General features: G+C 37.9%; 1 long non-coding RNA gene across 2 annotated transcripts; it reads right to left on the bottom strand.

Moving 5' to 3' along the window:
* Nucleotides 1-37,779: 37,779 nt before the first annotated feature.
* On the bottom strand, nt 37,780-41,310 carry LOC127528355 (uncharacterized). Of its 2 annotated transcripts, none has more exons than XR_007935243.1 (3): nt 41,077-41,310; nt 40,367-40,934; nt 37,780-37,859 (listed from the first exon to the last, which is right to left on the bottom strand). It is a non-coding gene; the product is annotated as an uncharacterized LOC127528355 (long non-coding RNA). The 2 variants fall into 2 exon arrangements; XR_007935244.1 differs by lacking the exon at nt 37,780-37,859 and having other exon boundaries at nt 40,291-40,613; nt 40,854-40,934.
* Between the last annotated feature and the right edge of the window lie 30,779 nt (nt 41,311-72,089).

Genomic DNA, 72,089 nt, shown 5'->3' with positions numbered 1-72,089 from the left:
GGAGGGTCTGGTTTTATCCCTTGGTCTAATTATACACCTTATTTTTTGGTTATCAATTAATTTAAGGTTTGTATCAAGACTAAATTTACTGGATGCCCCACGACAGGGATTTTGGGTAACAGCTTCAGGAAAGTAACAGGTTGGATAAACAACAGCCTGTGATTTAAGATCACATGACTGCTGCCTGGATGGTGCTCTAATCAGTCAACCAGGCAGTTTTGCTGCCATATTTTGGGATAATACATAAGATCCCCTCCAGTTAGGATGAAGACCATCTCTTCTGAAAAATCCAGGCCTTTCCCAAAAATCATCCCAATTGTTCACAAACGCTATGCTTTTATTTGCACACCAGATTTCTAGCCAGCAGTGAAGGGAATGCAATCTGCTATAAATCACAACCCCTCTATGTAATCTTGGTAAGGGGCCAGATACAACTAAATTCTGACATTTTCTTTTAGCTTTGATGCATAGAGAGATGAAGTTCCTCTTTAATACCTCAGATTGATGTAAATAAATATCATTAGTGCCGACATGCAGCAATAAGGTAGATACTTCATCGTCGGCGACACGGTCCAATGCGGCCTCTATGCCAGAAATCTTGGCCCCTGCAAGGCACTTAACATTAACTGCTGGTTTAACAAAGTTTGGAATTCTAACATTCCACACTATGGAATTGCCAATTATGAGCATTTTCTTATTCTCAGTTTCCACAGGCGCACTGCGGAGTGCTGAGAATCTGTTCTGGGTCCGAATTGGTGACCTGGGTGCCGGGGGATTACATTTTGGATTTTTAGACCCCCGTCTTACTGTTACCCACTCGCCCTGTGGCTGAATTGGTGCTGCTGACTTCGGCTGCACACTGACTACTGTGGGGCCTGGAGAGACTGAAGCCGAATCAGAAGTAGTCGAATTGTCTAAACAAACCGAGTCAATGCAATTTTTGGTTTGCCTAATCGCTATCAGATTCCTAACGCGGTCCTCCAATTCGCATATTTTCCCGACCAACTCTAAATTAACTAACACTTTTGGCAGGTGAAGCTGTCTACACTGTCGGCCGGAAAACCTGAACTGTACATGCCGCAGGACACACAACATATAAACGTGCCTTCAACGGGCAGAGAGCAGATAGAACTTACGTTTAGTGTTGATGTCATCATCTCCATTTTTTATAGTAACTTAGGTGATTTCCGCGTTCAGCTGAATTTCCAGCTTTAAGTTTCCACCACCCGCTGAGCGATCAACTTTAATTTCTTACTGCCGGTTATTTCTACTGGTCAGCTGCCGGCTTTACTTCAGTTGAACTTGCTCAGGTGTTTGCGAGGGCTACGTGCCTGTGGGAGACACTGCTGCTCTGTGCTTCCGCTCGCTGCTCCGCTCTGTGTAAAATGCAAAATAGAATAGTAAAATGCACCTAAACTATTACTGGTGTAGACAGTTGGTTTTAGAAATCACATAAACAAGTATTTTCCTAAGATAATATATTTTGTTTATTTATTTAGTTGTTATTTTGTTCACTGTTCCAACTATACACAATATTATGAGATTATTGTATCAGAAAGCCTGTTTTGCAATACATATTGGAACTAAGTGTGTTACCTCCAGTCTAGTAAGGTTGGTAGGGAGGTTGTGGTTATGAGTGTTTATTTTTCCAGTTATTGAAAATAAATTTAAAGGAATAGTTTACTTTTAGAAACAAATGTTTTTTGCCAACAGTAGCAATTCATAATCAAATGCCCAACCCAGGGGCGGCACTGGGCATTGGGCTTAATTGGGTGCCACCCATTTTTCTCATTGGCTCCCTGTATTTTATTTTTTAAAATTTTTTCCTCAAATGAAAATTAGCCTATAATGCATTCTTACATTATACATCTCTCTTGATTAAAATATCTGTCGATTATAAAGTTACACAGCAAAAGCACCAATGTTAACTTTGCCACTAGAAAGGTTAATTTTTTGTGTATTGTATTTGCCCCACTTTTTGACACCTATTGCATGCACAACCAACATGCAAGGGGGTCTCTCTCTGAATTGCATTTCCTAAGATTACTTTCTTTTTATTTTCCCCCAACAAGGTATTTTTTGGGGAGTTTCTTTTTATCTTCTTAGGGAGTCAAAAAACATGGCCCGTTGAAGCCCATTGAAGCATTCCTTGTGTGATCTTGGGTTATACAAGAAATAAACTGTTGGTGTTGTTCTTATTTTAAGTCTTTAAAAGTATTTGGAAAGTGCATATGTGCATGGCAGTTATACAGCGAACGTCTGAGTAACAAGGTTTAGAAAATAAGATTGGATTAAAATGGTTGCAAATCACAGATACTCAAAGCATGTGACATTAACAAGAGACTATTAACTAATAACAAACTGAAGTTATTTTAGCATTCTCATGTGACTCCACTGAATCGATTTATATGATCCACTGAAAAGAGTCATTCAGACAGAATGAATTGTTTGTGAATCACCCATCTCTATAATTTACTCTTGAGCTCTCTCTTGTTGGAGGAGAACATGAACGATGTCTCGAGAAACATTTTAGAAAAGAAAGAAACAGAAGTGATAAAGTCTAATGACAGCTCAGAAAATTTTGGAGAGGCCCCAGTGGTGAGTAAAAAATCAGCTGCTAGCTTTGCTAACTGTAGTGATGGGTGTGCTGCCACCACTATTAAAGAGAATGTGGGAAAACCTATGACTACCTAGCCACCAAACGCAAAAGGATCAGCCAGCTCATGGAATTTTCTAATACTGTATCCATGAGATAACAGTGCATGGGTGGAATATGGGACATTGAAGATATGATTTTGTCATTTTAGCAATAATCTAGTTGAGGATAGATTCACTTGTGCATTTGAAGTCTGTTTGCTGTTGCATAATACTATACTGGTCAAAATTATAATGGACATTATTTGGCTGTATATGCCTCGCAATGGGCCAGTATGCTTTACATATCAACATAAGATAGGAAGTCTACTTATCTTGACCATTTGTATCCATCCGTTATCCAACCCACTATATCCCAACTACAGGGTCACGGGGGTCTGCAGAAGCCAATCCCAGCCAACACAGGGTGCAAGGCAGTGAACAAACCCCAGGCAGGGCGCCAGCCCACCACAGGGCACACGCACCAAGCACACACTAGGGACAATCTAGAATCACCAATCCACCTAACCTGCATGCCTTTGGACTGTGGGAGGAAACCAGAGCACCCAGAGAAAACCCAAACAGACACGGGGAGAACATGCAAACTCCATGCAGGGAGGACCCGGGAAGCAAACCCAGGTCTCCTAACTGCGAGGCAGCAGCGCTACCACTGCGCCACCGTGCCACCCTGACCATTTGTAAGTGGGTTTAAATTAGTGTTAACAAAAACCATTCAAACTAGATTTGAAAAGAACACTGTTTAAGTTAGTATGAATGGCTTTCTGAAATATTTTTTTAAATGGATGCACGTTTATTAGTAATAAAAATAACATTAGTCCCACTCGTGACAAAGTTAGGCCCATCCTTTTATGTACCCTAAGTTCTTGTCTATAAGCCGGACTCATGTATTAGCCGGAGACCAAAAATCATACGAATTTTTAAAATAAAATCGTATCATAGATAAGCCGGACTCATGGATAAGCCGAACGTACTATAACCTATAACTAATAGAAGGGAGGGAGGTCAGTGGTCTCACTCGCGCCCATTTAATTTCTTTAAGGGGGGAGAGAGTGTGAGATATTGCCGTCTCTCTCACTCCCCGCATGGCGCGGTTGGAGCGGCCGGAGCGCGTTCTTTCTGCTCTGGGCGTCGCCGAGTCAACACGAGCGCGTAGCGGTCATTTAAATTGTGATTTTATATGTAAGCATATTTAAATATATATCGCGGATTTCTGCGGACAATGGGTCTTTTAATTTCTGGTACATGCTTCCTCAGTTGGTTTGCCCAGTTGATTTCATACAAGGGACGCTATTGGCAGATGGCTGAGAAGCTATCCAGCTTACTTTCTCTCTCTCTCTCTCTCTTGCGCTGACGTAGGGGGGTGTGAGCAGGGGGGCTGTGTGCAGCTGCTTCCCGAAAGAAATGCTGCACGGAGCTTCGCATACTTAAAAGCTCAAAGGGCACGTATTGATTTTTTTTATCTGTCTCTCTCTATCTCTCTCTATCTCTCTCTCTCTCTCTCTCTTCCTCTCTCTTCCTGCTCCTGACAGAGGGGGTGTGAGCTGCCGCCTTCAACAGCTTTCTACCGGCGGTGCTTCGCATACTTAAAAGCCAAAAAACCCTATTGATTTTTTTTTTGACTGCTTGCTTTGCACTCCTTTGAAAAGGAAGATATGTTTGCATTCTTTTAATTGTGAGACAGAACTGTCATCTCTGTCTTGTCATGAAGCACAGTTTAAACTTTTGAAAAAGAGACAAATGTTTGTTTGCAGTGTTTGAATAACGTTCCTGTCTCTCTACAACCTCCTGTGTTTCTGCGCAAATCTGTGACCCAAGCATGACAATATAAAAATAACCATATAAACATATGGTTTCTACTTCGCGGATATTCTTATTTCGCGGGTGGCTCTGGAACGCAACCCCCGCGATGGATGTATAAGCCGGACTTATGTATAAGCCGATATTCTATTTTTTCATTTTCACAACTTTTTTCCTTAGATAAGCCGCGGCTTATTGACAAGAACTTAGGGTAATTCTAGCACAACCCCCTAATATCAGTCAATTGCTGTCCAGGAAAAATGACACATTTTACATTTTTCACCAAATGGTTTGTTCTGTTTATTTTTTATTATGTAAACACATATTAAAAAAGTATACACATATATAAACAATGTTATAAAAATTTGTACTGGGAGACAAACATAATAATCTAACAGTACACATCATAATACTAATAATAGTAACATAAAACTAGTGGTAGGTCAGGAAATTACTTACTTACTTGCTTACTAATTAATTAATTAAAGTAACCTTTGCTTGAAATAAAATTCTAATTCCTCATGTAGAAAATAATCGTAATTCAACCATAAGAACTTACATTACAGTACAATAAATTTTTCTCTGTTTTGCAGACTCCCGGTACTGCTTTGATTTCAAGCAACTTTTATTTATTTATTTATTTGTTTATTTATACCATGATCTGCCACAACACAGCTTGCACATGCTCTATTTCCAATAAATAAATAAAAATGTGCCATGTACCTAAGCACTAAGAAATTAGATCAAATTAGCATGGTAGTGGCATATTTTTAAGCAATAAAAGTATAAGATGTTGCTTAAACCCTCAGGGTGTATGAAAACTGTACCACTGCCATGGCTACAATATTTGTACCCTTATAATCTCATACAGATTTTTTAAGATTACAAATATGATACCCATACTGGGATACAGTTGTCTACGTGTACATTTTCTTTGCCTGACAGTGCACAGTGGATGATAACAGAAGAACAGGCTGGTCAAGGGCCCAAGTCTACCCATGGGATACCAGGCAAGTTTTAGAATGGGTGACTTCTCTGTTTAGTGCGCATTAAAGAGGGAAGGCAGGAGATGTGTGGAACCTTCACACATCTTCAAATATCCTTGGAGGAACAGTTACAGCAAATAGAGCAGACTAGAGTAGCATTCAGAATGTCAATTGCTGGATGATTTCTATATATGCCTCTTATTTTTGTTTCCACAAAACCTTTTGGAAAGATTGCTTTTTGATTTAGAGTAATGATGGTAAACAAGTTATTTTGTATGTATTATGTAAGCACTTTCTAGAGCTGGATATGTAGGCGTTTTAGCTCATTAGACAGTGTGTAGACAGATGTTAATTTTCTGTACAAAATTGGTTAAACTATAGCCTCATGTCTCCTTACCAAATTATTGCTTTTAGTCTAAAATACTAATTTAGTATTTATAGGATGAATTAATTTTAATTTACTGTTATATTTGAGCTACAATGACTTTCTGTTTTTTACAATGCTTAAGGTTATAGACTCACAGTATCCAATCTGACTGTGGCCAGTAATGGCTTTTTCATGAGGTTAAGGAACTAGCATGAGCTTTATAATAAAACCCAGAGAGTGTAAATAGATAAAAATTATAAATATCATTTCATATACTGTACAACCACTGAGACTTATAACTATTTTCTTACCGTATGCTTTAAAATAAAACCTCAGACACTAATAAGTTAAATTGGGGTGTGTTACATATAATCCAAAACCTAATTATTAAAACATACTCACCAAATATGAATATTCAGATTGAAAACCTCAGGTAATAATAATTTACAAAAGGCCATCGTAGATCTTTATGTACCTGTCTTTGAACTTAAATACCCTACCCCCAGGCAGAATGTAATCTATAAAACATTGTTATATATTCCTTCCCATGGCCATAATCCATTCAGTCCTTGCAGTGGATATGTATAAAGAATTCCACAGGCTCAACATACAGGCTACTTCTTGTGGTTTACTGACAATAATCTGGTGCCTCTTCTCTGCTGCCTCCGCAATAGTCTCTCACTGAACATAACAATTATGCTGATAATGAATGGTTGCTGAACAAGTATGTTTAGTGGATTATATGGCCATTTTGAAATGGTGTTGAGTGCCAGAATCTATAATGCCACCGAAAAATTATGACTGGAGGGAATCATGATAAAAATCCACATAGATCTAGGTAGTAATTAAATGTGCCTAGAACAGGGTAGAAACAGTCAACACTAAACTTTACTGATAAATCAACCAATACTCCATCCAGCACGCTACAACACACATTGACATGGATGCACACTATAAACTGGTTAATGTGGTCCCAAGGCAACATTAAGAGAATCTGTTGCTTTTAAATATCCAGATTCTATCTAACAAATAGTGTAATGATGGGAAGAAAAGATACTGTGATTAATTAAAGAAAATGGTTTCTCAAAAATTTAGTAATATTTAATCCTACCAGATCCTACATATCTTTACATTTTAGTAGGCAGCTCCAAATAAGAGCAATAAAACTTCATTTTGTCTACCTGGCTTGGATTCTGGTTAGAATTTTTATTTTTTGGTTTGATGCTGGGTTTCCAAAGGAAGGCAAAGTTGTTTCAAACTGTGTCCCCCAAGTATCTCCTTCACCTACTCCTCTCAATTTCATTCAAAGCTTGAATCCCCTTGATTGGTCTGTCTCTGCCTATGACACACTGTTACTGTACTTAAATTGCAGTCTGTCTTTTTAATAAGACAATAAACAGTACAAACTTACTTATGATTAACATTTTGCAGCAAAATACAAAACAAGCAACACCCACGTGTAACACTGCTACAGCTGAATGCAGTGTTGCCTTTGATGTATTTGACTTACACAACAAATAATACTGTAGCAAATGCTGAAGAAATATAATTACATAAAGCAAAAGAATTGTTTACTACTTTTAGACTAGCTGTGATTAATATATGCACATTTGCCCAAAATAGGTAGGTAGGTTTGTTAAATGAATTTTCAATTGATTACTATATGACAAACAGATATATCAAAATCAGAACATTAAGAATGTTATTTGAAATTGTCCAAAAAAGTTTATATATTAATACCTTCTTAAAGATTACCCATTTTGTCTAATAAAATCATTTTTGGAGTCATACTGTTGGCAGATTAAAGCATTGTTAAGAAAATGTGGATAGACTTTCTGCAAACATGTGAATAGGTATCCTAGCAACTGGAGAATGTGAGTCAAGCAAATGGAGATGCACATTACTATACTACTGTATACAGTATATGCCATACAGATATTGCTTAAACTCTGAAAAAAACAATTTCTAATAAAAAATCATCTCTTTGCATGAAGAAATGCAAGAATCCCTTAATAGTTTAAAAACATTATCTGTCCATCCTTTTTCAATTTAAAAAACATGATCTTTCTATTCTTTTTGTAAATTTGGCAAAAGTCCACATACATGGAGAAGGAGTAAAGTTCATAAAGGTATTAATCAGGCCTGGAGTCGATTCTATGCCTGTATGTACTTATTTATAGCTACCTAAAATTTTACAGAGCACATTTTGGTGTCAACACATCAAGTTTCATGTAGTGATATGCCTAAAATAAATACATCCATCCATCCATCCATTTTCCAACCCGCTGAATCCGAACACAGGGTCACGGGGGTCTGCTGGAGCCAATCCCAGCCAACACAGGGCACAAGGCAGGGAACCAATCCTGGGCAGGGTGCCAACCCACCGCAGAATAAATACATTATAAGAAAATAATAAAAGCCTACTTATTCACTTACTGTTTAATTGTGTCACAGATTACACTTGTCTGACAGTCATGTTCTAACCCGCTTAGTCCTGAACAGGGTTGCAAGGGGTGCTGGAGTGTATCTCAGCCTGCATAGGGTGCAAGGCTGGAACAAACCCTGGACATCACAGGGCAAACACACATACACACCCCAACCACACACTAGGACCAATTTAGTATTGCCAGTCCATCTGACCTGCATGTCTTTGGGCTGAGGGAGGAAACCAAGGCACCCGGAGGAAAACTCATGCAAATATGGGGAGAACATGCAAACTCCACACAAGGAGGACCCACGACACTAAACCACTTCCCCTTACTGTGAGGCAGCAGCACTACCCCTGTGCCACCATGCTGCCAAATTATAATTGTACCATCTATATTTTATAGATCATTATAATTTGCCCACAAACTTAACTTTTTTATCACATTTTCAACAGATACATAACATAAAAGTAAGATAATCATTATTGCATTTTCAGAAGTCACTTGTTTCCTGAGCAGGTACCTTAAAACATGAGGCAGGAGTAAATATGTCCACTAATTATGTATACTATACTTTTTAAACAGTGTATTGTTTATTATATATGTGTAATTGTTCCACTATGCTTCTTGTACTTTGAGGGAGGAACGCCCAAGTAGTGTGGCCCACATTGATATCATCACTGAAGAACTGATTTCAGCCGTTAGCCTCAAGCTGAGAGCATATCTTCAGTGGATAGTTCAGATATTTCAGAAACATTGTAATGAAGATGATGGTGCATTATGGAAAAGAGGAAGGAACATAAAATATATGTTGCAGAAAATGTAGGATGTTAGTAGAAGGATTGGGTCATCGGCGGGGGTTTAGATTTTCAGTAGAAAAAACACAGGTAATTTCTTTTTCTAAAAGATACATTATACCTTGGTGGTGCAGTGGTAGCACTGCTGCCTCACAGTAAGGAGACCTGGGTTCGCTTCCTGGGTCCTCCCTGTGTGGAGTCTGTGTGGGTTTCCTCTGGGTGCTCTGGTTTCCTCCCACAGTCCAAAGACATGCAGGTTAGGTGTATTGGCGATCCTAAATTATGCTGTGTGCGTGTGCCCTGCCCGGGGATTTGTTCCTGCCTTGCCTGGCTGGGATTAGCTCCAGCAGACCCCCATGACCCTGTGTTAGGATATAGCAGGTTGGATAATGACTGACATTATGCCTTCAATAGATTTGAGGCTGTATGGTAAAGGAATGTGGATGGACAAAGATTAACAGGGAAGGCACATGTGAATAAAACAATAGAAAAATGTAAGAAAGCCATTAATGTTCTCAGGTGTTTAGTTGGGTGTGATTGAGGTGCAAATAGGAAGTCCCTTAAACATCTGTGCAATGCAACTATTAGAACTATAATTGATTATGGATGCATTGCATATGGGTTAGTGTCACAGGCAGTGTTAAAACCCCTTGATAAAATTCAAGCCCAGGCAGTGAGAATGTGTAGTGATGCTATTAATTCCTGTCCCATATCAGCAATATTAGTAGAAACGGAGGAGATACCTTTGTATTTACAAAGAATGCAATTGGCAGTGGTCTACTAGATTAAAGTGAGGGGACAGAATGGCAGATATCCAGTATCAGCAACACTAGAAGATTGTTGGGAACACCGCATTAATAAAATAGTTCTGAATGGCTTGGAGATGAATGGGCACAAAATCTTGGGGTATTTAAATATGAGCTTGGTCCAAGTGTACCTATTTCAACTGTTTCACTGTGGATTTTCCCATTACCTATGGTGGATTTGAGTATCCAGGAGAAAATGAAAGAAAAAGAAGAATGTAATTCACTTGTGCAAATCATTGGCCAATATGTACAAAGACAATATTATGGAATCTTACAAATTTATACAGATGGTTCAAAAGATCCAGTGACTGGTCATACAAGGGCTTTGGTGTATGTTCCAAAGGTTTAAACTAACATTAGGAAAAGACTGTCCGATAATTTGTTAGTATTCACCTCAGAGATGGTGGAAATAATTATTGCATTGGGATGGGTAGAAGAGGTCCGTCCAGAGCATGTACTGATTTGTTCTGATTCATTGTCTGCTTTATCAAGTATTAAATCAGTAAATTCCAAATGTAGGCCAAATATATTAATAGAGATAGAGCAACATTTGTGGAAACTGAAGATTCTGGGCATAGCTGTTTATTTCCTATGAATTCCTGTTCATGTAGGTATTCTGGTAATTGAGGTAGATGATAACTTGGCTAAGCATTTACTCAGTATTAAGAATATACACCGTATGTAACAGTGCCACAGCATAAAGAGGAAGCAAAAGCCTTAATAAAAACATTTTTTTGACAATTTGACAACAGAACTGGGATAAAGATAAGAAACAAATATGAAATTCAGAAGATGGTGGGAAAGAGCAAAGTAGAATGTAGTAATAGGAGGTAGGAAGTCATAAGCACACAATTATGTCTTGGGCACACAGGTTTAATTTATTCAATGTTTAGAATAAACAAGCATGACATAGGAATATGTATTTATCCTCAAACAGTAAAGCATATAGTGGTCAAATTTAGTTATAGTGAATACTGAAGTAACAAAATTTTCAGAACAATAATACCTTTTGCTGGCCCAGACCAACATTCATATAGCGTCAGGTTTAAAGGATTTTGTTTTAACAAAATGCAAATTTCAATATAGCAAACATTTATTTGACCAAAAATGTCCACCAACGATAGTAATGCAATGCAAAAAATACTTAATGCCATGCCTATACTTTGATTGAGTCTCGTGAACCCTGCAACAGCCAGTCTTTCTTGTTAGGCCGAAAGAAAGTGACAGTCTCAATGAGAGTGTAGGTGCAACATCATACACATAGCCGAATTCTAAGTTAGTGCTCCACCAAGCATCTGGATAGGTAGTTGTATTGTGTGCAGATACTGTACTGTTCAAGTTTCATAGTGCTTCTCAAAGTTTTCTTTGCGATGAACAAATAAAGTGAGAAATAGGGCTTATTGGTGTGAGGCCTTTTCCAGGCAGGCACAGGAAGATTTGTCTAGCCAGTGAAGACTTTTGGAGGCCTACACTCCTAAAACAATAGTCTGATAAATTGGGATCATGAGTAATACAAATCTGATACATTTTACCCAATAAAATAAGAAGAGTTATTAAAGAAACTAGACTGTGGTTATTTAGCCTTTTAGTCAATTGGAGCTGTGGTGGTCACTAGAAGCCAACTATTTGCTTTTTATTTCATATTATGTACTTAGCCTCCTGAATTAGTAGAACAACTACAATCATTATCTCTTTCAAAATATTACTTTTTAAATTTTCATTAAGAAAAATACATTAGGGATATAGAGGAGTACCGCATTCATTGCTGGCAAGCAGAAATGAAAATGTCAAGTGAAAAGACAGCACTACATTGATAGGGCCAGAGTATACAAGGAAGGGATCGACTCTGCCATCAAGACTGGTGTATCAGAAGTAAAACCTACAATGGCACAACAATAGTTCAAAAAACAATAACCAAAAAAAGTTCACAAGAAAGGCAGTGCTGTCAGAAGTAGTGGTTTTAACCATATTCTCTGTGACAGGAGCCTTGGCTAACCTGGAAGACTACAAAATCTCTAAGCTGAAAGATGGTAGCACAGGGTCCATAGTAAGAAAGGTTTTGTGTATCTTGACCTATTTACAGTGAACTCAGGGAATATTTTCAAAAAGCCAGTGCATTCCTATAAGGCATATAGGTAGCAGAACATAGTTGAATACGTCTCATTCATGCTCAATGTGAAAAAGTGGATATGTGACCTATTAATTGCTTAGGGTAGCAGGGTGACCAAGTCCTTTAAAGAGAGAGCCATAGCATGGTATTGTTGCAATGAAAAAGATACCCAGAAGAGAGAATTTAAAACTCAAGAAGTAAAATAATCTTAAAGTCACTGGCAGTATTATAAGATCCCAAGTTTGAAAGAAGATATGAAAAGAGATTTCCCTTCTGGCAAGTGTTACCATTTCATTTTCCTCTTTGTGTTATTTTGGAATAAATGCATCCACTTCAATATCTGAGTCTTTTTAACATTTTTCAGTTGTGGACAGATAATGGTGGGAGGGGGAGGTCATCCTGTTACACTTCATAATTTACTAGCTGGAGCACACAGCGTTGTCAGGAGTAAAAGCACAAACTAAAATTTCAGAACTAAACATAGTCTATGGTGTTCCTCAATATAAATGGGATATCAGTGCAAAATGTGGTAAAGATAGGTTCAACAGTGCAGATTTGAATACCAGGAAATCACAAACAGGAGAACCCAACCTGGCTTGGGGGCACCAATTAAATTTTGAAATGAAACATTGCCTACAGTCTTCCCATGTACATATGGGGAATCTGTGGACAATCTGGCAAGGTTCAACTGGGGGGATTTGCATTTCATACAAACACACAATTACACATTCAGCTTTACCTGTTAGTTTCTGCATTGTTTCATCTGTTTTTAATTGCTCAGTTCATATTTCAGGTCCCAAGAAATTGCTAAAGGCTGACATCTACCCAAGGTTTCTTCAAACCATCTGCTACATATGCAAACCCGTAACATCCAGACTACTACACACTGTAGAAGTACTTCGACATAGGAAGCTAGTCAAGACCATTATATGTGCCATTACATAATATAGGACATTATTCCATTCCTGAGGGTATGGTGTATTCTTAAATTTTTTTAAATTTCAGTAGTTTGCATGTCTTTTTTTCAAGTTCAGAAACCTGAGTTTGATTTTCTAAAAGGTCACTGACAGTGTGTAGTGTGTATGTTTTTATGTGTCTTTAGATTTTCTAAGGGTGTTTTAGTGTCCTCTTATCTGAAAAGCAAGCAGTTTAGGCTTACTAGCAATTCTGCACTGATATGAAAGAATTATGAGCTCCTGCATGAATGCACCCTTCAGAGAACCAGCATTTTACTCTCAGCTGATTCCTACCTTGATACATTACTACTACACTCGGACTCCCTGTAAGCCTAGAATGGAAAAAATACATTTACAAAATATATAGATATACCTTAGTACTAAGGTGTTGTACCATGTTAGCCATTATGAATGTAGTGAAACGTCAAGCAAAATGACGCTTGAAGAAGGGGCCTGAGTTGCCTTGAAAGTTTGCATATTGGAATCTTTTTAGTTAACCAATAAAAGGTGTCATTTTGCTTGACTTTTCACTAGATATACCTTAAAAATACTTTTCAAATGGTACACTGAGAGACAAGTCATAAAGTTATAAAATAAATTGATTCAAGATGCGGAGAGCAGTTTTCACAATTTACCTTAATACAGACAACATTCACTTGGACAGCACAGCACTCTCCATTCTTACTTTCGTCTCTCCATCTCCCAGGCTTCCTGCCCCGGCCTCTCATTCTCCTATATGTGACCTTTTGCCTTATCCCCTCTCTTAACTGTGGACTGAATTAAGCTGTTTGTTTGAGTGGCTTTACCTCCATAGTAGTTCACTGAGGTGCTAAGCTTTCCCACTACTCCCCAATTATAGGAGTTGTACTGGCCTCTGGTGATGTTGTGTAGGACAGAGGGTTAGACATCTTTAGAATAAATCAAGCTGTCTGTCTACTAGTGTCCTGATGGAGCCAAAAGAAAGAAAATTTCTAGTCCATACAAATTCTAAAAAATGCACTCTTATGTCATTATCTACATTATGTGCTTGGCTCATTCATTGAGTCTCTCCCTCAGCACTCTACAGTCTTCCATGTGGCAGGCAAGTATGTTGGTAGAGATGGCTCCTGCCTTTTATATGGTGCCGGCAGGGTAGTCTCTAAATTTTTGCAACCTGAAATGTGGATTTAGTAGGTTCAATAAAGGAATAAGGAAATAAATAGGTCTGTCTTTGGTTCTGACTGTTCCAAGGTCAGGAGGAAAAAGTAGATTCAAATGACAGTAAAGTTGTATAGTGAAGTAACCCTGGTAGGAAAGCCCAACACCTAAAAACCTTTTTAATGAAACCTACAGCTAATTTTAATTGCATAAATGTATTCAGTAACAATTGCATCTACCACTTAATAAATTATCAGCATGACTCGATTAACAATAATAGATAACAACAGAAACAGAAGTTAAAAATGCAGGCAGTATGGTATAGTGGTTAAGGCTTTGGACTTCAGTTCCTGCAGTTATGGGTTTAAATCCCCCCTACTGACTCTATGTGCCCATGTGCAAGTCACTCAACTTGCCTGTGCTCCAATTAGAAAGTCAAAAGAAATGTAACCATTTTTATCAATGTTGTAAGTTGCCTCACACAAATGCATCCCCCAAAAATTAAATGAAAAAAAAAAAGTTATTACACTAATCTTGAAGGGAATGAAAAAGAAACAAAAGAATATAAATTAAAATATAATTTTTGAAAATTAAATAAGGAAATTTAAATAGGGAAATTACAATTTCAATCTAAACAAACTGTAGAAACAAGATACAAAAACTGCTGTAAAAACAAAATCCCAAAAGAAAGGAAATTGGCTGAACATCCTTACTGTACAAAAATACTTTGACACCAATAAGACAATGGATTTTTGCTCTGTTCATTGCTCTTTATGTAGCTGTATCAGCAGCACATTGGAGTAATCAGTCAGAATGGGAGTTCCTGCCCTTCTTCACTCAGAGCTAGGTAAACAGGGAAATAAAGCAGAACATTAACAAGAAAGGAGAAAAAGAGCCAGTGGCAGAGCCCCAGCAAGAGCATGACAGTAGGTAAGTGTTATGGCAGCTCACTAAAACGAGGGAGCATATGGGAAGTTTTTTCATAGAATCAAAATTTTAAACTGCCAGGTACACATTTCACCTGCCCAAAAATCTTGTGTTGCTTCAGCTTTAAAACATATTTAATATTTTGGTTTGAGAAGAGTGAATCTGATGTTTATTGTAAGCTACTGGCATCAATGAAGGAACTGGCATCGGTTTGGAACAGGTTAAAGGACGTGTATGGCAGTGGGGTGGCAAAAACTGCTTAACTTGTTACAGAAAAAAGTCATGCCTCAAGTTGTTGAGATACAGCCTCACAACTTCAAAAAGAAGGCCTGAACCTTTCCAATTGAATGGGCCTAAATTCAAAAACGGTCCAAGGCCTGCACTTAAAGAAAGAGGAACTATAAAAAAGCCCAGATCCAAAGCAAATGATTATTTATTTTATAAAATAAAGAAAAGGAACAAAAGCCAAAATGAATCTCAAAAAAGGTCCAAAATACAGAAAACACAATTAGAAAAAGCATTAAGAAAACACAGATGAATACTTAATGTTGTCTATAAAGAGTAGGAAACTCAAATAAAGAGATAAACCAAATTCAAAATCTAACAATCAAAAACCAAAAGAGAGAACAATCATTCTGAAAACTAGCTATGTAAATATGAAGGTCTTAACACCCACAAAACTTATAAAATTTCAGAAGAGTAAAAAGTAAAGCTGGCCAACCTGAGTCATGATTTGTGATGCCACAGCATTATTGTGGGGCATGTTGGGCTTTTATATGGAATAGCACAAGTAGTCTCATCAGCTGCAGAGTCAGAATGGCCTGACTCCCTTGGACTCAACATAAAAAACAAGACAGGAAACCTAAATTGTCATAAAAGGAAGACTAAAAGATTACAAAATTACAAAACAATAGAAAAAAAAATACTGAATGAAAAATTATCCATCCATCCATTACCCAACCCGCTATATCCGAACTACAGGGTCACGGGGGTCTGCTGGAGCCAATCCCAGCTAAGACAGGGCGCAAGGCAGGAAACAAACCCAGGACAGGGCACCAGCCCACACAAATGAAAAATTATAGAATACAGAAAGGAAATGGACAAAATGTAGTTAGATAGAAATATTACAAAATAATCACAACAAACAAATATTAAATGAACTAAAATCGGGGATGAAATGCTGGCAGAACCATAATACTTGCTGCTTTGGAGGGCTGGTCTCACAGGTCACTGAATAGATTCTTGGGATTAGCCAGAACTCCCCCTGGAATTAGGTTTAGAAGCACTTTATTAAGCATAGCATCTGAAGGTGAGCCTGTATACAGCAAGTGCACACTGGTTTGTCTCGTGATGGAACAGGTTATTTCTATTGTCCTATTGAACAGATTTTGCTTATAAAATGGTGGAAGACAAAGGAGGATTTTAGTGGCAAAACAAAAGGTTGGTTAAAGTCATTGCAATACATTAGTTAATTCATTTGTAAATATTTCTAAAGGTAAAGATATATTTAAAAAAAAAACAAAAGTGAAAACTAGAATTCTCCTCGAAATATATTTCATTGATTGTTTGAGCAGCAAAACAATCATTCTCTGATGGAGCAGTGTGACAATGCGGGTTCTGATCCATACTCCCATCTCTCTTCTGGAAGCCTCTTGAACCCGACACCATCCGTGATGTCACCGGATGAGCTGGACAATGAGGACACCAAACAAAACAAGAGGAAAGGTGTAAAGTGTAGAAGTACTTTTATTAAAAATGTAGAAGTTAAAATCCAATAAATAAATCCTTTAAAACGGAGGTTAAAATACTTGCTGGAAGCAGTCCTTTAAAAACCGGTGCCTTCTTTAGCTGGCAGCTCCCCAGCTTCTCCCACCCGGGCCCTGCACCAGGGGAGTCACCCTACCTGCAGCTGACCTTTCCTACTTGTCTGGTAGCCTTTCGAACCCTGGTACCGTAGGTCTCCACCAGACAGAGACTCAGGTTTCCCCATTGACCAGGGCGCTCACACTGGGGCTTCTGCCTCCAAGCTTTTGACTCCCGCTGCCTTCCGCGGCCTTACACGGCAAGCCGTCCTCGATTGTGGTCACTCCTGCTCATCTGCAAAACTCAGCAGGAGTGATCCAATCAGTCTGCCCCGGGTGCTGACCAAACACCCCGCTAGGGCTCACTTCCCAGCTGCCTTCCGCTACCAGCGAGCTTGCTCTTCCAGCTCACTTGCTCACACCCACACCCACACCCGCACCCACTTCCAACTTCCTCTTCTTCCTCCTCTAACCTCCGTTCCTTTTTTCTTCCCCATCCGCACTCACACTCCTACTATTTATAATGGTGATGTTGGACAGGTGTGGCAATTAGCAGATTCCGGCATCAATCACGGACATGGGCGATCCCACATCTGTGCACTTCAGTGTGGAAACACCCAAGCCTGCATCGCACCCAGGAACTGCTCTGCCAACACTACCACGCCCGCTCTTTAAGCTGCAAGTGCGGCGATTATTTATTTAAAATTGGTCTGTTATTCTGAGCTGTAGACCCGCTATATCATAAGCAGGTATCTTTTGTTTGCCATAGGTCATGTGCACAGCTACTCCACTCCAGTCAGACACTCAAAATAGTACTGCCTGTAAAATTTGGAAGCACAAAATTGTGGCGCCTATGCAAACAATCACACAAAATAGGAACATACATGAAAAACAAAGATGCTTAACCAGAATCAAACTGAAAGCTTCAAAAACAAACAATTGATAGTCAGGAACATTCAATTTTGTTATTCCCATTCTAGGCTTTGCCTTTAATTCACATTCTTAGACAATGCCAGAAACTATATGGCTCCGACCTTAATACTATTGCAAAAGTGATGTCATGTGTGGTGCACTCCCAGTCACACATCTGCAGCAACAGCTTGAAAGCGATTGGTAAACAAATGCAAAAATGGCAGTGCCCAGAAAAAAAGTGAAAAACATATTTTATGCATAATAATAAAAAAACCTTCATGCACTACACAAATGTAGTAGAAGCAGAGAAAAAAATTGAAATGAGCAAGTTTATAACACAAGAGGAGTATATATTACAGTACAGCATTTGAAATGAAAAAGAAAGATACACAGGAAAGAGAATGTTCTGGTGGTAGTGTTACACTGATCAACCAGCCCTCAATCTATATTGGCAGATTTTCAATTCAAATGACTCATTAGAACCCTTAGAACAGTCTCGATGAGAGCAGGCCCTTCAGCCCAACAAAGCTTGCTAGTCCTATTCACTTAATTCTTCCAAAATAACTTCAAGACTCAATTGGTGATTGGTAAATTGGCTGATTTTTTCAGAAGCTGCTGTTCTAAGCTTTACACTAATTTAAGGCCTATTCAGACTAGATTAGTTTTACACTGGGAGTTGGGAAATTGTTATTATTATCATAGGACTTTTGTAATTCTAGTCTAAATCACTCACATTAGTAACTTAATACAGACTGTCCATTCATAGCTCAGTAAAGATCACAGAGCCTTTTATCTTCTTTAAAAAGTCAGTAAAAATAACCCCAGGTTAAACTAAACCCTTGAGAATCGAAATGTCACCAGAGGTGGAATGTCTCACACAAGGAATGGAATAAAGCCATTCACACCTCATATGCCCCTTCAATCTGAGTAAAGCATGATGTAATTCAGTTAAATATTGTACATTACACTCACTGACTAAATTATTTAAAATTCATTGTGGGCAGGATCTTAATGGTGATCAATGGTGTCAACCAGTAACCTTGTTAAGTTGTATATTTACATTTAAATACTGTATATTTTAAAAATGCTCTACAAATAGACCATTTTGCACAAAAGTACTTGCTCATCTGGTAGGTAGTGTTGAATTTACAACTACTCCCAATCATTTAATAGCATTAGTTGGAATAAGGCCAGGTGGAATAAGATTTTGAAACAAAACATTTAATGTGAGGTCCTGCACCACTTTGTTCTTCTGTGAACTTACTGTATCTTACTCAAGTGGAAAATCCTAAAAATAGCAGCACTGATGCAGTTCTAAAATAAGCTCCCAAGGCCTTTATTTAAAACAATTTCTTTTGTTGACTCAACATTCATGAGGAACTACATAACAATAACAATAATAATAATTAATAATACCTATTGTAACTCTTTTTTTAGCAATTTCTGTGAATTTTTGGCTTCCTCCTCATTCATTCAAATAAAAAATACAAAACATAATTTTAAAAATGGTGATTAAAGGTAACACAATTAAATACATATTTTACTTCCACGTAGCTTACAATACACTTTCCACTGGTATTAGTTTTAATGTAAAAGCCATTTTTATTATCCTTTCTTTAAATGATTGTTAAACAATGTGAGAGTAGGTTGTGCCACAGAAATGTCAAATACGTTCTCAGAGGTAGAGGGCATTGAATATTAAAAATTTAATAAAGGAGAAAAATTATTAGGAATAAAGTACAAAATTTGAGAGTAAAAAATATATTTCCCTATAGTATATGACTATTCTAACTGAAAATCAGAGAACAGCTACTTTGGAATGGCAGTCCATATAGATTTCACTCAGCTTCTTATGCACATATACATATTTTTTTGAAAATTTACTACCAAGTACTGCCGTCCATTCTGTTTGTCAACCTGGTTGACCATAACTCTTGGGGTCTAATTTAAAGGTATGAAATGAAGCGTTCATTAGACTTAAAAGCATGTTAAGTTTTCAGACTAAGCTTTTCATTGACATGTTAGTTTAAGCTAATAGTGCCCTAGTTCTACAAGCTTGGATAATAAAAAGAAAAATGTTCAAGAGTGCCAGTTCCAAAAATGTTCTCTTGTTACTGAGCTCCCAATTTGTGATAAGACAAAGTGTTTTATTACCCAAGCGCTCAAGAATGCAGCTACTCTCATCCAGCTCAAGAGGAGTCAACTGAAGTTGTTTCTTCATCTAGAATGTGATATGTGTTGCAAACATGACCTGCTCATATATATTTCAGTTGGCATGGAAAAACCCAGAATTTCTTCAAGAGGACCTGGGGACTTTTGAAGGAGATATTTAGGTTAGTAAGTAAACTGTAACAGTAAAGGTCAAACCCAATCCACCTACAGTACTATTAATGCATTCCTCACCAGGAGACAAAGTTAGTGAGTTAAATACTGTATATGCATGTAACTGAATAAATCTTCCATTTAAGTCCCACAGTTTTCTATCTGTGGAATGCATAATGTTTGTAGAAAAAATATTATTTAAGGTACATACAACCACAAAAGTTAAGATAGAAGTTACAGAGCATTACTTTCACTGTTTTGTGATGAAAAAATATTACTAGAGTTTGGTATTTGATTTTTAGTTCATGTGTGGGCAGGCAGGTTGTGTAATATAAAAAAATTATGCTGTTTCAGATTTTACATTTCAAGTAGGCAGCTTTTTGTTTTACTTAGGGGATCAATGTAAGTGGCTTGATCCCTCAGACTTCTATCATAGTTCTGTTTTCTGTACAAAGTATCTCTTATATGGATTTATATTATATTCAGAATAAATTTTGCCTTTGTTGCATGTTTTAAATTACTGAATAATTAGTCATTTTTCAAAGTGAATTATCATGGAATTTGTGAGACTTTCCAAGTACTAGGTTCATCTACTCCTCCACAAAGATTAACACACACACACAGATACACACCCATACATGATGCCAATTGCCAGAATGATGAAACATGCTCTCAGTTCTGCACATTTGCCTTTATAGAAATGAGGATTTTAAAACAAAAAAAAGCCTTTTTTTAAAAAAAAATGCCTTTTTAAAAATGCACTTAGAAAAGAATGCCTTTTTTCAAAACAATTGTTAAATTTGTGCAGGCTGTCCACTAGCACTGCCCTTATCTTCGTTAATGGGAACTCAGCTTCCCTTCACGTTTTCAACTCAGGGATATTCCACCCCTTGCCAACAGCTGGAAACGGCTGCTCTCCCCTGGTGTTCTGGCCTCAAAAAGATGCCTTCATAAATCCCCTCTCCCTTTTTTTCAGTACAGCTAGCAAATTCCCTTAAATGACTGTTTCCACCTTCTTCTACAATCTGCTCTGCTATACACTGCTCTCCAAGTAGAAACTGCAGCTCACCTTCTCACCTTCTGTTACTTGAAGAGAAGTGGTCAGATGTGAGAAGGCAGAGACTTGACTAAATAAAGAGTGTCAGTTCTCCTGCAGTTCTGTTCCATTAGTCTGGGTCCCAAGACCTTGCAACCAAAGCATGTATTTTAATAGCAAGAACTTGCTGCCGGTTTTGTAAGGCATTTTTCTTCACTATCATTACATATACTACTAGACTCTTGTATTTAATTTCTTTTTCTTTTTCAGCTCTCTTCCCTCCTGATCTACTGACTCTTAAATCATTAACAATATCCAACTTGTCTAACCAGCAGAAAAGTGTGCTTTTTCTTTCTTAATTGCTAACTGCTTCTGCCTCCATAGTTTGAGTGGAAGATTCAGCTGCAACAGCTAAATGCACCATAAAATTAGAAAACTTTGAAAATGTGGTTTCTACTGGCTGCACTCTCAGCATTGTCACCACCTGCACACAGTCGCTCCTTGACATTAAAGTTAGAAAATTTCCAAACAACCAGGCATGATCACTCCAGTAACCTACCACCTTTCACCTCCAAAATTTATTATTGTGGAATCTAAGAGCCTACCTAGGTACATTTATTAGGTTCATCTACTCCCACAGTTTTCTAATTAATACACACAGAGATTCTATCCAGGCAAAGTCTTGGGTTATGCCAATTGACAGTAACTCCGCAATATTCCACATAGGATTATTCTACATAGTGGCTTACTGTCACCTGCACTAACAAACATATAGGTGTCCTCACTCAATCACGCTCGCTCAATCACGCTCAGTCACTTTAGTTATAGGGCCACTTTATAACCAACTTTATAACCAACAGTGTTTTATTTTTACCGTACGTGTTCTAAATATCAAGGAGTTACCCATCAGCTTTGATAACCCTGGGGCAAAAGAGCAGCAAACTTCCTACACTAGGCAACCGAATATTCACTTCAATCAATCAAGATATACAGTCAAAGTATAGAAATTATTAAAAGCATTGTGGTATTTATTAACATACTATAATACCAAATAGAAAGAAGGTATAATGGAAAATAAAACAGATAGCAAGATCTGGATATATATAGTCTTAGAAAAGCGTACTGAAAAACTAGAAATGTCAGGAGTGGATCTTGTCCTGTGTGGTTTTTGATATAGCCATCGATGTTATTCATGGGGTTTACATTTTCTGACATCCAAATCAGGTGGTCTTGTGTATCAATCTCTGACGTTGTTATGTTCTGTACTTTGGCCACTAGGTGGAGATAGTGAAGAGGGATACGGAAGAGTGTTAAGGAATCGAGAAAGTTCGGAGGACTAATTGTTTCCTGCTGTTGGATTAAAACTTTAACTTTTCGGCACTGAGTCTCTTCATTTTATCCTCTGACAACTTAACAGATGTTGCTTCTTATGGTGTGCTGCTTCCGTTGTCCTTTTTTTTGGTCTTTTATGTTAAAATGCACATGTGGGGTTATGGGAAACATGACATCGTACACATCTGATTGGCTGGCTGTCCTTACTCTGCTCAGAGTCTTTAATCAATGCACCACTTTCCTTTCCCGAGCTATAAACTAATTGAAACAGCTTTTGATCCTTATTTATTTTCCATTCTGAGGTTATAAACTAAACAAATCAGCTGTCTTAAGGTTATAAATTACTGGTACAATACAAAAAGAATGTATGGAAGAGAAATATTTCAGATGTGAATTTGCTCTGTAATTAAATTGCTTTTATGTATCCTGTATATTCAGTTCATCCTGGCTTATTTGAGTGAAAAAATGAAAATTAGTATAAGCAGTCTGCAGTTTAAAAAAAGTTGAACATTTTCCATTCCAGAACACAAAATGTCCTCATCTTACACAGAATTGCCTCAAAAGAAAAAAAATATGTTAAAATATCTGCCTTTGCTTTAAATAAAATGAATTATTTTTAAATTGTTTATTAATGCACAACAAAAAATAGCATCAACTTGTAATCTGAATTTGACTAATAACATCTGTTTCTATTTATGAAGAGCTTTTATATTAAACAAATGAAATTCTCATAAACTTTGTGTGAGATTTACCCCCAAGAATACATTTCAAATTATTCTTTCATTGTCGAACTCATATATACAGTTGAGAGTTGTCATGAATCTGTGATTTAAAGTAAACTGGAATACTACAATTTTGTTTTCACTAAATTGTTATCATTTTTATTCTTTCAATTGATGTGTTTTTGATCTGTAAGATTCAATTTCATCTTAAGTCTTTCCCTTATAAAAATAAAGTTACATTTATGTTGTAGCTACCCTTCCACTGATGCCGACTGAAATTGATCTTGATACTAAAATGTATATCATTAACTGTATATATTCAAGTTGATGTTTGTAATGCAGTTTTGTATTTCAGAAAGATGCTTGGGTGCTGCTTTTTGTTTGTTTGATAAGATTTGTAAAAAGAGTGTTTAATTTCCGTTTGTAAGTTATCCAAATATACAAAAGATTTGCAAGTAAGAATTATTTTATTAATGATCTGTTGGTCTTTTATTATTTGTATGTCATTACTCCACTCACTCCTGTAATGGATCCACAACGTAAGAGGAGGAAGAAGAAAAACATCAGGTGGTTAAGGGTACCTCAGTGAAAAGATACTACAGCTTGATAAAGAAGCAAGTTATTATGGGTATACATTGTATTTTACAGTTTGAGTTATACAATAAATTTCTTCTAAAGGATTTCAAATCAAATGTATCCAAATATATTTTTATTAATTAAAAAATTATTAATACAGTATGTGTAATATGAGAAATTTTCATGGGTATAAACACCTCTAGATATATAGCAGAGTACAAATGCAAAAATTAATATGCTGAATTCTCTGTATTCATGCAAACCTTAACAGAATATCTTTAATTTAATACTGATTAAATTTTAGAGGTAGAAGTACTGCTTAGATTACAGTTCTGCAATACTGATGTCACTTTCTCAAAACTCTACACACAGTCGCCATAGCATTAGTGTATGTGGGCTAAACTGTGAATCGTTTCACATTGCTTTCATACAAATTGCATGCAGTGACTAAATGCCTCAATATTCATGGATACTTTCCTCACTTTAAGTCCACCACAATCAAAACTTTACATTCTTAGAGGGCATTTTGCACATGATTACATACTGTTGTCAAAACTATTAAACATACAATCATAACTACATTACTACAATTTGCAACATCGCTATCAAGACCCCTGCAAAACAGATTGTAAAAATGACATTATATAAAATAAACACCGGACAGCAAAACACCTGGTTACGTTATCACTGAAATGGATATCTTGGATATTGTTATATATTGCTGAAATAAATGGACCACGCGATGTAGTCAGTTCTTCCTTAACTTTATTCACTCCTCCTCGTTCCCCTTCCTTTCCTCCTCCCCCCTTTCCTCACAGCGACCTCTACCTCCTGACTGATTACATCAATATCCCACAGATATCTGATGTGTTTGGTCTTTATAGAACAAGTGAGACCAAACACATCAGGCATCCATTTAAGTTAATTACCTAAGCAGGTGTTTTGCTGTCAGCTGATCTCATTATCGTCCATATATAACAAGGCCATCTTTGGAATAAGTTCCTTTGTAAACATGGACCTAGCAGGAATGCAAACATCAAAGAGGAAATTGTGTTGAAAGAAGAAGGAGAGGACAACGTAGAGCAAGAGCAGTAGCACAGATGAAATAATAGCTACAGTCATTGACCATGTTATCAGCCATGGACTCTCTTTGAGAGAAGCAGTGTTATGAGTGCAGCCAAATCCACAGGGCACAAGAGCTGCATCAATCATAAGAATGTTCCCACAAAACCAATAGGTAAAGTGCATATTCTTCACCGATGTCAGACAGAACTGCCTCTTACCGTGTAGTATTTACCACATATAGTACAGCGACATCCATTGAGTATTTTTTTGTTCTTTAGGATCCAAAGATTACCTCGCACATTGGGCAGAGGCAGAATTTTTACTGCTGAGCAGGAAACTGTCATTGTTGACATGGTCACCGCTAACAATGCCATTACACTATGGGAAATCCAGGACAGAGTTATGGCAGACAGTACAGTATTTGGCAATGTGGCAAGTGTTAGCAAAGGCATAAAGTAAGCATGAAGCACTTATACACTGTCTCAGTTTTTGAGGAACAGTGTACATGTTGTCACACACCTACGAGTAGGACATTGTATGGACCAAGGGAAGATAATTCCACGCCAGGCCAGGGGATGGCAGGGTGCACTAAATCTTCTTCTGTTATCTCTGCAGACCAGCCGCGGGAAAACCTGTCTGACTCAACCTTGACGATGTCACTTCCGGTTCCGGTGCCTAAACTAACATCACTTTTGGTTCTGGTGCCTCGACTAACATCACTTCCAGTTCCAGCACTGCGATTGATGTCAGAAGAAGGTTACTTTCGGTACCCTTACGTCATTTCCTGTCTGACTATTTAAAACCACCATCTTTAAAAACCATGATCAGTTCATTTCGGGTCTCCAACCAAGAAACTTGTTACCAGAATTCAACCCATTGCAGCCAGGGATAATATATGGGTGGCTGTCCCAAACCTTTTTAAGTGTGTTGAGTCTGATCATTTACATAGTGGCATAGCCGGAGTCAGGAGGAGTGTGACGGAACTTGCTGGGAGGTGTGGTGGAAAGAAGAATTGTGTTTATGGTATTCATTTAATTGTGTTTATTGTGGTTGTGGTGCTTTGAAGGTACTGTGCAAGAAGAAATAATTAAAAAATACTTCTTGGTGCTTTTACCCTGTGTTTAGTTTGTCTGTCTGTTGGGCTGAAAGGGGCAACAGCGCCCTCAAGTGTCTTACAATGTGAAAGAACTCTGATATCAATATGTCCAGGTAAGAGGTCTATTCAATATAATGTAACACTACTTGTTTTTAGTGGTTGTGGCTTCGAAGATAAAACACCATACAAAGCTATGTATACAGTATGGTACTGTAATGGAATGGAATCCATTCAATTTGGTACTTTGTGTTTTTTCTGTTAGAGACTCATGGAGTTAGGGGCTATGCAAACAGCTCATGTGTTCATCTTTGTGGATGAAGCTGGGTTTACATAACCTGGTGAAGCAACATCAGTATTGTAATGTATTTAATGTATGTAATGTATTTAATATTGTCAGGCAAAGAGCGACGGTGCAAGTTCCAGGACAGAGAGGGGTCAATATCACAATGTGTGGGGCAATAGGCAATGATGGTGTGTTATCACACAAACCAGCCATTAATCTGTACAATACAGAACATCTCATCTTGTTGCTTGAAGAACTCAATTTGATACTGGTACCAGAGGATGAGATATAGTGAGTGAGCATGAATGTTTCTGTATTTCTTGTGGTGTGTGATAATGTGGCATTCCACCACTACACTGCAGTCACAGAATGGTTTGCAGCACATCCAAGGATGTCCTCAGTGTTCCTACCACAATATTCTCCCTTCCTAATCAGATACGATGTCAATGAGAACTTGTGGCCGAATCCAGAGGAGCAGACAGATTAGAAAATGATAGTATTATTACAGTCATGGACCAACTGTTTGGTATAGTTTGGTATAGTTTGTTTCTGTCTGCAGTATTGACAATAAGTACTATTTTTTTAAATGGATATTCTGTATTTACCCTACAGTATGAAAAATAAAATCTGGATCCTTTAATGATTAACCATTTTATATTTCATGTAACACTGTCTGTTGTTAGTGTTTTGTAAGCCTGTCTTTGGTGTGTGATATAGTGTTTTTCCAGAAAACAGGTGGCTGTAGAGCATTTTGGAGGGAAGATTAAGTGTTTGGCCAAGCTGTGTGCTGGTGTTGCAGACTGTGTACAGAGTTTTGAGACCGTGACATCAGTATTGCAGAACGTGCTTTAGCAATTGAAAAAAACTGTAATTTTCAAGTAGTTAAAGTCTCCCATGACTATAATATCCCACTATAAAGTTGTCTTTTCAATATTACTAAAAAGATGTACATTGAACTTAAAAGATGTGCAATATTATAAAATGCTAAACTCTCTAATTATCATAGGATCTTTAATAATAAAGATTCACTCACTACATGCTGCTCTATTATGCTGTCTTTCCACACTTGGCTGGACATTGTTGAAGTGAATATACATTATTGCTTTAATTTTGTAAGTTATAGTGGGAGTTTGGAATTCTTATGGAGTAAAATGAGACCATACCGTAATTTGGGCTAGACTGGAGGCTAGAGTCTCCTTACCAGACTTTGAATTGTAACATTGGGATTTTGCTCTGTTCCCAGTTTAGGGCTGATTGATTCCACCTGTTAAGCCCCTGCCAGGATTGCTATCGTATCCAGTATGGCTGCTCCTAGAGCCCTCTCTTCTTGCTTTTACTGCACTAAATCTTAAATCTTGTGCCGCCATCCTATAAATTGACATTATGGCACAAGGTTATAAAACCTGTAGATTATTAATAAAAATGGCACTTGTACACTCCACCTTCATCATCCCTGAGTTATGTATAGGTGGCCATCCCATCATATTTCCCTCTTGGACTTCTCTAGGCACTCTTAGTAACATTTTTAACAATGCCAGGCTCTGGATATTCTAGCCCCTGATATTTGACTTTGGAATTCCATCCTCTTTTTTCTTACTACTAAGGAGTGTTCTAAAACTTTTGTATTTTAGTAACCCTCTTCCTCGAGGCCAGTGCCATTTCTATATGCTTGTCTGTGTGTGACGCCCCGCATAGTGGGAATTGGGGACACCAGCCTACACTCTAGGTGTCTAGTATGTGGGACAGAGCGTGATAAGGATGATGGTGTAAGACAGAGAGACACGGACACACAAGGGTTGGGTTTTTGAAAAAATGATTTTATTTACAGGTGCACTTAAAGAAAAACAAAAATAATGTCCTGCAGGAAAAAGATATCTATACACAGTGCAATACCGCAAAGGACGCCCCAAACAGTTATAAAACAGAGCCCAAAATGATGACTATATACAGTATTTACAGTGCTGACTGAAAGTCCCAAATGAAAAAGAAAAATGCACACAAAATGGTGAAACTCATATATACACAAAGAACAAAAATAAAGCTGTCTTCCTCTGCAGTAATACAAGTCAGGAAGCAGATCCTCCAAACAGTGTATAGTACAGGGTTTACTAAAAAAAATATTCAAAATACAGAAAAAGAAAAAGTGTACATACAAAATAAACAGTACACCGCTAACCACAACCCAAAAAATACCAAAGTTAATCCAGACATATTTAAACAGGAAAAAAACATATTTACAATAATCAAGGCACAAGCGCAGTGATTGGTAAATTCAAGACTGTGTTCTACCAAGTGCCTCTCTCCCAGCAAGATCAACCCAGAAGACCCCCTTTAGAGGCTGGAAATTCCCTTTTGTATTAGGCGCCCTTACAGTGACCAATTTAGTTGCTGAATGTCATCCTTTCACGGGCACGGGATGATGTGGATGTGTCTATGAAAAATGGTGTCTCGCACCCAGTTCAATGTACTATAAAAATGCGAGCAGCCTTCAGCGCACACATAGCTGTGCCGGCCTTTGAGACGCGAATTGCACTTCTCTCATAAAACTGAAAGTAAGCCCTTTTTTTTTCTCTCTTCCCCAGGCAATTGCCCAGACATCTGCTGATACGGGATCCCTTTTAAAAGCCGTGGCAAGCCGATACTAAGACGCTTCGCACTTTCTCTTACTCTTGTAGCGTTATGAGGTCGTGGGGGGCACGTGCACGAATGGCAGTTGGACAACGGCATTTTGGCCGGACAATGGCAGAGCCGCCTTTCCACTCCTACACGATACCCGCCGTGATGCTCCCCAGAAGGCGCTCTAATCATCAGCGAAGACGTCCTTCTGCACTTTCTAAATAATAAAAAAAAGCTTTATTTCTTTATACCTATTTGCCTTTTCTTTTTTCCCAACAAATGCCTCTCTTAACACTGCACAGGACAATAAAGTATTTTTTTTATTGCTGGTAATGCCGGTGAGGCACATTACCACACTGTGCAGGGCTTTATGTTGTCCCCTTGTCAATTCTGTCTATTCGACTTAAAGACCTTCCCTAAAAAAACCCTATCTTGGAAATCTTTTCAAAGCATTCCATTTAGGATTGTTCATCACTCTAATTATACTCCTTAAAATAATTTTGCCATAGGTCTGTCCACTAATTCCTATTGTACCAGGTACTGCTTTGTATATGTTTTAGGAATGCCCCCCAAGTCTCAGCTTTCTTGTGTATCTATTGTTCATTTTCTCCCAAATATCTTTCACAATAACATTCTTTTCCTTCCTCATATGTTTCTTTTCCTGGACCTCTCAGTTCTCCCAATATCTTTTATTCACCAAAGGCTATTTTATCTATTCTAAATAGCTACAAAGGCATCTCTGATGTCTCTTCTCCTTTACATCCAAGCCTAACTTTTCGATCTTATTCTTCTAGAACTCTCAGCAGCTTTGATCAATTGGTCATCTTGTAACGGCCGACCCTTTACCCAGCCGGCAGATACACTACCAAGACCTGTGGCCTGGATGAATTACTTAGGCGAACCTACATATACCAAGCCGTACCTCTAACAAATAATATTTTCCCCTCAATCGACAGTTAAACACAAGCACACAAAAGCAGATAGGTAAAATAGGTGTATAAATATATTAAATGAAACTCAATAACAAAACAATAAAGCAAATTATATATATATATATATATATATATATATATATATATATATATATATATATATATCTATCTATCTATCTATCTATCTATCTATCTATCTATCTATATATATATATATATATACAGTATGTATATCCCTCCACCAAAGTAGCAACGTGAAAACACCATATATACAATAACAAACCCTCCCTTGCCCCTGTAACGTATAACAAACGCAAAACACAAATAACAATAATGAATGAATACTGAAATGACAATGAATGTGAACTTGAGTCCCGGTATATTACTGTCCTGAATACGGATGACTGATCAAGAAAAAATAGATGCATTTGAATCTTCTGAATAAATGGAACAATCTCACTGTGTTTCCTTGGCGCATGGTGGATAATGAAGTCCAACCCCAGGGTTTCTGGCGATGATTGAGCTGTCGTGAATCTGATGGAAAGAGAAACAAACAGGGCACAAGGCGCGATGTGAAAAATAGCAGGAAACGATGGTCTGTTGTCGTTAAATGAAATCTCCGTCTTTCTCCTTCCTCCTCTCTTTTTCCTCTTTCCCTCCTGATCATTTAAATAGTAATGAACTGGATGTAACTGAATGTGAACAGGTGCTTTCCATCCTAGGGCTGCGGTCTCTCTCCCTTTTTCGTCCCCTCTGCACTTGCAGGGTCAACATTCACTGACGTACACATAACGAACAGTAAACGGGATGATGGAAATAACACGCACTCAGCACATATATCGAATACACTATTACTATGTAGCCCCGCTACATTCTTGTTCACTCTGGTGCAACATCTGCAAAGTCAAATGACCTGTAGTTGCCATCATTTTCTCCTTCTGTTAATCTAAATTTTACTGCAGCAAGGGCCTTATGTCTGGGCTACATTTATCTACTAGATCTTGCTCAGACAATTTTTTTTTTTACCTTTTTCAAAAGGGCAAGCTTTGTGGGATGGGGTTGGGTGGCATAGTACAGTATTTTAAATGTTATTACTGCCCTTTTTATTTTTATGACCTTTTTATTTTATGATAAACCAGCTGATTATTATTTTGTACTACTCATTATTGTTATTAAATTTGCAATAAACATTTTTATCACAGAAAAATATTTATTTTTAAGTATATTCCCAAATATACTAACTAATCAATTTTTAAAATGCTTGACCCTATCACAGGCTTAATGATATGGAATTAAAAAAAAAAAACACCTGACTTCCAGCTTTACTACTGGGTTGTGAAAATTATCTGCACTAGAAGAGGACAAAGTAACAGCCTTTATATTGTGATGGATGGCCGGCGAGAGTTTCCGGCCCTCACCCCCAGGCCGCCAGGAGGAGCTCTCCCGACAGCATGGACATGCCCCGAATTCCAGCAGGGCCTCATGGACTTTGTAGTTTTTATGCACAGCCCTGCTGGATACCTTGGGGACCACCAGGAGTCACTGTAGGGAGGGTCGTGGACTTGTATGTGCCCTATAACCTGGAAGTACGTCCTGGTCACGTGAACAGGAGAGATGACGTACTTCCAGGTTGAAGAAAAAGACTTTTACCCTGACCCGGAAGTAATAAGGACTTGTGGACTGTTGGGCAGGAACACCTCCGGGTCAGGGAGTATAAAAGGACTCTGGGAAAGCCCAGACACTGAGCTGAGCTGGGTGGTAGGGTGGCTAAGTGTCTGGGAGCGGAGGAGAGAGTATTGTGATTGGTTTGTTGAGTATATGAATAGTGTGGAGTGGAGGGTGCTTTGTGCACATAATTATTGTACAATAAATAATAATTGTACTTTTACCTGGTGTTTGGAGTGGTACCGGAGGGTTCAAGAGGATGCTAAATGCCTCTACTGCTACAATATATTGCTATATTTGAAATTTATAACAAAAAACTACTTTGAAAATCATGAAAATAAAAATTGTAGCAAATACAATAACATACTTAAATGCAGAATGTTGAAGTAGTGAAAAATAAGGTTTTAAATTACTACTAATACAATGCTGATGTTTGATAATTGCAGAAGTGAAAAATGGCAATGTCCTATAATCAACACCATACTACATTATATAAAGTGATTGTGGTTCAATAGTAATGAAAATATGTTACTACAGAGATCTGTAAAATTGGTTAAAACAAAAACTAATGTATAGTAACACATTTTTATAAGGATTCATTCAGTGCTCATCTCTTCTTTCGTGTTCATCTGGCCACAAGTTTCCATGTACCTCACACTTTATATTTTCTCTAGCTTTGCATTGTGGATAGGACCATCTTGAATGCTGCAACCATCCTCTGCAACACTCAGCTACAATGTCATTACAGGCATCATTCATCACATTGATTAGAGAAACATGGTTGTGTGGTTGGTTGTAATCTTTCCACCTCCTGGCTGAAAAGAATTCCTTTATGGCATTTAGGAATGGTGAATATGGAGCTAGGAACTCCATCATTATCCGTTGATGGGAAGAAAAACATCCTCTTACTTGCTTAGTGTGGTGGAAACATGCCTTCTTCATGTTCAGGAATATGATGTTCGCAGAAGGTGTTTAAAAAGCTATGGAGATATTGGCTGTTATATGGACAAATTATAGAATTATTTGTACCCACTCCATTTTCTAAAATAGTGGCACACATAGTGATGTTTCCCACACGCTGCCCTGGAATATCAATTGTAGCTGTTTCACATAAGATGTCACATTTGAGATTGGAGCAAATTAAACCCAGCTTCATCAACAAACACAAGGATATTAGACCTTTCATTTCCTTCTAAATCTATTATTATCTAAAAACATGAATTAATGTATAGCTTCTTTGCTTTTCTACATCAATGTGTAATGGCTGACTCACTCTCTCTGAAGGGCAGCTACACCACCAAGACCCATGGCTTGACAAGCTGAGGAACGTTAGACCCGACAAGCCATACTTCTTCGAAATAAACCTTCCAAATCGACGATCAAAGATAAACCAAAAGACAAACAATATGTAAAATAATAAAGTGAGAATATATTAATAAAAAAGGAAATGAAACTCCAAACTATATATATATATACTAGGGGGCTCCGCCCTCTGCTTGCTTTTCTCACCCACCCCCGGGTTTGGTTTACTGGATATACAATTTAAAGAGATTGTTATTTTCATGGGAATTGTTACATATGCATTATTTTCACTTTTGCTTTAAAACTTTTGTAAAAACAATACTGTACTTGTCCTTTATTTCCAGCCCCGGTCGTGGTTAAATCTCTTTCTCAGAGGACGTATAACACTGCTTGCGTTGTGAAGGGGGGTGGCTGAATGCACACTAAGGAGAAGCGGTTGGATCATCTGCTGGCTTGTTGGTGCTGTTGCTGCTGCTGCTGGCGAGCTGCGTATTCTGCTTGACGCGCTGCATGTCGATCATTTAAAAGCCTGTACAGCAGCTGTCCTTTTGCCAGTTTGCATCTCTGCTGCTTGCATTGTGAAGGGGGGGATGGGATGGTCGGCTGAATGCATGCTAAGGAGAAGCAGTCAGATAATCTGCTGACTTGCTGCTGCTGGTGAGCTGCATGTTCTGCTTGATGCTTGTCATTGTTTTAAGAGCTGGGAGCACATGAAGTGTGTCTGCCAAAAGCATTCCAACAACTGCTAGGTTAGATGTCCGTGAACTTGTTTTAAATGTTGTCTCACTGGCTTGTCTCGTGTGAGGTTAAAGTGTCTCTCGCGGGATGTCAAATTATCTTCCGAGAATATCACGTCTTGTCTCTCTAGTCTCCCTTCCAAGATTTTTTTTTATAATATATATATATATATATATATATATATATATATATATATATATATATATATATATATATATATATATTTTTGCAGCTGGAGATCCACAAAGGGAGAAAAAATGAATCACGTATCATAAAGTAGTTTTTATTCCTGAGCTTTCAACCCCTGCCAGGGGTCTTCATCAGAGGATATATATATATATATATATATATATATATATATATATATATATATATATATATATATATATATATATATATATATATATATATATATATACTATATATACTGTATATATATGTATGTATGTATGTATGTCAAACCCCAACCAGTCCCGACATAACACTCAACCCCATAAGTGACCAGCGGAATGTTATAATAAAAAGGTGCAGCAAAAAACTAATATACAACACGAACCTTCCCTTAACACCACACTGAACATGAAATCAATGAGACACATGGAAAACATGAAACGTACATAAAAGTCCAGAATATTAAACGGAAGATGAATAATATTTGTGAACCTTGTTCAGCTGGAAAAGTGTCCTACGGCAATTATATATGGATGAAAATGATGGCTTGCTCCCCTCTCCAAACAACAAGAAACAGTCTCTTCGTGCTTATCCTTGGTGAGCCGGCGTAGTCCAGAACCCCAGGGTTTTACGTTGCAAAGGTGAAGTTGTCAGGCATTGAAAGTGGCAAGCAGAAAAAGGTGTAGGTGATCTGGATCAGTGCTTTCTCCTGGCTCTGCAATGAAAGTGTCGGAATAGTAAAATGGGATTTCTTTTTTTTTCTTTCTTTTAATCTTCCTGTGTAAATAGTGAATATAGTGAATGACCCGGATGCAAATGATGGGATTGGCAGGATAAATTATCATGAGGGACCACAGTTCCACGGTGTTATCCTTGCCCCTTTGTTTACATAGACACATAGACCATGTAAACATGACAACGCTATGAAAGATGTAATTCAGCACAAAATAGATTTATGACGATGTTAATCATGTAGCACCACTACAAATGTATGTGTCACAGTAGCCAGTGTCTAAGTAATCTACAAGTAAAATGGAAGAAAAAAATGAAAAATACTGCAACAGAACATTTTACTGTAAAGAACAAAATAATGTACCTCTACATACTGTACTGGAACCTCAGCTTCTTCACCCTATTGTGGTTTCTTTCAAAAGGTACCTTGTATAGCTGCTTCATTGTGTGCTTCTTTAGCACTCTGCCTATTGTGGAGAGACTTACTGAAGTGATGTTCGAAAACGTATCATTATCTGCTAGGCTTTTGCTTTGAAACTCTTGTATTGTGATTGCATTATTTGCAATTACAATGTTGTAAAGTTCTTGTTCCTGTTGTGGAGTAAAAACCATCTACCACCAGAGCTGGGTCGGCATGTGATCCTATTGTAAAAACAATTTATATGATTTTTGTTCTTAATCTATAAGAGTATTATTAGAGTAGCAATGCAATACAACAAATAATGAAAGAAACAATTTGCATAGTTTATGAGACAACACAGTTGTTTTCCCTTCTAAATGTTTGAATTAGGAATGAAACAATGGACCATCCTACATTGGCTGCACCCTTTGTCCAGCATCTTCCATAGTAAGACCATGATTTATGATTCTGGCTTACATTTCATTAGGCACCCATCTTCATCTGGGTGGTTTTCTGCCTTCATCTGGTTGTCATTCTCTCATACCACCACACATTCTGCCTCTTCTTCCTCTTTCATTGACAGGGAATAGGGTTTGTACAGCATTAGCATTTTTACCAAAATAATTACCAAATTTAATTGAGAAATAAACAGATTTATACAGTATGCTCTACACTTGTATGAAAGACCCCTGTGAGCTGTATTTTTTTATGTGAAGCAAGTGACATTGGTTGATCTTATATTGAGATTACCCCTCTTTAAAAATCCTATTGAGGAATCACATGAGAATAATTAACTAATTCTGCAGTGGGTTGGCACCCTGCCCAGGATTGGTTCCTGCCTTGTGCCCTGTGTTGGCTGGGATTGGCTCCAGCAGACCCCCGTGACCCTGTGTTCGGATTCAGTTGGGAAATGGATGGATGGATGGATGGATAATTAACTAATTATTGTCAGGTATTGTTTAAAATGACTGGAGTTTACATTTATATTGAAATGTTAAGTATATGTTGTATATGTTATGAGAAATCAACTAATTATTTTGCTTAAGATGGCTCACACAATGACAAAGCTCCTTCATAAACCTCTTACCGGGTACTGGGCCAAGAGGGGTTCAAAAATGTTTTAAAAAATCTACAAAAATCTAAAAAAACTACACCACACATTGACACAAACAATACCTTGTTTTCGCGATGGGTGCCTACTACACACTCATAATGATCACATTGTTGCAGTATGTACAGTTGATTTTTGATCCAGTATGAAATCATATGTGGGGTGCGTCATAAAAAAAACAAAAATTTAAAAAAATCATAGTAATTATTATGTACAAGAAACACCCTAGTGTTATACATTAATTGAAAGGTCTCAATGAGTAGATTTCAACCACTGCATTGAACCATCGCTCCGACTGTGCAAATATTCACCATGGGCCAAAAACCAGAGAAACCGTAACATATAACTTTAAAAAACAACAGCAAAAATATACAAGTGACATATCAGTACTTATAGCAGATTCTACTAATCAAACGAAGCCCAAATATGTCACTGTTCAATGTACCAATCCTTAGAAAGCAGCAGGGCAGCCATGCTTTGTACCAACCATCTGGCGCTTCTGGGAAGGGGTGGCTCTTGCTGAGTTGGTCATACCATGCCATTGGAAAGCTGAGACTGTGATGTTTCCAACGATATGGCACACGGCCATGTTTGAACAAAAGGAGCAGCCCAGGCTTGCATAATGAAGTTCCCTTCTCATCATGTGCATCTAAATTTTCATGTGTTCTTGCACATAACTTCACAAAACAACAGTGAACATATACAAGTTATATATCAAAATTTACAGTAGATTCTCCTCAACAAAACAAGCTCCCCCTTGTTTTTCTGTAGTGGACCTAACATGAGTTATACTCCATAAAAGGACAGCTGGGCATGACAGATTGGTGTCAACCATCTAGTGTTTCTGGGCAGTGGGTCATGCCATCAAAAACTTTTTACCATTGTATAGCTGCAACTGAGCTGTAACATGCCCATATTTGAAAAAAGGACAGCCATAGGTGAGCAAAATAAATGAAAAGTATGTGTATGTGAGTGAGTGTGTGTGTGTGTGCATGTGTGTGTGTGTATGTAGAACTAACTCAATTTAACATATACAAACTATTTTCATTTAGTACCCATAACACTTTATTTTAGTACTAACTCAGTGATTACATAATTGAGCCATTTGAATGATGTCTGAATGTATTTGTTTTTATAGAAAAGCAATGGGAAATGATACACTGTTGGGACAAAATAAGTTAATGGTGTGGGAGTTTATAGATGTAGTTTTGAGAAGTGCAAGGCTGCCTTGAGAAATGAGCCGAGGCAAGTGGGAAAAACTATTACTACATGCATGACAAAATAGATGGTGCATTACAAATGTTACAGTTTTTTTCAATTGCTTAAATGTATTTTCCAAAGTGCTATCGTCTTTCTCAAAACCATAAGTGCAGTTCCCAAGTAAAGGCAGTAATCACAGTACTTTATCGCTAGTGCAAAAGAACCAAAAATGCACACAAAACAATGACAACATGCGTAAAAACACACAAAAAGAGTTATCACTATAATACTGTCACCATAAAGGAAGCAGTACAAGTACAACAATGTATTTCTTGTATAGCCCAAAATCACTCAAGGAATGCCTGAATGGGCAGCCCTCCAGTACTGTCGAAAATGACAGGAAAAAAAACACTCCAGGGGAAAAAAATTGGAAGACATCTTGAGAAAGGCAATTTGGAGAGAGACTTGCTTCGAGGTAGGTTGGGTGAGCAATGAGTGTCAAAAATGGGGTAATACAATACAAAAAAACAGAACACAAGTAATCCTCTTCACAGAGCTAGATGGCCAATCTATCATTGCCACCTCAGAAATACAATACAACAGTTCAAACTATGCAAGAACAAATTATAGCACTCATTAAATACAGAACTAACACATATGAGGATTCAGATCTTTTTAAATATATCATAAACAAAGTAGAAGCAAATTAAACTGAAATTGAAAAACAACAATGTCTGTCCATCAGCTAATTATAGAAATACTGCCAGCCAATCTGATGAAAGGCTCCTTCTACCCCATGATTCCATTGCTCCTTTATCTGAGATGACAGGCAGGAAAACAACTTGGCAGTAGAGCATTGGCACTGAGTGCCACATGAAGATACTGAGAAAAGAAACAGAATAGAGGAGGATTAGAAAGTTTATGAATATCACATTGCTTATATTTTAGTACTAATGACTAAGAACAGAGATGCAGTATGCACTGTTAATTTGTAGTTCTACTCAGAGTATGTGAAACTGAAGTACTGAGTCTTTAGCCTGAATTTAAACGCTGAAAACGAAGGGGCACATCTTATAGTATCAGGTAGACCATTCCACAGTTTTGGACCCTGTAACTAAAAACTCGACCTCCCATTGTTATTTTATTAATCCTTGGAATCATAAACAGACTGGCATCTTGAGATCTTAATGTGCAATCCTACTTGTAAGTAATGGTAAGTTCAGATAAGTAAGCAAGGCCTCTGCCATTTAAGGTTTTATATGTTAAAAGGAGAATTTTGAAATCTGCCCTAAACTTAACTGGGAGCCACTGTAAGGACTTAAGAAATGGAGTTATGCGTTCATATTTCCTTGTTGTTGTAGAGAAAAGCCAAGCAAAATGACACCTTTTATTGGCTAACTAAAAAGATTAAAATATGCAAGCTTTCGAGGCAACTCAGGCCCCTTCTTCAGGCAAGATGTAATAAAGTGTAAAAGGCGCTATATAGTGCCCGACCTGGCACAGACTGACGCAGAGGCACATGTAAAAACACACAAGCATTTTATTTTTCTTCAGCTGGAGGGCACATCTTCCCTGTAATCCCTCCAGCCACAACACAGTCCCAAAAGCACTAAAGGCAACACAAAACACTTCTCCTCTGGCACCACCACTCCTCCCAGGCAAACTCGTCCTCTTCCTCCCGATTCTGGCTCCTGGGTGGTGGATGCTGGCCCTTTGAATAGCCCACCCGGAAGTGCTCCAGATGCTTGATCACCTGTTGCTAATTGCACTTCCGGGCGGGGCTGTAGAGGTGTCCACAAAGGCTCCATGCAGCACCCCCTGGCGGCCACCCCAGATCCCCACAGGGTTGTGGAGAACTCCATCTCCCATGGAGCCCTGCGGGAAACTGAGGCACCAATGTCACCCAGGGAGGCTGCCACCAAGCGTCCCGGGGGAGGTACTGAGGATCCCATGGCTGCTCCCCCGGAACATAAGTAGAAGGGGTGTCCTGGCCTGGCATGGGACCCAGCCGCCCACCACAACAGAAACTGGAACTCCCTGTGTTTATATACACACTAGGACAGACACAGCATTGGAAAAACTTGAAGTGAAACATCTTACATGTAAAAAATTAATAGACCTCTCTAGGCTAAGATTCATTTAGCAAGACAGGAGAACAATGTATAGTCAAGATCTTTTGATAAGATAACTGTCCAACAAAGCCTTTTGTAGTTTTTCACTATATCCATAATGGCTAACACGGTACAACAACCTAATACTGAAAGCTGTATAAAGAAAGATTTGAGCAGAGAGTGCACATAGCATTGTAGTAGTTAATCCTACTAGAAATAAATGCATGAATTAATTTTTCAGTATCCTGTATAGAAAATACCTTCATTTACCAATATTTAAAAGATGGAAACAACATTTTGGATACTTTTGTAAAGTGAACTTCAAATAACATGCTTATTGTTAAAGATAACCCATAGATCGTGGGCTGATTAAGTAAATCTATTCCAAAAGAGTTAAATAATGGCAAAATATTGTTTTGATATTGTTTGAGGGGATGAAGAGCATCATTCCGTCTAATAATTAACATTTATCTGTGTTCAAAGACAAGTAGTTCTCATCCATCCACTCCTATAACCCACTTACACATTTAATTAAGGAAAACATCGGAAAAATGTAATTTGGTCTAACAGAAAGGTATAACTGGGTGTCATCTGCATATGAATGAAAATTAATGTTATGTTTTCTAACAATATTTCCCAGTGGAAAGGTCCCAGTACTGATCCCTGCCGGATGCCACCTATTACTTCTGTGTATAATGATATAGAACTGCCAGCACATTTCTGTATGTACTGGAATCAATTTGATAAATAAGAACTAAACCAGGCAAGGACATTGCTTGTAAGCCCAATGTCAGTTTCAAGCCTGTGTAGTAAAATAGAATGGTCAATGGTGTCATAAGCTGCACTTAAGCCTACCAACATAATCACAGTGCAATTTCTGTTCTATGTCCAGTGGGGAAGCCAGACTGGAATTTCTCAAATAAATTGTGATGTGAAAGTTGAGACTGAAGGTGATTGGCAACTGCTTTATTGACATACATAAAGCCCCTAAAAATGCCAGATAGTTGAATCAAATCTAGTCACACAGCTTATTGAGTTGTCAATGTAAAATATATACATAAATAATATACAACAAAATTTAATTACACATTCAAATATAACATTCAAATGATGACATGATATAAAATGTGTTTTTACAATGTTAAAAAAAACCATTACTAAACATACAGTGATATCCTTTATTTTAAATACAATGTAGCCCTCATTTGAAACCCTACTGACATCCGGTCTCTTCTCTCTGACCACAACATTCCATCAGCATCATATCTGATATCTTACCTTTTAAGGCAGAGGGGGAAGAACATTCTCACCCTAGCATGCCTCCAAACTGATGTCTTCACAAGCATGCATCCATTGCCTCTAACAGAGATACAGTATGTGCTCTTGGAGCTAGTGGTCATATGCATTCCACATCCATGCTTAGAAGAATTTCTCAGTTAGGTTGAGGAATGATGAACAGGGTTATAAGAACTTCATTGACAGACCATTCCCTGACGTGACTGGAGTGATGAAAACCGGCATTGTCCTAAATAAATACATATTGCGACATTTTAGGGCTCAACACTCCACTCTCATTCTCAAGAATGAGATCATTATAAAAGCCCTCAATAAATCAAGAAGATGAACTGCGTTGTAGGGTCTAATGGTGGGAATGTGGTGGATTACGCCATCTTTTGGTATGGCAGCACACATGGTTTGATACCATTACACAGCACAGGTATATCCACCATGGCTTGAGGGCCTAATATTGTTTCTGCCACGTCACCTGATTTTGTACAGGATGAATTCATCTTCATCCCCATGCACAAATGTGTATGTGGTGTCAGTTGTCTCCAGCTCCATCACTCTGCAAAGTAAATATCAGAAAATATGGTCAAATTACAAATAGTGTAACGCAGCACTCAAAACAAAATTTAAAACACATCTATACATTATGCTGCATGGTCTCAAATTAAATTGACATTTTGAAAAGAGAGACATTACTGTACCCACACATACAAGAATGTTTTCTACTTCATCCCCTCATTATTTCTGGAAAATGAAACAGTGTAGAGCTATTTCCCTGATATAGCATGTGTCTTCAGCACCCTATTTATGGTAGAGACTGAAAGACATGATATTCTGAAAGTTGGTGTCATGGAGCAGAACTCTGATTTCAAAATGTTTAATTGCACTGTTAGCCCACAGCACATCGACAACTGCTAACTCTTGTTCTTATGTAAATAATGATCCTCTGCCACCGGAGTAGGGAAGTGGTACAATCCTGAAATGGCACAAACATGAATCCATGAATTTAATAATACAAATGCCTGTTACAGTTCTCACACAGAAACCGAAATGTATACAATTGATATGAAATGTGCAATGTTAAGGATTTTGGTTGCAGTATATATACGTAGGTTAATATCATGGATGCCACCAAGGTGCTTCTTAGTTGCGGCTACACCCTTCACCCAGCCTCAGCCATACTTAGTGGCACAGATTACTACTGGGTCGACAGTGGTGGCCCTGATTTCAATTGATATGATTAGTCACCATTGCCTCCGCCTGCCTCTTCCACATCTTCTATGATCTCCTCTTCCCACTACACCACACATTCAGACACCTTTCCCTCTTCCTCTTCCTCTGCCATTTGCTGCTTGCTCCATTATTTTCCGGTAGCAACACTCAAGAAGACACATTATAAAGGTTTGCAGTTAGTAATTGGTCACAATTATTCATGAATTGCACATCTGGAATGGGATGGTGCTTGTTTCCCTTGTGGGGAACATTAGTGAGAAGCTGATCAGTAGCTCATCAAACTGCCCAATGAATACACTGCTCATTGTACATTGTATTTAACATACAACAATTTATACAATGATTCACTGTGCCAATATGAATGAGAAATGTATATTGCTGACTGATAAAAGGACAAACTACTGTGACTGACATATCAAACAATTGAGAATTGTATCTGTACAATGCTAGTTGTGTCTATCCAATGATGAATATACTTGTTTATTTGCAAAATATGATATACTGGTTGCAGTTACTGCATACAAAGTAGAAAATGAACAGTGCTGTGGCCAACAGCATTTTTATTGTGGAATTTTTGAGTCTCTGTTACGGGAATGAGATTAGTGTTTTGAGAAATGCATTTAAGCAATTGAGAAAAACTGTAATAACAGTGCTAATGTTTGTGATCCGCCATCTATTGGAAAGAAAAATGCATTGTATTTTATTGTTAAATGAAAAAAGTGGTGTTTTTTCTAATACACTTAAACAGTATAATAAATCAATACATGTTGTCGCAGGTGGCTGGGGGGGCGACCCGGCTGGGGCGCCCCGGAGGACCGGAAGATGACTTACGCCTTCCCCAGACCATGTGGGGGCGACCGCCCATGGCGGCTATGGGGACCACGGGTACAGAGCTTGGAAGCTCATCCCTGTAGCGGCCCGTGGTCACCGCTAGGGGGCGCCCCAATGGCTTGGGAGCCCTGGACTTCAGCACTTCCGCCACACCCGGAAGTGCTGGGGGGAAGAGGATCGGGGACACCCAGAGTGCTACCGGGTACACAGCCGGCACTTCCGCCACACTGGGGAGTGCCGGTGGAAGTTTGCCGGGAGGCACCTGGAGCACATCCAGGTGATTATAAAAGGGGCTGTCTCCCTTCATTCAGGACTTGAGTCGGGTGGAAGAGAGACGAGGTCTTGGAGGAGGCAAGGAAGCGGCCTGAAGAGAGAGAGAAGGCATTGTGTTGTGGCCAGGACTTTTGGGGACCTGGGGACTGTGTTGCACTTCATTGTAAATATGGACACTGTGAATAAACGTGTGAGGGGTGATTTAAACGTGTCTGCCTGTCTGTGTCCGGGTCATGTTCCACAATGTTCAAAATTATAAAGACTAAATGAACTACTGTATATACACGCATATAAAAAAAATCAGACAACTACTTGTACACCCATTCAAAAATATGACACTTAATTTTTTTTTTACATCTTCTTGCTTCCTCCAATTTCGCACCAGTTTCTCAGACACATCGAATTATGTTGCAGAAGCACAGTTACCAATTTCTTTCGCCATTTTAACAACATTTAATTAAAGTTAAAAATTATATAAAACCAGCTTCATATTTTCTTCTGAACAAACGCTTCTTCGTTGATAACGGGTGTTCTTACAATAAAAGTGTATGAGGGTGTGAGATACAAAAAACACAAAACAGTGCAAACGTTGCTTTGGCATTGTTTGGGTATTACTGTGTGGACACATAGGCACAACACATAGGAAAAAAAAGGAAGTGTGCTCCGTGGTTACTCTCTTAGGTGGGCATTAGCATATCATAATTTCTTGGACCAATAGTGTGAGTTTTCCGCATTTGACTTATATGACCAACATTATAAAATACCAGAAATTATACGGTAAAATCAAACCCTGACATATATGCGGGAAAACTTAAATGTGAGTATATATGGTATACTATACAAGACTGAGCTTCTACCTCATGTGTACTGGCTGAAAAGGTAGTCAGTAAAACATTTTTATGAGCGAAAAGGACGTGGTCAATGTTAGGCAGTGCTCGATACCAGAAATTAGAAGGAAAACCTACAGTGCCAAATCACTTACTAAAAATCAAAGTCAAAAATACAGAGCTATTTTCTATTGCCAGCGGTCACAAAAAATAAGAATTGTAAACTCGCTATTGGGATCAATCTCAAATTACCCTGGAATGAGTGCAGTGACCTTTATACATTCATATTCAACCAGGACATGATTATAACCAGGAGTGGAACAAAAGGCCCACGAATTACATGAGCAATCTTTAGTGATAATGGAGTAAATGCTGAAAGGTAGTTATTGCCTGTTTTTTTGCTGAAATGGGGAAATATTGGCAACACAGCAACATTTGGGATATCCATCCATCCATTTTCCAACCCGCTGAATCCGAACGCAGGGTCACGGGGGTCTGCTGGAGCCAACCCCAGCCAACACAGGGCACAAGGCAGGAGCCAATCCTGGGCAGGGTGCCAACCCACCGCAGGACACACACAAACACACCCACACACCAAGCACACACTAGGGCCAATTTAGAATCGCCAATCCACCTAACCTGCATGTCTTTGGACTGTGGGAGGAAACCGAAGCACCCGGAGGAAACCCACGCAGACATGGGGAGAACATGCAAACTCCACACAGGGAGGACCCGGGAAGCGAACCCAGGTCCCCAGGTCTCCCAACTGTGAGGCAGCAGCGCTACCCACTGCGCCACCGTGCCACCCACAACAATGATTCTGTTTTTAATTACAGTATTTGAAAAGAATAATTATTTAAACAGCTATCTGAAGCAAATTACACTTCTTTTGTGGACACCAAGATACTGATTTGTTTTTTTACTTGCCACTGGCCCATCTCGTTTATAAACTACTGGGGGTCTACTCAACAACGAAGTGTTGGATATGTCCTAGCATGGTGACCCTCATCAACTCCAGACATGCTTATCAGGCTTATTCAGAAACCTAGAATAAAATTGAGACAGAATTTCTGAAGTATGGCCATTGTAAGAGCCATTTTCATTGTTATATAAGATTCATAAATATTTTACTAGATGATAATGCATAATCTATGGGAGGTTCCTATAACCCCCATAAGTAGAATTGAATTGGTATATTCCTGCCATTTCTAACAGCTTTGAGTAAAACATTATTTTTCAGTTAGTGACCAGCCTTGCCATGTGTAAGGTGTAGAAGGCATAAGGTTCTAAACCGTGCCTGGGCACATGCTCGTGCCAATGGGCCTATGAGGCATTTTTAGTGTGTAAAGTAACTTGTGCTTATTTAAGCACAAAGCCATACGTTTAAAGCGTACAGAAGAAGAAACTAAGAATCTTTAAGTATAGAAAGAGGAAGTAAAGAACTTTGAAGTACAGGAATAACTAAAGTTTCTCAAGAAAAGATAAGTTTAGAGAAGATACTTTTTTCCTTTTTTTTTGCCTTTTATTCTACGTGTGTAACTATTTTTTCTTTTATTCTTGTGTGGATTATTTGCTTTTAACTTTCACTAAATACTTTCAAAACAAACTTTTGGACTGAGAGATTTCTTTCGACACGTGTTTTACCTGTGCTTGATCTCGCCTTATGCTTCGGCGGCTACACTAAAGTTTAAAACCTGCCTAGGATTGAAACCTGCCTAAGATTGAAACCTGCCTAGGATTGAAAGCTTGAAAATTGCATTGGATTATAAAAGGAAAGTAACCTGAGTGTTCTACGCCTGAAATCGGACTGCGACGAAAGAAAGCAACGACAACTTGAAAAAGACTTGACAGGAACTTTTAATCTTTGTCTTTGATCGGAGTTGGACATATTTGAGAATTGCTAGCACTCCTCGCGAGACTGTATAAATTATAAAGGAGTTTAAGTACAGTACGTTGTGGAATCGCCATGGCATCTGAATCTGGGAGCCAGAAGAAATTTCAAACCCCCAACGAAAGTCTCAGTGGTGTGAGCGGAAGTCGTGACGATTATGACGTTTCAATGGAGGACCATCTCCATGACGACAGAAAGCCATTCAATTCAGTGACAACTAATCTTCAAACAGCGATGGATTATAAATACAAACAATTATCCAATGTGATGAAGACCCTAATGGATTTACAACAAAATGAACTTAACTGTGAAAAAGTAGAATTAATTATCAAGAATCAGTTCGTCAACTTGAGAATGGGATATAAAAAGTTAAGCAATAAACTTTTATCCATCCAGAACACCGAAGATGCAAGGAAAATGATGCAAAATAACGTTGATGCTAAAACAAAAACTATACACACATTTTTGGGAAATATAATGGAATGGATATTAGAAACACAACAAAATAAAAGCCTTGATCAACAACCCGACTTTTCGGCTAACCAATTCAGGGATTACAGAACGATGAATTACATTCCTGACGTTTCTCCAGAAGACAGTATCTCTCAGATTTCCATTCAAAGTAAAAGTCATGCAAGATCAATGGCTGCTTCAGTTAAAAACTCCAAAATCTCAGCAAAATCTAAAAGTCGCGCAAGTTCAGCGTATACTTCAGTTAGTGCCCTCAGATCTGAAGAGGCAGCACATGCTGTGTTGCTGGCTAAAGCAGAGAACCAAAGCTACAGTGCTCTAGATTTTGCGGAAGCACAGCTGATAGCCAAAAGAAAAGCTGAGGAAGCACAGCAGAAAGCACAGTGGGAAATTGAGGAAATACAGTTAAAGGCTAAAAGAGATCAATTGGCATTGGAAGCAGCTATCGCAGAATCCAATGCAAAATTGAGAGCTCTTAAAGGACGCAATCACAGTCCTTGTAAACCAAATCCCCATAAAGTTCCTCAGAAACTAGATGTGAGAGATGCAAAACCACATGATACAAATATTTGTGACTTTCTGTATAAAGATGAAGGTAAAAATAATCCTCAACAACCACTTTATGATCAACAAAATAGAGCACCATCACCTCCTCAGCAACTGCCTTGTGATCAGCATTATGACCATCAGAAAGAAGAACAAAATAAAACACAAGCTCCTAACGTACCCAATAGAAAGGTTCCAATATACGACGGAGATCCATTGACTTATCTAAACTTCATAAGAAATTTCGATCGGACTATCAATCGAGTGGTAAGTGATCCTGGAGACAAATTAGAGTACTTAATACAATTTACCAAAGACGCGCCTAAAGAAATGGTACAGAACTGCGCGTATATACCGCCAGCAGAGGGGTACAGAAAAGCTAGAGAAATGATTGAAACCCTTTATGGAAACCATACACAAATAGGGGATGCTTATATGAAGAAAGTTAGGAAATGGCCACACATAAGAACGGGTGATGGAGATAGTCTAAAGGCATACACACTCTTTGTTGGTAATTGTAAAAGTGTTATATCGGGTTTAAAGAACAGACACAAATTCGATAACAATTTAAATATTCGTACTATGACATCGAAGCTTCCCCAAGAGCTAAGAGAGCTCTGGCAAAATAAAGCAGCAAAGATCGAAAGTAAAGAAGGAAGAAGACCAGGGGACTCATGTATAAACGGTGCGTACGCACAGAAATGTTGTGTATGAATGTTTCCACCCTCAAATCGCGATGTATAAAACCTAAACTTGGCATAAAGCCACGCAAATTTCCACGGTGCCTCATACCCTGGCGTACGCAATTTCTCCTCTCGGTTTTGCAGACTGGTGGCACCCAGCGTCAAAGCAGTGCTACTGTTCCTGTGTGGTCACCCTTTCTTTCTTAGATCCACATTCCTGACGCGGCTTTATAAATACACTGAAACTAACTGCATATTGTTTATTAGTGTAACGCATCTGATTGTAATTAACCTGCAGCAATATAATGGTCCGGGGAATAGCCATAGTATTCCAAATACCATAACTGCTTTAGCATTGTTACTCTCACTGCATCTTCTTCTTCTTTCAGCTGCTCCCATTAAGGGTTGCCACAGCAGATCATCTTTTTCCATATTACTCTCACTGCACCACTCGGAGTATTTATATCACTGTATCTGAGTGGGGAATCACAGCAGCAGCTGATTGGAAAGAGAATTATCGGTATACAGCATGAAGCAGACGCTGCCTCAGCCACGGCAAAACGCTTCAGAGACCTTCCTGTACGGACTTCGTGGTTTAGAAAACGTTTCATCCCAAGAACTATAAACGCATTCAATCAGCCCATCAAGTGCTCCTTGTAGAACTGTTTGTACTTATAAGTACAATTACCTCACTGTAAACTTGCACTACAGTTATGATATTGCACAACCTGCGCCACTTTATAAAGCGCGTATTTACATATGATGACGATATCATTTTTAGGATGAAATGCAGCAAAATATGTTGATTATATTATACAGATAAAACTTTAACTTCATTTAAATAATCTGTATTGTTAATAATTAAACATGTGAGGACACAGTGCCGCAGCGCTAGCTAGTTCAGGGATTGTTCCTGCATTGCGTTGTATTCTTGCTGGTGCTGACGCGACACTGGAAGAATAGATGGATAGAATAATTAAACATGTACTACGAAGATATTTCAATGTTCCTTAAAAGTTTTGAAGAATCAGCGTTCTAAGCTTACAAATGGCTTCACGTCTATTACAGAGCTGATTGTGTGGCGATTGGGTATTTGGAGAAAGAAAAGTAACGACAGGAATTGGAGGTTAGTACGTTTGAAAGAGACAGTACTTCTGTAATAAATTATTTCATCGAAGGTTGCGCATGGCGCAGCAAGCCTCTTGCGTGAGACATGAACAAGCACTGCGCCACCGTGTTCCCATGTTTAATAACATGCTTGAACTCCTATCATCATGAAAAAGATATCACGTATATATCTCAGTATTTTAATTATTCAGAGAGCTGTAATATCACGAATGTAATGAATTATGTGTCCTGTCAGAGAAAAAGAAAGCCCGTTTAAGAAGCAGGTAGTGATTCACACACATAGAGCATATAGAAGATCGAATACAGAACAAAGCATTTAATGTGCTACTTTAGTTACAATGGGATTTGAGAAACTAGTAAATTAAACGGTTTTAAGATGAAGTTTATGATGTTCTACTTTAATGGCAAAATAAACTACGTGATAAAGTGGAAATTTCGAGATTAAAGTTGACATTTCGTGCTTTTTTCCCACTGTGTGCCTATTTTTTTTTTGTCTGTACCCTAATAAGCTTTCATATGACACTCAGACGGTGGGCTACAACTTGCCTTTTCACAGCGACTTTGATATGACGATTTCTTTTTTATTTCAGGCACTGTGCGACTTTGTGAACTTGAGCTTTCGAATTTCTCCGACACTCTGTCACTCGATCAACTTCATTTTGTTGATTACCACTGTTTAAACCAACAAATAGTACGTTTTCCCTTTGCCTCCACTTGGTGTTCGCTGAAATTCTTATATTTTCCCCCGTGCTTTTCCCATTGCCTTTTCACAGAAGGCTATTTATATTTATTTGCATATTCAAAGAGGCATAATTCTGGGAGGAGTTGTGGCGGGACAGAAGGCGCGTGCACGTGCGTTTCTTTTCACGCTGATTGGGATTTATGTAGCGGAAGAATGTGGAAGTTTGCGTACGTACAGATTCCTGTATCTGGATTTTTCTGCCCAGGGGCCTCATGCATAACGCCGTGCGTACAATTCACACTATAACATAACGTAAGCACAAAAGCCGAAATGTGCTTACGCACAGAAAAATCCAGATGCAGGAATCTGTGCGTTCGCCGACTTCCACGTTCTTCCGCTACATAAATCCCGCTCAGCGTGGAAATAAAAGCATGTGCACGCAGTTGCTGTCCCGCCCCAATTCCTCCCAGAATTACACCTCTTTGAATATGCAAATCAATATAAATAGCCCTTAAGCCCAGCGTTCTGTGAAAAGGCAATGGTAAAAGTACGAGGAAAAATAGAAGAAATTCAGCGAATACCAAATGGAGGCAAAGAAAAACATACTATTTGTTGGTTTAAACAGTTATATAGGCAACAAAAGGAAGTTGATCGAGTGACATAGCGTGTCGGAGAAACTCAAAAGCTCAAGTTCACAAAGTCGCACAGTGCCCCAAGTAAAAAATTTGTCACATATCAAAGTCGGCGTGAAAAGGCGACTCGTAGCCCACCGTCTGAGTGTCATATGAAAGCTTATTAGGGTACAGTGAAAAAAAAGGCAGACAGTGTGAAAAAAGCATGAAATGTCAACTTTAATCTCGAAATTTCCACTTTAATCACGTAGTTTATTTTGTCATTAAAGTAGAACATCATAACCTTCATCTGAAAATCGTTTAATTTACTAGTTTCTCAAATCCCATCGTAACTAAGGTAGCACGTTAAATGCTTTGTTGTGTATTGGATCTTATATGTGCTCTATGTGCCTGAATCACTACATGCTCTTCCTCCGACAGGACACAGAATCCATTACGTTCGTAATATTACAGCTCTCTGAGTAATTAAAATACTGAGAAGTATACGTGATATAATTTTCATGATGATATGCGTTAAAGCATGTTATTAAACATGGGAACACAGTGGCGCAGTGATTGTTCATGTCTTACAGCAACAAGATGCTTGCTGCGCCATGCGCAACCTTCAATGAAATGCTTTATTACAGAAGTACTGTCTTTTTCAAACGTACTAACCCCCAATTCCTGTCCTTACTTTTCTTTCTCCAAATACCCAATCGCCACATTATCAGCTCTGTAATAGACGTTAAGCCATCTGTAAGCTTAGAATGGCGATTTTTCAAAACTTTTAAGGAACATCGAAATATCTTCATAATGTTTAATTATTCTATCCATCTATCCTTCCAGTGTCGTGCCAGCCACAGCATGAAAACAGCGCGAGGCAGGAACAATCCGTGAACGGACAGCCAGCTCCTTGCTAGCACTGCGGCACCATGTAGTTAAAGTTAAAGTTTTATCTATACTAATAAAAGGCAAAGCCCTCACTGACTGACTGACTGACTGACTGACTGACTGACTGACTGACTGACTCACTCACTCACTCACTCACTCACTCACTCACTCACTCACTCACTCACTCACTCACTCACTCACTCACTCACTCACTCACTCACTCATCACTAATTCTCCAACTTCCCGTGTAGGTAGAAGGCTGAAATTTGGAAGGCTCATTCCTTACAGCTTACTTTCAAAAGTTAGGCAGGTTTCATTTCGAAATTCTATGAGTAATGGTCATAACTGGAACCTCTTTTTTGTCCATATACTGTAATGGAAGGCAGCAAGATGGCCGTAGGAGACAGAGTTGCGTGTCGCGTCATCACACCTCCCACGTAATCACGTGAACTGACTGTGAAGGCAGTACGTAGAAAACAAGGAAGAGCGCGAAAGAGCGCTGAAGAAAACATTCATTACACAATTGAGGAGGCAGTGAAAGAATAAGAAGCGAGAGAGCGGCTCATGTGAAGTGAATGAACGGAGCCCGAGTGATCACTTGGATGAATCAAACCTGTTGAAAAAAAAAAAAAAGCGGAGCGCCTTATATGAGCAGGCAGTCAGCTAAAGAAGGGAATCAATAAATAACTATAATCGTAATAAACGAATAAAAAATAGCGGAGAATCCGCAGATTACATAAATGAAATGGGTACCTGAACAGAAAAGTAAGTCTCAAATAGTCACACTGAGTACCATAGTTCACTTGCGGTATCGATGTATTTATGCAAATCCAACAGAGTGCCTGTGGGCTCAGAGCATGGGGGCGGGGCCTTCCTCATTCACTCGCCAGCCTCTGTTCCAGTTACTCCACGTCTCACCACGTGTTGCAGTGCACCTTGCCTCCGCTTAGCTAGCGATACCTGTGTGTTCAACAGACATTATCATCTACAGATTGTTAAGGAGTAACTTTTAACGTTTTTGAGAGAGAGATCAGAGCTACATGGTATTATGGTATTTTATACTGTCTGTTGTCCAAGTCGAAAGCGGAAAACTCTCGCTATTGATCTAACAGATTATGATATGCTAATGCCCACCTGAGAGAGTAACCACAGAACACACTGCCTTTTTTTGTAGGTGAGGCAATGCGCTGTATCAGCGCGTACTCCTAACCTCTCTCTCTCTCTTTCTCTATTATGCCTACGTGACCACACGCTAATACCCGAACTATTCCGAAGCAACATTTGCACTGTTTTGTGTTTTTTGTATCTCACACCCTCATACACTTTTATCGTAAGACCATGAAGCGTTCGATCAGAAGAAAATATGAAGCTGATTTTAAATTAAATGTCTTTGAAGTGGCAAAAGAAATTGGTAACTGCACTGCTGCCACACAATTCAATGCATCTGAGAAACTGATGCAAGATTAGAGAAAAAAATGTAAGTGTTGCATTTTTGAATGGGCGTATAAGTTGGGGTCTGATATTATGATCGCTTTTTTGTGTTTCAACAACCGACTCATATTTATTTTTATTTTTAAACTTGTGTTTTTTCTAATTATATTTTTCTCAAACAATTAAAAAAAAACCTTTATTTTCCAACCAGGCAACGCTGGGAATTTCAGCTGGTATATATATATATATATATATATATATATATATATATATATATATATATATATATATATATATATATATATACTAGCAAAATACCCGCGCTTCGCAGCGAAGAAGTAGTGTGTTAAAGAGGTTATGAAAAAGTAAAGGAAACATTTTAAAAATAACGTAACATGATTGTCAATGTAATTGTGTTGTCATTGTTATGAGTGTTGCTGTCATATATATATATACATATACACATATACACACATATACACACATATACAGATATATTATATATACATATACACATATATTATATATACATATACACATATATTTTTTATATATATATATATATATATATATATATATATATATATATATATATATATATATATATACACATACATACATACATATACACACATAGATGCACTTACAATAACATAGAAATCAATATAAACAACATTAACATCATTATCATATGAGAATATGAAGTAATATATAAGAAGCACATTTCATATAAATATAAATTATTAAACAGTAAAATCTTCTTCTATAATTTGCTACCGTGGCTTTTCGTTGGTCTGTCCAGGATTTTAAATCACATGTAGCTTGCAAACCGTTTCACCTATTGACTTGAAATCTGGTACACATATAGTACGTCACGTCTGCTATCCGCTTTATGGGTGATGAATGTATTACTCTTTTTATGTTTATTTTATTTTAGAATCAACTCCTATCTGCGCACGCCAGGGCGGCCGTGGGCAGATGCGTATGGTGTATTCACTCCATGTTATCGTGCATTGCGCTGTCACTGGTATTTTGATAAAAGAATTTGAACAATATATAAGAAGCGTATAAATTATTAAACAGTAAAACATTAACATTTAAGAAGTAAAGTTACATTGAGTACTACTGCAGTGCCTTCGGGTATACCTCATTTTTTCTTTGCCCATTACATGCTTAAATGTATACATTTTTTGGTGTACCTACCCGAGAACACGCGACATATAACCGACCGTGGGAGAAGCATGGATTTTAAACACGCGTTGAGTTCATCTGCTGGTCTCCCTCGTGGAATAACTGGTAATGTTTGACTAAAATCTACAGCGAGTAAAACGACATTACCTCCTTTTTTTTTTTTACGATCTCTGAGATCTTGGTTTTTTCGGTTCAAGGCTTCATAAGCTCTTTTATGTTCAATGTTGTACTTAATAAGTACTAATTATCCCAAACCATCATCTTTGAATGTTGCAAGACTTTCGCCTGTATGTAGATCGGGGTAATTACATTCATTGCATTCCTAGTGTGAATCACAATCTGATTGTATGGGTGGTTACCTGGCACTGTAGGGTTGCCACCCGTCCTTTAAAATACGGAATCGTGCCGCGTTTGAGAATGAAATTGCACGTCCCGTTTTGAATCAATACTGGACGGGATTTATCCCGTATTTTTTTTATCATTTTTTTTTTAAAGCAGCGTCTCATGCAAATCATCCCACACGCATTTTATGAAGATGCCTCCTTTCCTACTTTTGATTGGGTAATACAGTAATCCCTCCTCCATCGCGGGGGTTGCGTTCCAGACCCACCCGCGAAAGAGGAAAATCCGCGAAGTAGAAACCATATGTTTATATGGTTATTTTTATATATTTTAAGTCCTTATAAACTCTCCCACATGGTTTATAAATATTCCCCATACAGTTATACAGCATAAACCCTTTATATTCTCTTAGTTATTAGGTAAGATTCGTTGAAATTATGTATGCAAACACAGTTTATATACAGTAAAATCTAAATATTATTTTAAAGATATATAGCGTCTCCGATATCACATATGTTACAGCCATTACGACAGACAGGCCACCAGCAATAAATACGTACAATGGAAGAAAAATTGTATACAGTAAAATGTGTGTACAGTGACACTAAACTATGTACATGTAATAAGTACTGTACGTAGATAATTATGGTTACTCACCAACAATGACACGACGACTTGTCTGATAACGATGAGTTTAATTTTACTGCACAACAAAGGAGAGCGTTACAGCTCTTCTAAAGGAGCCTCTTCAGGCGACTGTGTTGCACCGCCGTTGTTCTCCTTCTGGCAGTCCAAATCCCTAAAGCAGATTCCATCCAGACTACTGCTTTATCACGTCCACTTGCAACTCGTTTTGCGCCCTGGTTAAAGGACACTGCGGCCGTAGATCTTATATGCTTTTCCTCCTTTTTAAATAAAAAGAATCATGGACTCATTGATGTAGCTGTTCTCTTCCTTCAACATATCCAAAACTTTTACCTTTTCTGCAATCATTTGCATCTTCTGTTGGCGCTTGGACACGGCCTCTGAAGCAGTAGCAGGAGCACGTTAATGCTGAATGAGTGAGATGAGACTTCCTGGTTAATGCAGCACTTCCTGGTTAATGCAGCACTCAGGAACCAATCAGCACACATGAACTTAACTGTGTGTTCTGATTAGGTAGCTTCTCAGCCATCTGCCAATGAAATCAACTGGGCAAACCAACTGAGGAAGCATGTACCAGAAGTAAAATGACCCATTGTCCACAGAAACCCGCGAAGCAGCGAAAAATCCGCGATATATTGTTTAAATATGCTTACATATAAAATCCGCGATAGAGTGAAGCCGCGAAAGGCGAAGCGCGATATAGCGAGGGATTACTGTACTTGATGTCATCGTTAGTTTGATTGGTGTTTTTAACTGTCCAGTGAGGAGGGTGTGTCTTTTAAGTACAGTCTGCAAAGTGTTGGCACTGAGATGTTTTGTCAGCGCCATAGTTGAAGCCCCTAACGTTGCGGTCAGCAAGTCGGCTAACATCCGCCATGTGCCGTCTTTCAGTTGCGAGAAGCAGATCATAGAATGGTTGAAACTGTTGCCCCTAACGTTGCGCCACGGCGTGTGCTTCGTTTATACCTCGTGTCTTCTCATTAAAATTTTATCTCGCGAATATGTTATTGCAATCCGCAGCGGGAGCGTTTCTATAAACTTAATTTAAACTTACGTTTTACACCGTGCTTTGTTTCCCTTATGAACATGCTTGTATGCTTAACTCGCTCCGTTCTCAATTGTTTAATTAATTTTTTGCTCTTCGCTGTTTGCGGCTGTTCCTCCATTTCCCCCTACTTCGTTCTTTTATCTCGCGAATATGTTATTGCAATCCTTAACGGGAGCGTTTCAATAAACTGATTGAAAATAGTTTTGCATTTACCTTTTTAGTAAAAGGCGAGCTTTTAAGCCTGAGAAATCACCCCGTAAATGCACACGTTTAATTGGACATGTGTTAATATGTATGGTTACACAGTATTAAAAGACAGTGAACAACGTCAGTTACCTTTCTTCCCGCGTTTGATAAAAGGTGAGCTTTTAAGCCTCAGAAATCACCCCGTAAATGCACACGTTTAATTGCACATGTGTTAATATGTATGCTTACACAGTATTAAAAGACAGTCAAAAATTAACGTCATTTACCTTCGTTCCCGCGTGTGACTCGTGCTGTAAATGTCTTCCTTGTTTTTAGTTCACGTGATTACGTAGGAGGCGTGATGACGCGATACGTGACTCCGCCTCCTCCATTACAGTGTATGGACAAAAAATATGTTCCAGTTATGACCATTACGCTTTGAATTTCGAAATGAAACCTGCCTAACTTTTGTAAGTAAGCTGTAAGGAATGAGCCTGCCAAATTTCAGCCTTCCACCTACACGGGAAGTTGGAGAATTAGTGATGAGTGAGTCAGTCAGTCAGTGAGTGAGTGAGTGAGTGAGTGAGTGAGTGAGTGAGTGAGTGAGTGAGTCAGTGAGGGCTTTGCCTTTTATTATTATAGATGTGAATGTATGTATGTCTATATGTCTATATATATATATATATATATATATATATATATATATATATATATATATATATATATATATATATATATATATATATATATATATATATATACAGTGATCCCTCGCTATATCGCGCTTCGCCTTTCGCGGCTTCACTCCATCGCGGATTTTATATGTAAGCATATTTAAATATATATCGCCGATTTTTCGCTGCTTCGCGGGTTTCTGCGGACAATAGGTCTTTTAATTTCTGGTACATGCTTCCTCAGTTGGTTTGCCCAGTTGATTTCATACAAGGGACGCTATTGGCAGATGGCTGAGAAGCTATCCAGCTTACTTTCTCTCTCCCTCTCTCTCTCTCTCTCTCTTGCGCTGACGTAGGGGGGTGTGAGCAGGGGGGCTGTGTGCAGCTGCTTCCTGAAGGACATGCTGCACGGAGCTTCGCATACTTAAAAGCTCAAAGGGCACGTATTGATTTTTTTTATCTGTCTCTCTCTCTCTCTTCCTGCTCCTGACAGAGGGGGTGTGAGCTGCCGCCTTCAACAGCTTTGTACCGGCGGTGCTTCGCATACTTAAAAGCCAAAAAGCCCTATTGATTTTTTTTTTGACTGCTTGCTTTGCACTCCTTTGAAAAGGAAGATATGTTTGCATTCTTTTAATTGTGAGACAGAACTGTCATCTCTGTCTTGTCATGGAGCACAGTTTAAACTTTTGAAAAAGAGACAAATGTTTGTTTGCAGTGTTTGAATAACGTTCCTGTCTCTCTACAACCTCCTGTGTTTCTGCGCAAATCTGTGACCCAAGCATGACATTCTAAAAATAACCATATAAACATATGGTTTCTACTTCGCGGATTTTCCTGTTTCGCGGGTGGCTCTGGAACGCAACCCCCGCGATGGAGGAGGGATTACTGTATATATATATATATATATATATATATATATATATATATATATATATATATATATATGTAGATATGTATATATATGTGTATATATATATATGTACATATGTATATATATGTGAATATATATATATGTAGATATGTATATATATGTGTATATATATGTAGATATGTATATATATATATATATAGATATGTAAATATATATATGTAGATATATGTGTCTGTGTGTGTATATATATATGTGTGTGTATGTATGTGTGTATATATATATATGTATGTGTATGTATGTGTGTATATGTATGTGTATATATATGTTGATATGTGTATATATATATGTATATATATATGGATGTGTATATATATATATATATATATATATGTTTATATGTATATATGTGTATATGTAGATATGTGTATATGTAGATATGTATATATTTGTATATATGTATATGTATATATATGTTTATGTGTGTGTGTGTGTGTGTGTGTGTGTGTGTGTATATATATATATATATATATATATATATATATATATATATATATATATATATATGACAGGAACACTCATAACAATGACAACACAATTACATTGACAATCATGTTACGTTATTTTAAAAATGTTTCCTTTTCTTTTTCATAACCTCTTTAACACACTACTTCTATTTTGCTAGTCTGTATAATATAATCAACATATTTTGCTGCATTTCATCTTAAAAATTATATAGTCATATGTAAATACTGTACGCGCTTTATAAAGTGGATCAGGTTGTGCAATATTATAACTGTATTCTAAGTACAATTACCTCACGGTAACTTGCAAGTACAAACAGTTCTACAAGGAGCACTTGATGGACTGATTGAGTGTGTTTATAGTTCTTGGGATGAAACTGTTTGTGAACCGCGAGGTCTGAACAGAAAAGGCTGTGAAGCGTTGGTCGGATGAGAGCAGCTCAAATAGCGAATGGCTGAGGCAGAGCGTGCTTGATGCTGTATACCAATAATTCTCTTTCCAATCGCTGTAGATCTGTGATTCACACTCCAGATACAGTGATATAAATACTCCGAGTGGTGCAGTGCAAGTAATATGGAAAAAGATGATCCGCTGTGGCAACCCTTAACAGGAGCAGCTGACAGAAGAAGAAGAAGGTGAAGTGAGAGTAACAACGCTAAAGCAGTTATGGTATTTAGAATAGTTTGACCATTCTGTGGACCATTATATTGTTACAGGTTAATTACAATCAGATGCATTAAATTTATGAACGATATGCGGTTAATTTCAGTGTATTTGATAAAGCCGCCGTCGTGGATGTGGATCTAAGAAAGGGTAACCACACAGGAACAGTAGCACTGCTTTGACGCTGGGGGCCGCCAGTCTGCAAAACCGAGCGGAGAACTTGCGTACGACAGGGTATGAGGTACCGTGGAAAAGTGCGTGGCTTTACGCCAAGTGTAGGTTTTATACATCGCGATTTGAACGTGGAAATGTTCTTATGCAACATTTCTGTGCGTACGCACCGTTTATAAATGAGGACCCAGGACTCGCTGACTTATATGGATTTCTAGAAAACCGGCTTATAGCTTCCTTGGATCCAATGTACAGCGCTTCATATCAAAGTCATACTTTCAAAGGGGAAAAAGAAAACACTGATTATGAAAAATATCCAGTGAAAGGCAGAATGAGAAAGGGCAATTTTGTCTCACATTTTGCTGTTACCGTGGAAAAAGGAAATAAAGCGGAGACGACTCGACATATACACGGTAAGCAATGTCTTTTCAATGATAAAAAACACGATCTTAATGACTACAGTGGATTTCAGAAATTAATTTATGAAAGTAAAATTGACTTTTTGAAATCCAAAGGCTTATGTTTTAAATGCCTTAAACAAGGAGATCTTAGTAAAAATTGTGAAGAGAAGATTAAATGCAGCATATGCTCTCAATTTCATCCAGTTATTTTACATGTGAACAAAGAAAAGAACTCTGATGATAAAGCTAAATCTCTCTAAATGATGAGAATGCTAAATCGAAACAGAAAAGCACTTCTTCTACGAAAGAGACTGGTTCTAGTCAAAGTTAAGTCCAAAAGGAGCGAAAAATATATCAAAACATATGCTCTAATAGATTCATGTAGCTCAGCCACATTTTGTACAGAAAGCTTACGAGAGCAATTAAATCTTTCAGGAAGAAAGTCGCATCTATATCTCAACACCTTAGAGAATACAGAAAAGCCATTAAAATGTAAAGTCTTATCTGACATGCAAGTCTGTGGGCTAGAAGAAAACACATTTTATGACTTACCAGAGGTGCATACAGTCATACCTGGATATAAAGAAAAAATTCCTACTCAAGAAGATATTATGAAATGGCCTTACCTTAAAGATGTGCATCTACCCCAAATAAATGCAGAAGTAGGTTTGTTAATAGGTACAGACTCTCGTAAAATCATGGAACCATGGGAAATCATACATAGTGAAGGAGACAGACCTTTTGCGATGAAAACAGTTCTAGAATGGATTGTTAACTGCCTAACAAAGGAGTCAGACAATGAAAGATTGAAAAGATGTTCAGTCAATTATGTGACAATAATGGAGGTGGAACAAATGTTACTCCAGCAACACAGTACAAACTTTCCTGAACGCGGCTGTGAGGAAAAGGAGGAAATGTCACATGAGGACATTAAATCCATGTGCATAGCCTCAGATACTGCCAAGCTAATGGATGGACACTATTGCATTAATTTTCCCTTTAGAGATGAGACTCTTAAAGTACCAAACAATCATTGTGTTGCAGAACAACGCGCTATTGGACTTAAAAGGAAACTTACAAAGTATTTAAAGCTCGCTCAGAATACTATTCTACAATAATAGATAGCAATAATATACATCCTTGGGTACTGTTTAGAACAGTGGCTAAATTAACATATGGAAATTCAGATCAACAGTGCAAAATACCAACAGATATTAGCAGTACAGATTTTATGAACTTCTTCAATGAGAAAATTAAAAATATAAGATCCCAGATCTCAGCATCACAGTACAAACCAAATACTAGCTTAGCAGACCCTGTCTCACATTGCACTCAGCACTTTAGTAATTTTAATCCTGCAACTGAGCAGGAAGTCTTAACTTTAATTTCTAAAATGAAGCCCACTACTTGTTCCCTAGATCCAGTGCCAACAAAACTAGTAAAAAGTGCAATGGATGTTCTTGCAGCGCCTATTCTAAACATTATCAATAGTTCATTATTGCATAGCACAGTACCTGAAGCACTAAAAGTGTCAGTCATTAAACCATTACTTAAAAAGTAAGACCTAGACCCACACATACTAAATAATTACAGGCCTATTTCACATTTACCCTTTCTTTCTAAAATACTAGAAAAAGTAGTCGCCAGTCAGCTTCAGTCACATCTTACGCATTACAATTTATTTGAGAAATTCCAGTCTGGTTTCCGCACTGGTCATAGTACAGAAACAGCACTAACGCAGGTTGTAAATGACATTCTGATATCCTCTGATGAAGGAAACTCCACTGTAATTATGTTGTTGGACTTAAGTGCAGCATATGGCACCATTGACCATTCTATTTTACTGCAGAGGCTAGAAAATGATGTTGGGCTTACAGGCACCATTCTCGCTTGGTTTAGTTCTTATTTATCAAATCGATTCCAATATGTACAGAAATGTGCTGACAGTACTCCATCATTATACATGGAAGTTCAATATGGTATCCCGCAGGGCTCAGTACTGGGACCTTTACTGTTTTCACTTTACATGCTTCCATTGGGATCTCTCATTAGGAAACATAATGTTAATTTTCACTTGTATGCAGATGACACCCAGTTATACCTTTCATTTAGATCAAATGAAGTTTCTCCAATTTTGTCTTTAATTAGTTGTGTTAGTAAATTAAAGGAGTGGATAAATGAGAACTACTTATCTTTAAATACAGATAAAACAGAGATATTAATTGTTTGGAGGGAATGACGCTGATCAGAACAATATTTTCTCATCATTTAACTCAGTTGGAATCCCCATTAATTTCACTGAATCAGCCCGCAATCTAGGAGTTATCTTTGACTCTAGCATGTCATCTAAAGTGCATATTACAAAATTGCCCAAATCATGTTTCTTCCATCTTAAAAATGTTAGGAAATTAAGGCGCTTTCTAAATAAACAGGATTCTGAGAAAATAATTCATGCATGTATTTCCGTTAGGATTGACTACTGCAATGCAGTGTTCACTGGATGTTCAGACTGTTCTTTATACAGCCTCCAGTTAATCCAAAATGCGGCTGCAAGAGTTATTACAAGAACAAGAAAATACGAACACATAACTCCAGTTCTTAAATCCTTACACTGGCTCCCAGTTAAGTTTAGGGCATTTTTCAAAATCCTCCTTTTAACATATAAAGCATTAAATGGCCAAGGTCTGGCTTTCTTGTCTGAACTTATTATGACTTACAAACCAGAGCGCACATTAAGATCTTAAGATGCCGGTCTGCTTATGATTCCAAGGATTAATAAAATAACAGTGGAAGGTCGAGCTTTTAGTTACAGGGCCCCTAAACTGTGGAATGGTTTGCCTGCTACTATAAGAGATGCCCCTTCAGTCTCAGCTTTTAAATCCCGGCTGAGGACTTACTACTTCAGTTTAGCATATCCTGACTAGAGCTGCTGATTAACTGTACATACTGCATCTCTGTTGTTAGTCATTAGCACTAAAACATAAGTAACATGATAGTTATAATTGGATACTAACCCTCACCTATTCTGTTTCTCTTCTCGGTACTCAGGTCCACCCGCCAAGTTCTTTTGCCTGCCTAAGGTAAAGTCATCCATGATGGAGGATCTCAGGAATCGTGGGAAAGAGGGGTCCTTTCATCGGATTGGCTGGCCCAGCACTGTTTTAGCTGTGGAATGGCCAAATGGGGGAGGCAGCTTGATGGATGAGGTCTCCAGGACTCTAAACAAATCCAAATCATATTATGTGATATCATCTACTGTTAAATTCTGCTCAATACTTCTAAAATTTTTATTTTTATACTGTATTGAGGATTTGTTCTGTTCTGTGTATTGTATTATATTGTATTGTATTGACCCCCTTCTTTTTGACACCCACTGCACGCCCAACCTACCTGGAAAGGGATCTCTCTTTGAACTGCCTTTCCAAGGTTTCTTCCATTTTTTCCCTACAAGGTTTTTTTTTTGGGAGTTTTTCCTTGTCTTCTTAGAGAGTCAAGGCTGGGGGGCTGTCAAGAGGCAGGGCCTGTTAAAGCCCATTGCGGTCCTTCTTGTGTGATTTTGGGCTATACAAAAATAAATTGTATTGTATTGTATTGTAACATTCCATGAGGATTACAAAATTTTCATGAAAGACATTTTAGACAAAGGATATGCCATCAAGGTACCCATTGGACAGCGGACCCTTGAAAAAGAGAGAGTGTGGTATATACCTCACCACGGAGTATATCATCCAAAGAAAAATAAGATCAGAGTGGTTTTTGACTGTACAGCCACTTACCAAGGCTTTTCATTAAATGAACAGTTGCTGAAAGGACCAGATTTAACTAATACCCTCATGGCAGAAATTAAAGCAATGTTCTATCAAATGAAAGTTCCAGAAAAAGACACAGATCTTCTTTGTTTCCTGTGTTGGCCTGAAGGTAATCTAAACAATGAACTAGAGGAATACAAAATGACAGTGCATCTTTTTAGTGCTACATCATCACCGAGTTGTGCCTTTTATGCCTTACGAAGAACAGCAGAGGATGCAAGAGGCACAGCTCCAGAGGAAGCAGTTAACACTGTGCTAAATAATTTCTATGTCGATGACTGTTTAAAGTCAGTTGCTACAGAAGAAGAAGCCATAAAATTGGCCAAAGATCTTCAAACCCTGTGCTTAAAGGTAGGATTTTATCTTACAAAATGGATAAGTAATAACAGAGCACTCTTGTCGTCTATTCCTGAAGAAGACAGGGCAATAGATCAAAAAGACTTGGACTTAAACCTTGATTTGTTACCAGTAGAAAGAGCCTTAGGTGTTCAATGGTGCACACAGACTGACAGTTTCAAGTTCCAGGTAAAGCTGCAAGATAAGCTTGCTATAAGACGTGGTATTCTGTTAGTGGTCAGTTCAATATATGACCCACTTGGATTTTTAGCACCAGTCATACTGCCTGCTAAGCTTATTCTATGAGAACTCTGTAAAGAGAAATATGCATGGGATCAAGAAGTGGAAGTTAAGTATGTCTGGCAATGGAAAAAATGGATGGATGATTTGCTGCTATTTGTGGATTACAATGTAGACAAGTGCATTAAACCGCCTGGATTTGGTCAAATAATGACCGCACAAATGCCTCATTTTGGAAATACTTCAGAGAACGGGTATGGTACTGTTTCCTACCTCCTTCTGACTTAACAAAGAAAATGAGAAACATTGTTCAAGTTTAATGGGGCAATCAAGAGTGGCACCACTAAAACCTGTCACTATACCAAGGTTAGAACTTACAGCAACAGTGGTAGCAGTCAAAATGGACATTGCAAATGAAAGTGCACGCTACAAAACTTTTGTTGCCAACAGAATCGCAGTGATAAGAGAGCACACACAACCCTCGCAATGGAGGTATGTCACATCTGCACAAAATCCTCCGGATCAGGCATCAAGAGGATTGACAATAGAAAGCTTCATCAAAAGTAAGACTTGGATACAAAGCCCAAACATCCTGCTACAGCCAGAGCATGAATGCCTAAGAGACCAGATGAAGTGGACCTGTCTACTAGCGACAATCTGGAAATCAAAAGGTGTGTAGTAAATTTTGCAAGTGTAGAAGAAAAAATCGAACCAGTAAAAAGACTTGTGGAGTACTATTCAAAATGGTTCAATTTAAAGAAAGCAATAGCTTGGTTCCTCGGGTTCAAAGAAGTGCTAATGCGTCTGAAAGAAGAGAGAAAGGCAATTCAATATACAGTTAGTAAATCTGGACACAGCCCAGAAAAACAAAAAATACTAATCACAGAACATATGAAAGAATACAAATCACCAATGAGGCTGAAGCCACTGTCTCTAGATGACTTGTCTAAAGCAGAAAACGAACTTATTCACCTCAGTCAACTACAAGCTTACCCAGAGAAAGTTAAAGCCTTAACGTAAAAACCAGCACGTAAAGAAAAGTAGTAAAATCATCAAACTGGACCCAGTAATGCAAGAAGGAATATTGAGAGTTGGAGGAAGACTCAGCAAATCTGATATGCCAAAAGAGGCAAAACACCCTACGAGTATACATAAAAGCTCACATATTGCTACATTCATAATCAGATACTTTCACCAAGAACATAGACACTGTGGATGTAACTACCTGTTAGCAGAGCTACATCAAAAATACTGGATACCTCAAGCAAACGCAGCTATCAGAAAAATAATTTCAAAGTGCACAACGTGCAGAAGATGCAATGTGAAAGCAGGTGAACAAAAAATGGCAGATTTGCCAGAAGATCGCCTAGCACCCAATCAACCACCTTTCACTAACGTCGGAGTGGATTATTTTGGCCCCATTTTTGTCAAAAGAGGACAAAGCCTAGTCAAGAGGTACGGAGTAATCTTCACCTGTTTAACAACTAGAGCCGCGCACATAGAGATTGCGCATAATTTGGACACAGATTCCTCTATCCAAGCCATACTCCGATTTATGTGTAGAAGAGGTCAAGTTAAAATCATGCACTCAGACAACGGAACTAATTTTGTCGGAGCAGAAAGAGAGCTACGATAGGCTACAAAAAATTTGGAACACGAAAAAATCAGTAACACTATGATGTGAAGAGAAATCAAATGGATTTTTAACCCACCATCAGCCTCTCATCAAGGTGGAGTGTGGGAAAGACAAATCAGAAGCATAAGAAAAATCTTATATTCAATACTAAACCAACAAACACTCTATGATCAAAATCTTCATACAATGATGTGCGCAGTGGAATCAATACTCAATAACAGACCCCTTTACAAAAACATCAGACGACCCTAATGATTTGGAACCACTCACACCCAATCACCTACTGTTAATGGACACACAACCTGAAATGCCACCTGAACTCGTTTCAGAAAATGAAGCAAATTCAAGAAAACGCTGGAAGCAAGTTCTATACATGGCCAACTTGTTTTGGAAAAGATGGACAAAAGAGTATATACCGATACTGCAAGAACATCAAAAATGGCTCACACCTAAAAGAAACTTAGGAATTGGTGATGTAGTATTAGTAATAGATCAACCAGCTACCCGAAGTTCATGGCCAATGGGACGAATCGTTAAGACAATGCCAGATGCCAAAGGGGCAATAAGAAGAGTTTGTGTGCAAACCAAGAGCAGCACACCAGACAGACATGTGAACAAACTGTGCCTGCTACAGGAAGCAGCAAATGGTTAATTTTTCTTTTTTACATGCTTAAATTTTAATTGTGTTTGTGTTTTTACAGTAGAATTTAAGTTTTAAGTTTCTTAAGTTTGATTTAAGTTCAGTAAAGTAGTGAAGGCTTTTATTAAGTAATGTTAAAGTAATTGATTTCTGCCCTAGCATAAACAATTAGGGGCCGGATGTGTAAGAGCCATTTTCATTGTTATATAAGATTCATAAATATTTTACTAGATGACAATGCATAATCTATGGGAGGTTCCTATAACCCCCATAAGTAGAATTTAATTGGTATATTTTTGCCATTTCCAACAGCTTTGAGTAAACATTATTCTTCAGTTAGTGACCAGCCTTGCCATGTGTAAGGTGTAGAAGGCATAAGGTTTTAAACCGTGCCTGGGCACATGCTCGTGCCAATGGGCCTACGGACCATTTGAGTGTGTAAAGTAACTCATGCTTATTTAAGCACAAAGCCATACGTTTAAAGCATGCAGAAGAAGAAACTAAGAATCTTTAAGTATAGAAAGAAGAAGTAAAGATTAGGAATAACTAAAGTTTCTCAAGAAAAGCTAAGTTTACATTTTTCTTTTTTTTTGCTTTTTATTCTACATGTGTAACTATTTTTTCTTTTATTCTTGTGTGGATTATTTGCTTTTAACTTACACATCCAGCCCCTAATTGTTTATGCTAGGGCAGAAATCAATTACTTTAATATTACTTAATAAGAGCCTTCACTACTTTACTTTCAAAACAAACTTTTGGACTGAGAGATTTCTTTCGAGACACGTTTTACCCGTGTTTGATCTCGCCTTATGCTTCGGCGGCTACAGGCATTACTGGCACAGACCCACAAATGATGTTCCGGGCTGTACCACTTCCAATGTACTAAGTATTGCTAAATCTGCAATGATGATGCAAAACTGATTGGATCTCAAACCCACTCAATTCATCCACAGGTATACTGTAGGTAATGGGAGAGGCTTACTCACATAATAATTCAGTCTTCTACTAACTGTATAGGGACCGATATACCGTGGTGTCAGTTTGTAGGATGGAACCGGTAGGTGGATATATTAAATGGAAAGCCACTGTCTCTTCACTGTTTTAAAATTAGAGCATTTCTTCTCTTGCAGTCTGTAATTCACTTAAAATGCACCTGCCATTTCAAGGTAATCGTGAACACTAACTTTTTTTGCCTATTGATATCTGGGTGATGACATGACATTAAATTAACTGTGCATCCTAGACATTTACAAAATATTCTTCAGACGTGAGATATAAACTGTAGTCCACGATCAGAAGTAATTGTACTGGAAGTATCATATAAGCAGGCCATGTACTAGAGAAATATGTCTGCTACTGTAGTTCTTTTGCTGAGTGGAGGTTTATGAAAGGGACAAAATAAGCATATTTGAAGAACCGTTCACCCAAAACATTTAACTTGTGGCTCAAAAGCAAATAATTCCATCAATGAATTAGTGCCACTGAAATGAAAAGTACATTCAACATTGCTCAAATCACGAAAATCAAAATACTTAGCCTCATTGTCCAAATGTCAGTGTAAGCATGTTTCTGATATCCATAATTCTGAATTACATTTACCATATTTCTTCACTTTCTCAGGCACAGACTAATTTTCTTCCATAATCCTCCATCAATGTTCACTGTGTGCTTGAAAATATTTTAGTAATGAGGTGGATATGAGTAGTATTTCCATACTATGAATTAATATCATGGTGCTCACTATTAGATGATCTTTGGCAACACTAGGAAACAGACCTCTCTATTAATATCTTAAGCAAAGAATGGAATCTGATTATTCATATCATGCTGCACATTGTTCATCAGTATGTGCAAAGCATTGTTAATGAATCTTAAAATCATGCATTGAGTTTATCTTTCCAGATTAACATTATCTTAAAAATATCATGGATTGAATGATGCCATGTCGCCCCTGCCTTTCTAGGTCGTATGATTTGAGGCTATCCTGAATTAAAACCTTTCTTGGTAAAGATATATGCAGTTTCATATTTACATTCACTCCTAAACCTTTTACAGTGTTCTCCAGAGTAATATGTGATAGATTTAGACTATCTAGTGCACCCCCCACCCCCCCATATCACAAAGTGTAAATTATACATTTTATTAGCAAAACTGGAAAAAAATCAAATATTTCATACATGAAACACTGCAGAATTTAGCAAGGCTCCTGCCAACATTCCTATTGAACTCCTGTTGTTCTAATCAATATGATGAAGTTCAATGAACTTGTCGTTATTAATTAGCTCTCTGCATTGGGTAGGAGTGAGGTGTTAAGTTTTTGAAATTAATGAATCTTAACTCTTTCTGTGATTTTATTATTATTTGAGTTAGGATATAGTGGGTTGGATAATGGATGGATGGATGATGCCTTTATCCTAGATGACTTAAAAAATTTGAGATGCAATTTAATGGATTGATTGTATTTTTGATTGGACTTATTTTTATACTTTTAAATTGCATTGTATGCTTGATAGTTAAGTATAAATCTTCTCTCTTGTAATGCATGTACTTGGAAATAAGCAAAATTTACTAATAAAAAAATGAAACAAAGCAAAGTAAGGCCAGATGGTAATAAAAGAGAGTAAACTGGATGCCTCTCAAATATGTTCTGTTTTTGTTCATCTGTCATTTCCTACAAAGTTACTCTTTTTGTTGGATGTTTTTTGATATGTTTAAACGAGAGAATTTGTTGTTATTGTTATTTTGTTTACTGTTATTTAATGTGTTCTGCATTATAACAAGTGCTGTTTTTTTAAATAATGTAATCTGCTGTCATTCATCAATCCTACCTTCTGTTTTCTGATCATTGTTTATTACACTTCTAATTTATTGTAGGAAACTTCGAAGAACAAGGCTTATACAGATGAAGCAAACTAAATGATGACACATACATTGTTCATGTTCATGGTCATGTGTGCACAGAGCCATACTAACTATACTAGCTACATGGACAATTGGGTGACTGTCAAAGGACCCTAGAACATGGGAGAAGGGGGACACCTGCAAAAAAAAACAAAAAAAACAAAACACCAGACGTTCAATTGATGACTGCATCTGCTAATCTACATACGTTTGTAGGATCAGAAAAAAATAATTCATTACAGCTCTCAAAAAATAAATCAAATGAAATTGAAAAAAAAGTTAAGTTCCAGTTTGGATGCTGACTTGCTAGGTGCCCACTTTCTGTATAACCCATGGTGGTGTTGATTACAGTTTTTTTACAATTGCTAACAAGCGTTTACCTATACTTAAGATACTTTTCCTAAACGTTTAACTCAGCAACACACCTCAGTTATCCAAATAGTGAATGTTCTGCTCAAAACCAAATTTTGTTTATTAAATACCAACTCTGCATTCCAAAATGCTAAACACATTTTCTACATACAGTAACTCTATTAAAGTATAGCAAAACTAACTGAATATCAAATAATTCTTTCAAAATATCTATATCCAAGAAGAATATATAGTCAATCAAAGCACAAAGATTTTCAAAATACTAACAGTTGATTGCATTGCAGAAACTGCATTTCTTTTTATGTTTCACTTCTACCTGAGTACAATAGTCAATATGAAATCCATTGTTTTATTATAATTCACTTTCCTTTTACTGTAAACCATGCTACATTTTTTCCTGAGTGTTGAATGTGTGGATTTTGGCAACATACACTCTTAAAGTTAGTCATCTTTGCTTTATAGAATGTACAGCAGAAAAAAATAGTAAGTGACAGAGCTGATGCAGTAAAACGTTGATTAGCAGCATGAAATTGCTGGCAGTGATCAACAAAAAATATATCATACATGGCCATTGGTTCCAAATGTGTTAAAATAAAAAACACACATAAAGTAAAAAAGGCACAGGAGGGAACAAACTCAAAAATGTACAGTCTTGGCCTAATATATATGATCTTCAGCATTTGGCCACATGCTCTCTTCCACATCACATCTTATGTTGTCTCTTGCAATGCACCTTGAACAGAACACTTGAAATACCTTTTCCACCCCGGCCGTCTTCAGCTAAGATGTCTCTGCAGCTGCAAGCATTCCATCCAGGTCATATGGCTGAAGATCATACATTTTCCACCTCCAGGATGAAAAAAAAAATCCTTGAGGAAAGGTGAGTAGAGGGGGAGGAAAAGGGCTGAGTATCAGTTTGTGATTGCATGTGAATAGTAGAATGCCTCATTGTCCAATGCAATTACAAATGTCCTAATTTTTCCACTTGCCTGTTCCCATTCTGCTTTTTTTACCAGCTGTTGGCAGAGGTCATCTAAAAACAAAAGAAGGTGCACAGTTTGTGGGGACCAATCTGGCATTTTTGCATGACCAAACCAACACTCAAGATTGCAGAAAGCAGTGATATTTGCTTCTTTCAAACTCGGCACATTAATGGTGGCCCTTTAACCTGATGACATTTCTTCCCTGCTGACATGCTTTTACCAGATTAAAGTATGCCTAATCTATGCAAATGATTTCACGTGGGGCCAGACTATCCTCCAACTCAATGACTCTCTGAAATGCTTTTTAGTATGTCCTACTGAATGTACTGTAACCCATGTTTACATGTAAAGTAGCACAGTGTAAAGCTCAGTATAGAACAAGACATAACAGATGTATTGGATGGACACCATAACTGGACATATCAATGAGTTCCTTGTCCGGCTCACTATTCTTTTACAAAGGAACTACATACAACAGTTTCTTCTGAACGCTCAATTGGGTCAGAGTCTGAGCAATGGCAGTCAAGCTCATGTGTTCCATATAGTAAAATACCAGGTTGTCCTGTACAATTCTGGTCTGAAATTCTCTCAGTTTTTTGCATTGTAAGCAAATATCATGCCTACAATGGCATGTTTGTGGTCTTCACTAAGGAGTTTTCCTCTTCCCCCAGAGGGTGGAAGGTGTTTCATCCTCTAGTGGAACAAAATGCAACATATGTATTAACTGTGGGACTGGTGGTCTACAGTTACTATAGAATATAGCAACTGTAATGATAAAAGACACCATTGTGAAAAGCATTACTTATCTTTTTGTTTGTTGAAAATTACATTTAATAAGAAGCCATGGTTGACCATCTGAGATAAGCCTAGATTCTTTAAACAACTTCTCTAAGTGTTAAACCATGGTTTATCACATGATATGTGATGATGCCTCTAATTTCATAAATGACAATAAATGTTATTCTCCTTTGAACACCGCCATGCATTTTCATACCTCTCCTTCTTCCTTGTCCTGGTCCAACTGCTCTTCTCCCTAGTCCTCTTCCTCATTCAGCTAATTCTCTTCCTTTTCCAAACATTACTATTTCTCTCTTTGCTACTCTCTGTAATTCTGAATTCACACGGAACAAAATCAATCCAATAAAGTTCCCTTTTTATATGTCCATGTAATTGAAAGAACTTCAACACCTGACTGTTTCTCAGATTGAGATTCAAATCAGCTGTGGTTGGTCTATTTTACACAATTTAAATCAGCTATTTCTCAAGGTTTTAACGATCTGTTCATTCAAAAATGCTTATTGGATGTTTCAGTATAGCTTTTGAACTGTTGTAGTTGCAGTTATACTACAGTATATTTAAGGTTTTAAACAATAGGTTTTCATTTCTGGCATGTTGTGTTCAAGAATTTGTAAATGAAACAAAACAAGATCTTGCCTGAAGAAGGGGGCTGAGTTGCCTCGAAAATTCGCATATTGTAATCTTTTTGTTAGCCAACAGGTGCATGAGTACTCAACCTGTAGCTCATCTCACCCGAACCTCCTGTACAGACAAGCTCCTTGATGTCACTGACATACAATCACAAATCAATTCCAACAATCATTCCTCTGCACATTTATGGTTAGCAGATTTTTAACAGTGCATTACATGTAAAGCATCGCAATTCTCACATAATTTGTGTCTAATATTTTATTTTAATATTTTACAATGTCTCACAAGTTCTTTGCATCAAATCAAAATTCACAATATGGTGGGTACAAACAATTTCAAATCACACATGATCTTTGCGTGATATGGCATTTACTCAGCTCTGTGAAAGTTGCCCCCATTGCTTTTCACTTATTTGCTCATACTTGCTTTTTTCTAGTTTGAACCTCTGTGAATTTCTTCAAAAACTGGAAGCACAAACAGCTTTCTATTTTACCCTTTTTCATCAAACTCCATCCAAGTCTATAGACAATCCTTCACAGTTTTGCACTTCGGAAAAACTTACGCATAAAATTAAGTCTTTATTCAGTGTCATTCAGTACAGTAACCATCCATTGACTCATTATGTTTAACAATTACAGTAGGAAAAAGGAGTTGTGCCACCACTTTATTTCAAGTTCAAGTTCAAAGTTTATTGTCATGTGCACAGTAAGAAACCATGTTTCCCTGTAAATGAAATTCTTTCTTTGCTGTCCACTCCAAATGACAAAACCAATGTATAAAGATAAACATAAATCATAAGTAACAGATAGATAATAAGTAACAGAGGCAGCATAAAGTATAAAAACAGAATAGAAAATAAAGTGTAATGTGCAGGTAGGTGTGTGATGGACAAGTCAAATACAGTTGTGTGAGGTAGATAGAATGAGATGAACCATGGTTATAAACTCCAGTCAGTTATTTAGGAGTCTAATGGCCTTGGGAAAGAAAGACTTCTTTAGCCTGGAAGTCCTGCATTTCATACTTCTATACCTCCTGCCTGAGGGTAGAAGTGTGAACAGTTCATGTTGGGGGTGTGTGGGGGTGGAGTCCCTGAGGATCGAGGCAGTTCTCCTGTGGACTCTGCAGTTGTAGATGCTCTCGCAGAGAGGGCAGTAGGG

The sequence above is a fragment of the Erpetoichthys calabaricus genome, chromosome 6 (assembly GCF_900747795.2).
Source record: "Erpetoichthys calabaricus chromosome 6, fErpCal1.3, whole genome shotgun sequence".
In the NCBI taxonomy this organism is placed as follows: Eukaryota; Metazoa; Chordata; class Cladistia; order Polypteriformes; family Polypteridae; genus Erpetoichthys; species Erpetoichthys calabaricus.
Note: the sequence above shows the minus strand (reverse complement) of the source record. Positions and strands in the feature narration are given on the sequence as shown.